This window comes from Anomaloglossus baeobatrachus, chromosome 8 (genome assembly GCF_048569485.1).
Source record: "Anomaloglossus baeobatrachus isolate aAnoBae1 chromosome 8, aAnoBae1.hap1, whole genome shotgun sequence".
NCBI classification, from domain to species: domain Eukaryota; kingdom Metazoa; phylum Chordata; class Amphibia; order Anura; family Aromobatidae; genus Anomaloglossus; species Anomaloglossus baeobatrachus.
In genome coordinates, this window is record NC_134360.1 from 262,052,522 (window position 1) to 262,124,610 (window position 72,089).

Below are 72,089 nucleotides of genomic sequence, written 5' to 3' on the forward strand. Positions count from 1 at the left end.
ACAGACAAAGAGACAGACAAAGAGACAGACAGACAAAGAGACAGACAGACAAAGAGACAGACAGACAAAGAGACAGACAGACAAAGAGACAGACAGACAAAGAGACAGACAGACAAAGAGACAGACAGACAAAGAGACAGACAGACAAAGAGACAGACAGACAAAGAGACAGACAGACAAAGAGACAGACAGACAAAGAGACAGACAAAGAGACAGACAAAGAGACAGACAAAGAGACAGACAAAGAGACAGACAAAGAGACAGACAAAGAGACAGACAAAGAGACAGACAAAGAGACAGAGAAAGAGACAGAGAAAGAGACAGAGAAAGAGACAGAGAAAGAGACAGAGAAAGAAAGAGACAGACACAGACACTAAGTTACTAGCTAGTTTAATATAAATATTTAAAAACATACTGTTTAACTGAAATAGACTATAATTCATTGCTAAATGAATATGCTGAGTTTGGGAATATTACAACTAATTGTTTCTAAAAGGGAGCAAAACACAAGAATGCCCAAAAAAATACTTGCGACTAAAAATAAATAAAATTATAAATATTTGAAAACCTACAGCCGAGAGAGAGCGCAAGTCGTGCAGAGGATGTACACCTGTGTTACGAAAATAGACTAATTTGTTAAATCAACATTGTCGAGTTAGGGAATATTAGAACTAATTGTTGCTAAAGGATCAAAAATAAGACAAGAAAAATTAAAAAAAAAAAAATTGAACTATTAAAAATAAATTATAAATATTTGAAAACATACAGCCAAGAGAGAAGTTATGCAGAGGATGGACATCTTTTGCTTTCGTTACAGCAGATATTCCAAAAGTATTAAAGAGAAGTGACTTTTCCCAAGGTTAAAAAAAAATAATAAAAAAAAATTCTGCAATGGAAAGAGGTCACGTTCATCTACTTCAAAGGCGGTGTTGATGGAGGCAGCCAGTCTCTCTGGAGGAGGCAGTCATCTCTTTACAAAGTCTGCAAACATGGAAAACTGAAGCCTAGGAGGGAGTAGGACCTTCCTTTGTAGGAGGTCATTGTTTGGGGATACTACTTTCTTTTCTTTTTTTCAGGACATTGCCTTCCCGTCTGTCCCCCCTTTCCACCCCCTTCGGTTGAGATTCATTCTGGAAAATTAAAAGACTTTCTGTGCAGGGCTGCCAAATCAATTACCTCAATTCTCAATCAGAATCAATCTGGGTAAGTGGAATGGTCATCGCGTTTATGAACTTTGTAAAGTGCCCAATACAAAGCACATAAAAAATATTCAAGATGGTGTATAAGAAGTTAACTAATTGGAAGAATAAAAAATGCACTTGTTGGGTACGTCCCGTGAAGATCAATTATGGATGTTACTGGAGAAGTTCAAAATTAAGTGATGCAGTTTTTAGGCAATTCATTCAACCCCTCCTTTAATTAGAAGTGAGCAATAAATGTTGTACCACCGCACTATAAGGATATGTGGACACAACGTATTTAAAGGCGGATAATGCCTGAAAAAAGCGCACCAAAAAAATGAACATAAACAGCAATGTAAAAACAACATTGTTGTGCACATGCTCGATCATGTCACTTATTTTAAAAGCTTCAAGGTTCAGAACCTTATACAAGACTTGAAAGATGATAGCAGTGGAGCCACCGTAAAAATGATGGAGAAGAGGCTTCAGGAAAATCATAATTACTTACGGGTAATGTTTTTTTCCAGAGACACGACAGCGCCACCAGAGAGATAGGTCCGCCCCTCAATTTGGACAGGTAACACACTGAAATATAAGGGCGGCACCTCTCTACCGCATCAGTTAGGTTAGGCTACTTTCACACATCCGGTTGTAGCAGTGTGGCACAATCCGGCGCTCTGCTAAATAAACGAAACCGTTTTTTTTTTGCCGCCGGTTTCGTTTTTTCCAGCATTGACTTGCATCGGCGCCGCATTGTGCCGCATGGGCTTGCGTTCCATCCGTTTTTTTCCGCATGCGGCAGATTTAGCCGATGCGGCGGCCGGATTGGGCATTCCCTGGCACGTTTTTTGCTGCGGTGCATTTTTCAATGCATGCCTATGGACGCCGGATGCGGCAAAAACCGCATCGGGCCGCCGCATGCGGTTTCTTCCATTGCGCATGCTCAGTAGCGTGCCGCAACCGGGAAAAAACGGACGGGCCGCATGTAAAAACTTGTGCAAAGGATGCGGTGTTTTCGCCGCATCCGTTGCATAGGTTTCACAGCCAGATTGAGCCGCAGTGCTCAAACCGGATGTGTGAAAGTAGCCTTACAGAGCACAGAGAGGAGTACCAAAAAATAAAAACAAGGTTAATCCAACACCAATGAACACACCCATACTAAGGACCAGGGGGCACGCACTGCGAGTGGAAGAAAAGCGATTCCGACAGCTAAATAGGAAAGGGTTCTTTACAGTTAGAGCAGTCAGACTGTGGAATGCCCTGCCACAAGAGGTAGTAATGGCAGATACTATAACAGCTTTTAAAAAAGGGCTGGATGATTTCCTCAGTACACAAAACATTGTTGGTTATAAATGACTTAGTGACCAAATGTAGAACTGGTGGAGGAAGGTTGAACTAGATGGACCTAGGTCTTTTTTCAACCTAAGTAACTATGTAACTATGTAACCCACTATTCTTGGAAGGCAAAAACATGAGTGAAAAAGAAAAAAGGAGGTGGGAAGCAGTGGCACTGTCATGTCTCTGGAAAAAAACATTACCGGTAAGTAATTATGATTTTTCCCATCGCCACGACAGCGCCACCAGAGAGATGTACAATATACACCATTTAGGGAGGCACCACAGCCTGTAGAACCCTACTACCGAAAGTCATCTTCGACGTGGCTGAAAGATCTAGCCTGTACTGCCTAAAAAAGGTGGTCGGAGTAGACAAGTTGGTTGCTCTGCAAATGTGATCTAGAGGCACATCTGAAAGTTCTGCCCAGGAGGTCAACACAGAACTTTTAGAGAGTTACAACTCCTTGAGGTACTGGACTACCCTAAGCAACATAGGCCTCCTTAAAAGCCTCCTTGACCCATCGGGCAATAGACCCCTTAGAGGCCGAACAGCCCTTCCTTGGCCCTTGAAAACAGACTGCCTGACTCAGTCTCCATGGAGCCATGACTTCCAGATAATGAAGAAGAGCCCTTCTAACATCTAACGAATTAAACTTCTCTTCCCCCGGGTTCTGAGGAAAGGGTATATAAAGGGCTAACCAAGAGGGCCTGAAGGTCACTAACCCTACGGACAGAGGTAAGCGCAATTTGAAGAGACACCTTGAGTGTGAGGGAACGAATAGAGGAGTTGGCAATGGGCTCAAAGGGTGTCCCATAAGAGTGTATAACACCAATTAAGAACCCACAGGGAAATTAAACAAGGAACAGGGGGATGCCTATAACAGGAAGAATGAACTTGCAACCCCTCTATCTTCTACCAAGTTGCAACAGGTCAGTGCCCCTAAGGCTGACACCTGCCCTATAAAAAGGTATTGGCTGAATCCCATTTCCATATTGCTCAGAAAAAACAAACACCAGAATCATCTGAACAGAGGCCTTACCCAGGGCCACTACCTGTAGAAGACAGAATCTTCAGCCCTCCCTGGTATAAAACCTGAAGGTAGAAGGTTCCCCTACTTAAAAGAGTGGAACAAGTTCAGGGAAAAACTCTGATCCTCTAACAATCACCTCTCAAAATCCAGGCTGTCTGATGGAGGCCTGAAACCTGAGGATGAAGACGAGGGACTGGGAGAGGAGATCTGGATTCTCCGGCAGGAACCAGGGGTCTGACACTGCCAGTCTCCTGAGCCAATAGAACCAAGGTCTCCTAGGACAGGAAAGGGCAATTAGGAAAAGACGAGCCCCATTCTCACTAACTTTCCTCAACACCGCCGAAACTCACAGTAAGGGAGGGAAGGTGTAGAGGAGATCCAAAGATCATGGAAAATGAAAGGCAACTCCCGCCCAAGGCCGGTTGTTGGGTATTGGGGAGTAAAACCTGGTCACTTCCTTACTGGCCCTGGTAGCAAACAAATCTAACACCGGGGCCTCCAATGTGTAGTATGCTCCCGAAAACCTCTTGGTGAGGATACCACTCCCCTGTAGAGCTGTAAGCGACAATAAGTGGACCGGAGCCAGGGAGAATATGTGGTGGGCTAGCCTCAATAGGGTGGTTGACCGTGTACCCTCCTGGTGAATGATGTAGGACACAGCTACCCTGGTGTTCGACAGAATTCGTACATGGCGACCTGCTATCAGAGGAGAAGCGTGAAGAGCTCCGTCAAAAGCGCATTGTTCCCTGAAAATGGAAGAAACCCCCCCGTGGTACCGGCGTATTCGATTGCCGGGATTCTCACCCCGGCAGGTCACAGACCCGATATGTGACCGGCGTATACTACTGCAGGGGTTCTCACCCCCGCATGACAGAGATCCGGAACGTAGTACCTGCGTATTCAACTGCCGGAATTCTCACCCAGCAAAACACAGACCCGGTATGTGGCCGGCGTATACCACTGCCGGGGTTCTCACCCCAGCAGGACACAGAACAGTTAGCCGGCGTGAACAATTGCCACCCTGAGGAGCAGCATTGGCTCCAAAGGAAAAAGAAAAAAAAGTTAAAAAGAAGCTGAGGCTACTGATCTTAAAAACCAAGGACCACAACTTTAAGCCATCCTTCACTGTGGCAGCGCCACAGCACTTCTGGGTCTCCCATCCTGGGACAGGAAACTGAACTGATGTGGTAGAGTGGTGCCGCCATTTTATTTTAGTGGGTTTCCTGTCCAAATTGAGGGACGGACCTATCTCTCTGGTGGCGGTGTCGTGGCGAAGGAAAAAATGACAGCCGCCTTTTTCCTGAAAAGGTTTTGTCTTGAATAACTCAGTGGTTCCGCCAGCATTTAAAGGGAACCTGTCCGGTCCAATATGCACCCAGATCCAGAAGCGGTTGTGGGTGCATATTTCTAATCCCTTTCTAACTGTCCCTGTATCTAGTGGCATAGATAAAAAGATCTTTATAAAAAGTATTTCTAAAGATTCTTTATGATATGCTAATGAGAGCATGGACTAGTCACAAGGGTGTTATTTCCCCCGACTAGTCTGTCCTTTTAGCATGTTAGCACACCCACAGGGACGTGCTAACATGCTATTTAAAGCCCATTGCTTAGTGCCATCAGCGGTGACGTGCATACCTGTGTCCGTTGTCACCGCCTCAGACTCCGGGTTTAGAGTCAGTGCGCATGATCAGAAGTCCCGGCACTTCCCGTCATGCGCTCTAGACCTCTGAAGCCGGGACGCGTACACTCTGCTTCATAACGCGCATGACCGGAACTACCGGGCATTGTGATCATACACACTGACCCTAAAGCGTCTGAGGCAGTGACAACGGACACAGGTACGCGCATCACCACTGATGATGCCGGGCAATGGGCATTGAATAACATGTCAGCACGTCCGTGTGGGTGTGCTAAGATGCTAAGAGGGCAGACTAGTCAGGGGGAAACAAAATGCCCTTGCGACTAGTCCCTGTGCTCATTAGCATATCATAAAGGATCTTTAGAAATCCTTTTTTTAAGGATTTCTTTATCTATGCTACTAGATACAGGGACAGTTAGACAGGGATTAGAAATATGCACCCAGAATCTCTTGTGGTTAGGGTTAGAGCTAAATTGACTATTTTCATTAGTGGTTTGAGAATTTTTTTTTCTTTTAAATTTTTTTTGCGGGGGAAAAATAAATAGTGCATATTACTTTCTTATATGTGGGAATCTGCTCCAATCTAGGCCAAGTGAAGTAAAAAAAGCTGCAAAGAATGTTCCGGTAAAAAATACCCCAAAAAAAACAAAAAAAACCCACCAAAACCGCATCAGGATACTACAGAAAAAAAGGGGGTCACTTTTGAACACCTCAAAATGTTTCCATGATCAGGTTTATTTTTTTTTAATCGATTTTTGCAATCAAAACCATAAGGTCAAATGGGCCACAATCAGAAGACAGCTGTAAAGACAAGACGGAGATTTTGCTTTCTATTGAATCCACTTCTGATTTCTTGATTAGAAAACCTGAACATTTGAGGATAACCTAGAAGGGGTTGTCCGGGCTAGAGTTAAAAGTCTGCAGTTACTCTATGTATATTATGATGAATCCTCCACGTATGCACACCACACGCTGTCAGGATGCTCCACTGTTTGTAGTCACACGACCGCCTGCTCTTGCCAGAGAATCCTGACAGCGTGTTGTGTGCGCACTGTGAGGATTCAGAAATTTTTAGTCAGTGACTGCAGGACTTTTATCCTGAACGTAGACAACACCTTCAAGGCCTCACTTGGACTGATAATTGTGCATTAAGCAAACATATCATGGCCACAAATCCTGGCCTGATGGGGAGTCTAACAATTCAGATGGTCTTGAATCATAGATTCCTGTAATATAACAAGTACTAAATTCAGCTTTGGGCTTGTGCTTTGTGGTCATGATGAGGACCATTACGGCAGCGTGGAAGAGTCCAAACTTGATAATTGTGCAATCTACAACTCCCACCGCAGTTCTGGGGGATCCCAGTTTTGCAGCTGCACAATTTGCATCCCAGATTCAGAGTTGTACTTCTTTGTGTAGAGCTCTATTAGGCTATGTTCGCACGTTGTGTATTTCCATGCGTTTACGCTGTGCTTTGCACTGCAGCGTAAATGCATAGGTTACTGCGTCCCCAGCAAAGTCTATGTAAATTGCGCAAATTCCAAGTGCACGTTGCATTTTAGAACGCGGTTTGCATGCTGAAATTTGCCGAATCGCTGCGTTCAAAAAAGCAACATGTCACTTATTTTGTGCGCTTTGGATGCTGCTCCAACTCTGTCTATGGGAGAAAAAGCATCCAGAGCACATGAATTCTGCATCAATTCGGCAGTTACATTACATCCATAATGCATCGTTTCGGCTGTGGTTTGAAACGCACATGCGCTGCCAAATCGCTGTAGAATTTTCAGCATGACAATTCGCCACGTGCGCACATAGCCTTAGACCAGGGGTGGGGAACCTACGGCCCGCCATGCCCTTTTATGCGGCCCCCGGGCAGAATCCCGGGGACGGCAGTGCTCGAGCCACCACCGCCATCTTGTGGGCCGCCAGCCCTTTAAATCCGCACATGTGCTGCTGTGCTGTGCTTACCAATGCGTTCTCCCGCTGGCCAGTGCCAGCGAGAGAGGACTTACTTTATGGGCGGGTTTAGTGCTGTGCGTTGCCTGCCCCCCGGCCCTCGGAGCTGCGTGCCCGCCCCCCGGCCCTTGGAGCTGCGTGCCCAGTGCCTGCTCTCCGGTGCTGTGTGTCCAGCGCCAGCCTTCTGCTGCTGTGTGCCCTGTCCAGTGCTTTGTGGCCCCCCTCCCCTCAGTGCTGTGTTCCTCCCAAAGCTGTGCATTACCTCAGGTTTGTGTGTCCCTCCTCCCCCCCACTGATGTCAGGGCTCCGCAAGTGATATCTGTGCCCCCCCCAGTGGTGCCTGCGCCCCAGCCCCTCGTGTGGTGCCTGCGCCCCAGCCCCTTTTGTGATGTGCATGTTCCCAGCCCCTCTTGTGATGTGCATGTCCTTAGCGTCTCCTGTGACTTATACATCACAGGAGGGACGGGGGGGGGGGGCATATACAGTGCCTACAAGTAGTATTCAACCCCCTGCAGATTTAGCAGGTTTGATAAGATGCAAATAAGTTAGAGCCTGCAAATTTCAAACAAGAGCAGGATTTATTAACAGATGCATAAATCTTACAAACCAACAAGTTATGTTGCTCAGTTAAATTTTAATAAATTTTCAACATAAAAGTGTGGGTCAATTATTATTCAACCCCTAGGTTTAATATTTTGTGGAATAACCCTTGTTTGCAATTACAGCTAATAATCGTCTTTTATAAGACCTGATCAGGCCGGCACAGGTCTCTGGAGTTATCTTGGCCCACTCCTCCATGCAGATCTTCTCCAAGTTATCTAGGTTCTTTGGGTGTCTCATGTGGACTTTAATCTTGAGCTTCTTCCACAAGTTTTCAATTGGGTTAAGGTCAGGAGACTGACTAGGCCACTGCAACACCTTGATTTTTTCCCTCTGGAACCAGGCCTTGGTTTTCTTGGCTGTGTGCTTTGGGTCGTTGTCTTGTTGGAAGATGAAATGACGACCCATCTTAAGATCCTTGATGGAGGAGCGGAGGTTCTTGGCCAAAATCTCCAGGTAGGCCGTGCTATCCATCTTCCCATGGATGCGGACCAGATGGCCAGGCCCCTTGGCTGAGAAACAGCCCCACAGCATGATGCTGCCACCACCATGCTTGACTGTAGGGATGGTATTCTTGGGGTCGTATGCAGTGCCATCCAGTCTCCAAACGTCACGTGTGTGGTTGGCACCAAAGATCTCGATCTTGGTCTCATCAGACCAGAGAACCTTGAACCAGTCTGTCTCAGAGTCCTCCAAGTGATCATGAGCAAACTGTAGACGAGCCTTGACATGACGCTTTGAAAGTAAAAGGTACCTTACAGGCTCGTCTGGAACGGAGACCATTGCGGTGGAGTACGTTACTTATGGTATTGACTGAAACCAATGTCCCCACTGCCATGAGATCTTCCCGGAGCTCCTTCCTTGTTGTCCTTGGGTTAGCCTTGACTCTTCGGACAAGCCTGGCCTCGGCACGGGTGGAAACTTTCAAAGGCTGTCCAGGCCGTGGAAGGCTAACAGTAGTTCCATAAGCCTTCCACTTCCGGATGATGCTCCCAACAGTGGAGACAGGTAGGCCCAACTCCTTGGAAAGGGTTTTGTACCCCTTGCCAGCCTTGTGACCCTCCACGATCTTGTCTCTGATGGCCTTGGAATGCTCCTTTGTCTTTCCCATGTTGACCAAGTATGAGTGCTGTTCACAAGTTTGGGGAGGGTCTTAATTAGTCAGAAAAGGCTGGAAAAAGAGATAATTAATCCAAACATGTGAAGCTCATTGTTCTTTGTGCCTGAAATACATCTTAATACTTTAGGGGAACCAAACAGAATTCTGAATAAACTTTTCACAATTTAAAAAAAAAATTAAAAAAAGAAAGAAATAACATTCTTTTTTGCTGCAGTGCATTTCACACTTCCAGGCTGATCTACAGTCCAAATGTCACAATGCCAAGTTAATTCCGAATGTGTAAACCTGCTAAATCTGCAGGGGGTTGAATACTACTTGTAGGCACTGTACATCACAGGAGGGGGCTGGGAGCATATACATCACAGGAGGGGCTGGGAGCATATACATCACAGGAGGGGATGGGGCACATACATCAAAAGAGGGGCTGGGGGCATATACATCAAAAGAGGGACTGGGAGCATATACATCACAGGAGGGACTGGAAGCATATACATCTCCCCAGCACCTTGTGTGATGTATATGCCCCCAGTGTCTTCTGTGATGTATATACAGCAGTCCCAGTGTCTCTTATGTGTTATATGTGCCTCCAATGTCTCCTGTGATGTATATACAGCGTCTGTTATGTGATGTATATGATTTACCAATCTTATCACAAAGTTGACTGCGCTCCAGACCCAGAAAAAAAATGAAAAAGCAGCTGTGAGAAGAAACATGATTAGTATCATCAGACATCACAGCTGCACCAAAAAGAAGCAGCTCCGGCCGCCACAGTAGGGGTAAGTTAATTAATTGTTTGACCAAATATAGCAGGGTCATTTTCACATTAATAATTTTGTGCGGCCCCCGAAGGTTGGTAGAAATTTTCAAATGGCCCCCGGCTGAAAAAAGGTTCCCCACCCCTGCCTTAGACGCACGACAGTAGACATGTGAGCTCAATATCTAGGCTTAAACATGCACCACTTTTAGATCCCACAAAGCATAACATAGGGTGTAAATACAAATGTGTGTTTACGTCCCCTGCAGGATAGCCCATCTGTTATAGGAAACACACAGGTTGAAATCGCAGCTGTTCCAGTCTGTTCCCATCACTTTTAGGATAGGATGGGTCAAGAGGACACATCTGACAAGCTGAACAGGGCCAGAGGAACGGAGATTCCTCAGAACAGCTGAGCATAAGGACTAATGAGAAGCAGAGCCATCATATCGGAGCCTATTCACACAGCGGAGCATAGTATCCAGGGCAGTACATCGTTGTAGGATGTGAGATGCGTGATCACTGACGGTCCCACCACTAGAACGCCCCCAATACACTTTCCATGTCAGAGCTCCTGGTTAAATGGGTCCCTTGGCTTTCTGACATCTTAACAAAACAACCTTATGGTTAGGGTTTGATCATAAGTAAGTTTTCAGCTTTGGATTTTCTTTACCGTGTGGATTTGTTGTGGAGAGAGTGACTTTTCATCCTCTTGTCCTATCAGGCCTCTGGCCTACTACCGTTACATTGATGATGTTTTAATCATCTGGACAGACAGAGTTTGAGGAACAGCTGAAGACCTTCCATGAACACTTTAATCAGTTTCATCCCACCATCAACCTAACACTCAACTACTCCTGCACTGAAATCAACTTTTCGGACACCATCATTAAACTACAGAACAAAGAAGTAGAGACATCCCTGTACAAGAAGCCAATTGACCGTCCAACATACCTGAAATGGGACAGTTTTCATCCAAAACACATAAAAACTCTATAGTGTACAGTCAGGCCATCAGGTACAATCGGATATGTTCCAACACTACAGATAGAGACAATCACCTTGAGGGCCTCAGAAAGACCTTTCTGAATCAAGGCTACCACCCAAGAACAATTGAAAACCAGATTACAAGAGCCACCAGAATATCAAGAAACCATCTCCTACATTATAAAACTAAAGAAGAAAACAACCGGGTACCTCTTGTAATCACCTACAATCCAAATCTGGAGGTGTTAAGAGCAGCTGCACGGAAACTACTACCATTACTACAAAAAGATGCCCGGTTAAAATCTATTTTTTCCAGACCCACCACTTCTGTGTTTTAGGCAGCCCCCGAATCTAAGAAGCATCCTTGTCAGAAGCTCCCTGTCCTCTCTAACAACAACAGGAACATTTCCCTGCAACCAGAAAAAATGTAAGACCTGTCCATTTATATTGACAACGGACAAGATAAAGATTCTCAGATCACATCAGGACTACAAGATCCCAGGTACCTTCATCTGCCCCACAACCAATGGGGTGTACTTAATTATATGTACCAAATGTCCAACTGGGGGTCTGTATGTGGGGGAGACAGGACAACAACTCAGGACAAGGATGAATTCTCACCACCACACAATTAGAGAAAAAAGGATGGCCTGTGGCCAAACATTTTTGTAACCCAGACCACAGCATCATGGACATGAAATTGCTGGTATTAAAAGGAAATTTCAAGTCCCAAAGAGACAGGAGAGTCTGGGTGTACTAACTTATGATGACCTTTGACACATTCAGAGCAGGAATGAATGAATGTGTCACATGGATTTATGTCTTTTTACATCAATTAAGAAATGTGTTCCTCAGATCATCTGGGGGCATCACAGCCCGGACCAGACACCCCAATCGGAGGACAATAAAACTTTCACATTGCTTATCTATGAACTACAACAATATTTATGGCCACAACAGCTTCCCCCTTGCCATAGTGATAGTTCTGCTTCACATAGCTTGTGTTTTTGTTTTTTTACTGCACTATTCTATGTCCTGTTGTGTATAAATATGTGACTCTTCAGATTTTGTGTTATACCATGCCTAATGAAGAGTCCTGAGTAGTCTGGAGCTGCTATTATCACCATCTTTTCAGATAGCCATTAAAAGGTATCAACTACTGAGGACTCTCAGTTCTTTTAAACAAACTTTTTTTATAGTACAAGTAAAATATATCTTTGTACCGTGTTAGCCAGTAGAGATAAAAAAATTGTTTAAAAGAACAGAGAGTCCTCAGTGGTTGATACCTTTTAATGGCTAACTGAAAAGATGGTAATAATTGCAAGCTTTCGAGACTACTCAGGTCTCTTCATCAGGCATGGTATAACACAAAATCTGAAGAGTCACGTATTTATACACAACAGGACTTAGAATAGTGCAGTAAAAAAAAAAAAAAAAAAAAAAAAAAAAAAAAAAAAAAAAAAAAAAAAAAAAAGAACAAGTTATATGAAACAGAACTATCTCTATGGCAGGGGGACAAGCTGTTCTAGCTTCAAGCTTGTCCCCCTGCCATAGAGATAGTTCTGTTTCATATAACTTGTTCTTTTTTTTTTTTTTTTTTTTTTTTTTTTTTTTTTTTTTTTTTACTGCACTATTCTAAGTCCTGTTGTGTATAAATACGTGACTCTTCAGATTTTGTGTTATACCATGCCTGATGAAGAGACCTGAGTAGTCTCGAAAGCTTGCAATTATTACCATCTTTTCAGTTAGCCATTAAAAGGTATCAACCACTGAGGACTCTCTGTTCTTTTAAACAATTTTTTTATAGTATAAATTATCATTGAATTACAAATCAGCACCAGATTTTTTTGGGCAGCACATGATGGTTGGTAAATTCTCAAGCACTTTGCTGCAAATGTTCTACACGGCATATTTTCCAACAACAAATCTGGAACAAAAATCTGCACTTTATCTGCCCCGTGTGAAGTTAATGTAAGAATTGGCTTAAGTAAGCATAGGCAGGGTCACCGAAAGACCTCGCATGTTTATAAAGACTCCAGCCGTTTATTAAAACACTTGTTACAAACGGCAAACATTAAACATAACAGGTCTCTCCTGGTTTAAGAGGAAAACAGGTACTGCCACCTACCGTGGGCTTATAGTCCATTAGCATCCATAGGGAGGTATTGCAGCCTACTCACACTGGCCCCTGCCAGTGTATTCTCCTCCAGGAGAGGTTCGGCCCAGTGGCCACCTCACTCACCATCCTGGCTGCAGTCTCCTAGACTGATTTCCACAGACCAGTTTTCAGCCTCCACACATGCAGACACATCCAGAGCTCCCTCCTCTACTGCTTGCAAACCAAACTCTCTCTCTCGCCAAACATCAGACTCCATTTTAGAAGTCAGTAGTGACCTCCAACACAGCCATGGGCAGGGTATGTGGATGGCCAGACCCACCCATCTCTCCGGGCATCCATGATCCTGGGCCCTATGAACACCATAATAAGAACCTGTGGCACTACAGGTACCAGCACGGAGTTCCAGAAGCATACCACTTCCGTGGTACATACCAACCATTCACAATCAGGCTGGTCTCCATCTTACATTACCCATAGGGTGCATTCATATGTGGCCCTGAGCCGCTGCGGACCCTGAATTCCTTGTGCCAGAAGCACTTAATTTTGCAAAGAAACAGCCACTGCACTGCTGCTACAATCACACACACAGTTTTCTTGTGCAACAGCTGTTTGCCTGTAAAGTTAAAGGGAAGCGGTCACTAGATTTGGCAACACCACCAGTGACCTCTTCTATACAGCATTCCAGAATACTGTATATAAGAGCCCAGGCCGCTGTGTAGAACGTAAAAATCACTTTATAATACTCACCTAGGGGGCGGTCCAATCCGATGGGTGTTGATGCTCTCAGGTCCGGGGCCATCTCTCTGCAGTAATCGCTGTCCTCCTCCTTCTGAGGCCCGTGTGCATGACACGTCCTAAGTCATCCACGCTGGCTGGCATTGAGGTCCTGCGCAGGCGCACTCTGTTCTGCCCTGATCAAAGTATTGTAGTGCGCATGTGTGGTCGGTCTTTAAGCTTTCCTCCCGCCTGCACATTACAGAACTTTGATCCGCCCTCAGCATGGGCATATCAAAGTGTGATTGTGCAGGACCGTAATGCCCACCTGAGTGGATGACGTGGGAAGAGTCACGCACATTGGACTGGGTAGAAGGAGGACTGCGATTGCAGGAGAGAGGAGGCGCTGGACCGGAGAGAGGAGGCGCTGGACCGGAAAGAGGAGGCGCCGGACCAGAGAGCAGCGACACTCATCAGTCCAGAAGGCTCCTTAGGTGAGTATTATAAACGTGATTTTTACGTTCTACAGAGCTGTCTGGGCTCTTATATACAGTATTCTGGAATGCTGTAAATAAGAGCTCACTGGTGGTGGCTGCAGCTCATAAAGGGAACCTGTCACCAGGTTTTTCCCTTAAGTGATCCTGCATCAAACAGTTCAGAGCTCCTGGGGTTTTCTGTGTGAGCACATTAGCCATGTGTGAATGCAACCTTTAAGTCTATGTAAACTTGAATGCAATTTTTTTTTATCATTCCTTTGGTTCCTAAATGCAAACTTAAGGAACAGCAGAGTGCACGTCTTTATATAGAGGCGTGATAAAAAGAAAAAAAGAAAAAAAATACAAATCCATCAGAGGTCCAGGTTCAGATGGCTCTTACTTCTCACCCCTCCAACCCCTTTATCGCCTACATAGCAGCAAGTAAAGAAAACTGCACCCTGGAAACACACCAACATCAAATCCAGCCCTCCTAGTAATATAGCATCTCAAACTTCGATCAGGCTGCATAATGCTTATCCGGGGATCTGAAAATGAATGAAAGAATAAAACATTACACATTGAAACTGTGCAACTAAAAAATAAATAAAATAAAATAGCGCTAGTCCTGTCAACAGGCTATGTTGGATATTGCAGCTGAACCCCACTGAGCTGCAAAAGCCAACACCAGCCATAGACGAGAGGAAAAATAAGCAAACCTTTTTCTAATTCTGTTCTTGCTTTACTGCATTACCATCAAGGCACATCGAAGAGTTAGTATTTCCATGTACATCAATATATGGAAATCCCATGTACAGAAGACCACTCTCTGAAACCCTGATATTTTAGGAAGCATTCCACACATCCTCCCTGTTTGCATACATTTCATAGAATAGGTCCTGGGCAGCTAATAAAGACTTCACGAGCCTTGGTGATGGCACATACAGGAAGATGGAGTGACTGATTGAGTCCTCCCAGAAACTTTCATGGTAGAATCGATTCTCTGTTCATTTTTAACAAATGACAGCGATGAGGAGCTACTGGTTTGGGAAAGGCAAAAGCTACCGACTCCCATTCAATCATGTCCCAGAGCTGCCACATCATCTTATTCTAAGCCAACAGAAATGTTTTCATGCTGATGTTCTTACAAGTGGAAATGCCTTATCTGCACCCAATTATTCCTGCACTGCACACAGCACATTATCTCCAGCGCTCGACTTTTCTTAGACGGATAGATGTTACGCGGATGAGATTTTCCACATGATCGGCAATTCTTTGCAAATTGCGGTCTGCAAATTGCTATAAAACATGTATGGATTAATGAAGATTACAAGGATGGTCAAACTGAAAAACGGCTACTGTTTTCAACCAGGCCTAATCCATTAATGTATAACTGGAAAATATATTTATTTTATTCCTACTGTGTTTACATAGTTTAATTGCGACAAATCTTGAATGTGATAAATTGCAAAATGCTTGTAAAAATCAAGCAACTTTGCAAGTTCTCAAAAATTGATAGATTTTCAATTCTACAGATAACTGCAAATTACCAATGTTAGGCCCATTTCACACATCTGGCATTTCGCCGGATCCGGCACGCATACAGTACTGTACATTCATTTACAGTGGGAGCGCGACACCATGCAGACAAATGCGGTTGTGCACGAAGCACACAACCGCATAGTGTCGCGCTTCCACTGTAAATAAATGTACTGTACTGCATGCGTGCCGGATCCGGCGAAATGCCAGATGTGTTAAACGGGCCTTAGTGGTCACCTCTGCAGAAGTGGTCGGTCTCCTAAGCAAGAAGCCTCCTGTAATGCTGGCTGGATTCCTGAATCGCCAGTGTCTTCTGCTTACAGCTGCGGAGATCAATCAGGAGTGCACCGGTACCGCAACAAGTAAAAAAGCCATTAGGCGGGGGTGGGGAGTAGGTTTGTTGTTGAAAATCAATTATGAGACAATCCCTTTAAGGTAGAGTTTAAAAGGGTGGTAAGAGATGTGAAAATGCATGATTTCTGGGTATCCCAACATAGAGCACCACTAGTCATGAGAGAGCAGGTCCTAGAGCTCAATGTGTGAATGAAGCATTACTGAGCATGTGTGATCAAAGCTCCATTAAAGGGAGCCAACCAGCAGGATTTTTATATATAAAGTAAAGCCAGGGCTATGCTGGCTATAGGATGCTGAATGTAACCATACTTTTGTTCAAAGATTGGAAATTTTATTTTAGAAATAAGTGCAACTAAAGTTCCAGCAATGCACTGCTATTTGACTAACAGGTGCAACAGGAAGGGAATATGTGAGTGGTGTCTTGCTGTCTATTCCCGCCCGTTTCCCTGCCTGGCTTTCCTCCCCTTGTTGCTGTTATAGACATTAATTCTGCCGCAGGCAGACAGACAGGGGTGGGAATAGATAGCAAGACCCAACCCCCATATTTCCTTCCTGTTGCTCCTGTCAATCATATAGCAGTGCATTGTTGGAACTCTACTTGCACATATTTCTAAATAAAACATCCAATCTCAGAACAAAAGCTCTGCTTACATTCAGCATCCTAGAGCCAGTATAGCACTGGCTTTACTTTATATATGAAAATCCTGTTGGTTGGTTCCCTTTAATGATCCAGAGGTTGCACATGCGCAGTAACGATCAATTCTACTGACTTATGGAGCAATCCCCCATTTTTAGGATCAATAAGGGTCTCAGCAGTTAGACCCTCATCTATTTTCTTCTGGATAGGCAATAAATGTTTATAGAGAAGCTGAGCACAGTGCTCAGTCAGTCACGTAGACATTAAAGGATAGGTGATAGCTTGCTGACCACTGGGAGTCCCCACCCCTGGATTAAAGAGACAGGATAATCTGAACAAGGTGGTAGTTGATTCATGCACATCACCTTTCCACTTATTGTTTAGTGGTAAGTTATCTTCAATGGATAGCTGTCTGGTCCATTTAATCTGTATTCTATACCTTTATTATCATAACCGCCCCCGATTTCAATGCTGGTTTAAGCTCCACTTTCTGGTTATTTCCAACACAGAGGGGGCTTTTTTCTCTTTTTTGCTGGCATATGACTAGTGATTAACTTGAAGGAGGCTGGCTTTGTGGCTCTGTAAGCCAAGCCAGCTCCCTTCTGGCCCTCTGCATAAACCGTCACCGGTAATACACAGGTTTATGATAAAAAACATGGAACAGATCCAATTGATATGTATATTGGCTATCACAGACATAGGATTGTGTAATGTTTATTTATGCTGTTTTTATTGCGTATATGCCCAGCCCCCATCCATAAAGATATTCGCCTCCACAGTGCATAGGTAAGTTACAGCTCTGGGGGTGAGGAGCTCATGACCTATGTGAACTGCAGATGTGTACATAGCTACAGCAAACAGAAGAACACTTATGGGAGTCAATGACGGGCTGTTAACCTCATAGAAAATAGAACAACCGGGACATCTACACATTATTCACCTTGTTTGAAAAGTTCACATAACGTAACTGCTAAATGATTGGAGAAGCTTGAGTGATGGAAACCATGAGCTCACATTAACGCCGAAACAATATAAATGACTACATGATGTCTGGACAAACAACATGCAAAAACATCACAAAAGGACCTGTGATCCACCAGCGGAGAATGGTTCTCCAAGAAATCAGAGAGTGTCCTGTGCAGAATCTGTCACCTGCTACCCAATGAATCACACATATAGAGGAGTGGTTCTGGTTTACGAGCAATTTCACACAATTTAAAATACTGAGCACTGTCAACTCCGGTCGTGTTAAGGTGAGAAAGGAAGTCAATGGGTTTGTTACCCCAATAATAGTGGGTCCCCAATGTTTTGGATGTCCTCCCTGAATACTAAGAGCCTGGAGCCTGATTTATTATTGTATTGATGCTTTTTTTATCTAGTTTTTGACTTTTTATAATTTGTAGCTTTTTTAAAATCTATTTTCTTTGTTCACCCGTTTGCTTTTTATTATTATTTTTATGTTCCCTATTTTGGGGTGCGACTTCAGCCGTCAATATTTTTGCGCAAATGTACTTCAGGCGCAGTCTAACAATTTTATGTATGCCTGAAATTCCCACCCTTCCCCCTACAGATGATGAATCGGGATTTTCATGAACACATTTTTACCTACTTGTTAGGAAACCTTCAATTTCTCACAGAATTTTATTTCTGGTTTCACTCCTTCGTTTTCAAAGGAGATAAGTTATGGCCAGAGCTGTCTGGCAGGGTCGTACTCCTCTATAACCATTAAAAGTCAGGTAAAGAGAAAACCGGTTTAAATGCCGCGCTAAAAACCACTGATGTTGTAGATGAAAAAGATTTCCTTTATTTCATAATTCTACGCGTTTCAGAGACATCTCCGTCTCCTTCCTCAGGAAAATAAATCATATTCCTGAGGAAACAGACGGAGATGTCTCTGAAACGCGTAGAATTATGAAATAACGGAAATCTTTTTCATCTACAACATCAGTGGTTTTTAGCGCGGCATTTAAACCGGTTTTCTCTTTACCTGACCTATATTTTATATACTGCATTCCGGGGCCGCTGCTAAACCACAAAAAGGCACTCACATGCGATCATAAGGAGTTGTGACTCTCACAACCCTACCAGGTGAGTGTACCTCTTTCTGTCTCTCTACCCTCATACCGGGTAAGACCCTATTGTGCTTTTTCCCCCTACAGCTCTACAAGATAACCATTAAAAAGCACATGCACGCTCATCTTAACCAAGTGTGCATGTATATATAACACCACAGGTAACCGATTTATAGCAGATTTAACCAATCTTAGCTGGACGTGTCAGTGGTCTGCAAATGAGTATGTCATGTCTACGGCCATCTCCAGATCGCATGACCATCTAACGTATTTGAGGGTGTCCTGACTAGAGATGAGCGAACCGGCCGTGGATTGGCTCGAGTTCAGTTCGTCGAACGGGGGTCCCGTTCGAGTTCGGTTCGCCGAACGTTCGGACGAACCGAACTCGAACCGCATAGGAAACAATGGCAGGCAATCACAAACACATAAAAACACCTAGAAAACACCCTCAAAAGGTGTCCAAAAGGTGACAAACAACTCACAACACAACACAAACACATGGGAAAGTGACAAGGACATATACTCATGCGAAAACAAAAAAGAGCTGGACAAGGAAAAAGAGGAGGAGACAGATATAGGCATGGCACGCCCTTCTAAAATCATGTAAAACACCACAAGGTGACTCCAAGCGGAGTTCTCCCTTTTTTCCAAAAATTGGGCCACACACACACCCACCCCTTCAGTGGCAGCACTTGTACACTTCACAGCTAGATTTGCATCAAGCACATTCAAAAATACGCCATCCTTTTCCGTCCTCAGGATTGCACCGGGGTAGGTAGCAAAGTCTTTGCTGAACCATGACTTGTTCATCTTAGCTCCTTTTAAAAAACACAGCAAGCAAGGGTTACTCCAAGCGGAGTCTCCCTTTTTTTCCAAAAATTGGGCCACACAGACACTCACCCCTTCAGTGGCAGCACTTGTGCCCTAGTTGCAAACAGGATGTTTTGATTTGCATCAAGCACATTCCAAATCCACAAGCATTTACTCTCCCCAGGATGACACAGGGGTAGTAAATACCTTGTGGATCCATGACTTGTTCATTTTGATGAACGTTAGTCTGTCCACATTGTCACTGGACAGACGCGTGCGCTTATCTGTCAGCACACACCCAGCAGCACTGAAGACACGTTCAGAGACAACGCTGGCAGCTGGACACGACAAAATCTCCAAGGCGTAAGTAGAGAGCTCTGGCCATTTTTCAAGATTTGAAGCCCAAAATGAGCAAGGCTCCATTTGCAAAGTCATGGCATCGATGTTCATTTGGAGATACTCCTGTATCATCCTCTCCAGCCGTTGACTGTGTCAGACTTGTTGTCTCTGGTGGCCTTGCAAAGGACGGTCTAAAAAAATTATGAAAAGATTCCATAAAATTGCTGTTACCAGCACCAGATACGGTCCTACTGGTACGGGTAGACTGTTGAAGATGACGAGACCATCCCATGTTTGTCAAGTTACAACTGGGAGATTCACTCCCTGCACCTGCACGGTTGTTTGGTGGAAAAGCCGAACTAAGATCGAGTAACAGTTTCTGCTGATACTCCTGCATACGTGCGTCCCTTTCTATGGCTGGAATTATGTCACAAAATTTGGACTTGTATCGGGGATCTAATAGTGTGGCAATCCAGTAGTCATCATCACTTCTAATTTTGACAATACGAGGGTCATGTTGGAGGTAGTGCAGCAAGAAGGCGCTCATGTGTCTTGCGCAGCCATGCGGACCAAGTCCACGCTGTGTTTGTGGCATAGAGGTGCTAACCGTTCTTTCTTCCTCTGACATCTCCCCCCAACCTCTTTCAACTGAAATTTGACCAAGGTCTCCCTCATCCGCTGAGTCTTCCATGTCCATGGACAGTTCGTCCTCCATTTCTTCATGTTCTCCTGCACCTTCCTCAACATTTCGCCTGCTACCATGTGCCCTTGTTGATCCCTGTCCCCCATGGTCCCATGCCTGCCGCGTTGGTGATGATGAACGTCTGGACCTTGGTGATGTTGTTGTGTCTTGTGCATATGAATCCTCCTGTAGTTCCTCCCCTTCCTGTTGTCCCACCCCCTGACTCCGAATAGTGTTTAGCGTGTGCTCCAGCATGTAAATGACTGGAATTGTCATGCTGATAATGGCATTGTCAGCGCTAAACATATTCGTCGCCATGTCGAAACTGTGCAGAAGGGTGCATAGGTCCTTGATCTGAGACCACTCCATCAGGGTGATCTGCCCCACCTCTGCATCTCGTTGGCCCAGGTTATACGTCATGACGTATTGCACCAAGGCTCGGCGGTGCTGCCACAGTCGCTGTAACATGTGGAGAGTTGAATTCCAGCGTGTCGCCACATCGCATTTCAGGCGATGAACCGGCAGGCCGAAAGACTTCTGGAGAGATGCAAGTCACTCAGCTGCGGCGGTTGAACGGCGGAAGTGAGCAGACAGTTTTCGTGCCCTGGTCAGAAGGCCATCTAGGCCGGGATAGTGTGTTAAAAATTGCTGGACAAAAAGGTTCAACACGTCATACAAGGCACGTGTGTCACCTTGCCCAGGCGAAGGGCCGCACCCAGGTTTGCAGCATTGTCGCACACGGCCTTACCAGGCTGCAGGTTGAGTGGAGACAACCATTTATTAAACTCAGTCTCCAGAGCTGCCCACAACTCAGCCGCTGTGTGACTCCTATTTCCAAGACATGTCAAGCTAAAGACCGCCTGATGCCGTTGCGCTCTGCTGCCAGCATAGTAATGAGGGGTGACTGATTCCTTCTGCGCAGTGAGAACGCTGGTGGCCTGACCAGGCAGGCTTGGGGCGGAGGTGGAGGACCCAGATGAGGTGGAGGAGGCTGAAGCAGTGGCGGAACTTGGACAGACAGAGGATTGACACACAAGTCGTGGGGACGGCAAGACTTGTGCAGCAGACCCTTCACTATCTATCACCATAGTTACGCAGTGCCCAGTCAGCGACATGTAACGTCCCTGTCCATGCTTACTGGTCCAAGTATCGGTGGTGAAATGCACCCGTTCACACACACAGAGGTTCTCAAGGAAGCGGTGATGTTGTGTGCGACATGCTGGTGTAGCGCAGGCACACCTTTCTTAGAGAAGTAGTGGCGACTGGGCATCTGGTACTGGGGCACAACGACAGACATAAGGTCTCTAAAATCCTGTGTGTCCACCAGGCGGAAAGGCAGCATTTCGGTAGCCAAGAGCTTACAGAGGGATAAAGTCAACCTCTTAGCTTTGTCATGGGTCACAAGAAATGGCCTTTTATTTATCCACATCTGAGGGACAGAGATCTGGCTGCTGTGTGTAGACGGTGTTGAGTAGGGTGTCCCTGGAAAAATGCAGGTTTGTGAGGAAAGTGCAGGCGTGTACATGATGTTGCCTTCATTCAACGTTGGTGCTATCGATGTCTGAGAGAGCTGTACACATGCACTTGTTTCCCCTTCCAAACCAACTGACGACCTACCAAGCAAACTACCTGTTGTGGTTACAGTGGTGGAAGTTGTGCGTGGAAAATCAGGTGTGACAGCTGTCCCCACAGTCCTAGAAGATGAAGAGCACGCGGATGCACTGGAAGGGGCAGGCGGTGGATGGTTCGCTCCGCTAGGCCGCATTGCAGCACGGTGAGCTTCCCACTGGGACATATGATATTTATTCATGTGACGATTCATGGAAGAAGTTGTCAAACTGCTGATGTTTTGCCCTCTACTAACAGAATCACGACAAATTTTACAGATCACATAATTTGGCCGATCTTTTGCTATGTCAAAAAAGGACCAGGCTAGGCAAGGCTTAGAGGGCCTGTAGTTTAGTTGGACATCTGCCTATGTGGCAGGGGATGAACGCCCACATAGGCAGATGTCCAACTAAACTACACAGTAACATCAACAATGACCAGGAACTCCACATTGGAGGAGCAATGATACTTAATAGTTGGATTTAATAAGTAGGCACTATCCTATCTTGGCCTTACAGGCAGATGCCTACCAGCTCCCACAAAGCCTCTTACACATAACAACTGAGGATTCCTCATTGAAGGATGTTTTAAGTCCCAGTTTTGTCTGGATATAATTCCACCATATATATGATTCCAAGTGCTTGGACAGCCCCTGAGGAACCTCCATCTGATTGAAAGTCCTGGAGGGGAAACGCGTCGGGCAGAGAACCGCCTAAGGCGGCAAAGGATGAGCAAAGGATGCTGGCATATTGATGAATTATTGATGAAATTGTGACATAGTAATATGACTGCACCCTAAAGAATTTGAGTAATTTTGTACCCTGGATGGAATACAATGGAATATTGGCTTTACTGATACCATCAATACTGTATGGTGAGAGGCATGAATGAGAACCACTGTAATTTTGGTAAGACCCCCCACTGAGAATAGCAGCACGTACTAGTGAAAAGTAAAGGGTCAATTAGGATCAGTCAACGTGGCGTGGGGGCACCAAAACGATACTTATTAGGGTGCCGACCCCCACTATTAGGAAGGGGGAGAATAGGGAAGGTGCCCAAGGACTCTCCTCTGACCATAAGCTATGTACCAACAGATTGGTTTTTAACCTTCACTTTGTTGATTTAGTCTGAATAAAATTTATACCTTTTTATAAAATAATGAAGGGGTTGTTTGTTGTGGTTTAAATTATAATGGCTTAGTAACAATGATTTTGAGTGTGCAATGCAGGCAGACGTGCTGCAAATATCTTTGCACTAGTGGGACAATAATGAACTCCTACAGCCACTTTTAGGATGCCACTAAGTTTCCTCAGTGTTTGCTAGTATAATGGCTTAGTAAGGCTATGTCCGCACGTTGCTTTTTACCTGCTTTTTTGCTGCTTTTTCAACTGCAGCGTTTAATGCCAAAATAGTTGTGTTCTGCTTTTCAAGCAAAGTCTATAGGAATTTGGGTTTCTTGTCCGCACTATGCAGTTCAAACTGCAGCCTTTTTGTTGCAGAACTTTGGTCAAAAACTCAGCTTTGCAGTGCAAAACCCAAATGGCAAAAACAATTGACATGTCAATTGTTTTTGCCATTTGGGTTTTGCACTGCAAAGCTGAGTTTTTGACCAAAGTTCTGCAACAAAAAGGCTGCAGTTTGAACTGCATAGTGCGGACAAGAAACCCAAATTCCCATAGACTTTGCTTGAAAAGCAGAACACAACCATTTTGGCATTAAACGCTGCAGTTGAAAAAGCAGCAAAAAAGCAGGTAAAAAGCAGGTAAAAAGCAACGTGCGGACATAGCCTAACAATGAGCTTAAGTGCAATGCAGGCAGAAGTTCTGCAAATAGATTTGCACTAGTGGGACACTAATGGAAGTCCAACAGCCACTTTTAGGATGCCACTAAGTTTCCTCAGTGTTTGCTAGTATAATGGCTTAGTAACAATGAGCTTAAGTGCAATGCAGGCAGACGTGCTGCAAATATCTTTGCACTAGTGGGACAATAATGAAGTCCAACAGCCACTTTCAGGATGCCACTAAGTTTCCTCAGTGTTTGCTAGTATAATGGCTTAGTAACAATGAGTTTGAGTGTGCAATGCAGAAGTTCTGCAAATATCTTTGCACTAGTGGGACAATAATGAAGTCCAACAGCCACTTTTAGGATGCCACTAAGTTTCCTCAGTGTTTGCTAGTATAATGGCTTAGTAACAATGAGTTTGAGTGTGCAATGCAGAAGTTCTGCAAATATCTTTGCACTAGTGGGACAATAATGAAGTCCAACAGCCACTTTTAGGATGCCACTAAGTTTACTCAGTATTTGCTAGTATAATGGCTTAGTAACAATGAGCTTGAGTGTGTAAAGGGCAGGTGGGTACAGTGGCAGGGTTGTGGGTCTGGGTAGAGGAAAGGAAGCCTGCCTTTCTATCCCTCCTAATGGGAAAATGCAGCAAGGAAATCCCTGACCTTAGCTACACAGACGCTGTCATCTTGTGTAGCTGTTAAAATCTGTTTTCACGGACCTGACTGTCACCTTTGGCTCTGACCCTGCCGGTATTAGCCCTTACAAGGGCTGAAAGAAACTTCTATCCCTATTCTGTATAGCGCTGTGTATAGAGCGTACACAGCAGTATCGGATACAGGAGCTACGCCAGTGGTGACTGACACCAAGACGCAGAAGGCAGATAATGGCGTGCTAGAGGAAAATGTCCATTTTTATAATGCAGGGACATGTGACATGGACATCCTATCACACATGCCGTTGCTTCTCTGGCTAAAAGTCCACTTAGCTGTGTGTGTGTCTGGGATTGGCTGACATGCTGGCCCGCCCCACTACACGCGCGCGCTTAGGGAAGGAAGACAAGGGAAAAAAAAAAATGGCGATCGCCATTATCCAAACAGCAGTGATCTGAATGCGCTGTTCCCGCACACTATACACTGAAATTTCATAATAGTGTGAGTTACAGAGTGACTTACACTATTACAGCGGAAAGCCAGCTAGTAATTAGCTTGTCTTTTTGCTGCTAGAACCGTTCTCGAACGTATCTAGAACTATCGAGCTTTAGCAAAAAGCTCGAGTTCTAGTTCGATCTAGAACAGCCCCCAAAATCACTCGAGCCGCGAACTGGAGAACCTCGAACCGCGAACCGTGCTCAACTCTAGTCCTGACCCTTCGCTTTAGGTCAGTGGCGTAGCTAGGGCTTCAGCTCGACATGATAATGCCACAACTGTGCCCCCACATAATGCCAACACTGCCTCGACATAATGCCACCACTGTGCCCCCCACATAATGCCACCACTGTGCCCCCCACATAGTAATGCCACAACTGTGCCCCCACTGTGTCCCCACATAATGCCACCACTTTGTCCCCACATGGTAATAATGCCACCACTGTGCCTCCCACATAATAATGCCACCACTGTGCCTCAACATAATAATGCCATCACTGTGCCCTCACATAGTAATGCCACCACTGTACCCCCACATAATAATGCCACCACTGTACCCCCACATAATAATGCCACCACTGTGCCTCGACATAATAATGCCACCACTGTGCCCCCACATAGTAATGCCACCACTGTGCCCCCACATAATGCCACCACTTTGTCCCCACATAATAATGCCCCCACTGTGTCCGCACATAATAATGCCCCCACTGTGTCCCCACATGGTAATAATGCCACCACTGTGCCTCCCACATAATAATGCCACCACTGTGCCTCCACATATTAATGCCACCACTGTGCCTTTTACATGGTAAAATGCCTCATTTGTGCCCTCTAAATTGTAACATTTCCCCCTAGAAAATATTAATGACCTGTGTAAGTGCCCTAGAAAAGTGCCCACATATTGTTCCTAGAAAGTAATAGAGCCCCCAGTGTGCCTTTGAAGGTCACAATACCCTGAGTGCCCCTATAACAATAATGGTTCCTAAGTGTCCACTTAACATTTAATAATGTCCCTCCCATGTACAGCCGTATACACATACACGCACCTGCGTATAGCCGTATACACATACACACACACCTGCGTACAGCCGTATACACATACATACACCTGCGTACAGCCGTATACACATGCACACACCTGCGTACAACCGTATACACATACACACACCTGCGTACAGCCGTATACATATACACACCTGCGTACAGCCGTATGCACACACATATATACAGACGCATATACAGATATAGTCACATAGAAGCGTATACATATTTGAAAACATTCACATACAAATAATCATACACATAGACAGACACAATCCTATATACACAGACACATACTGGGGGTGCTTTTTACTTTTGATGATTGGGGGACACTTCTCTCCCGTGCAGCCACAGACTTGTTTCATGGTAAATCCCTGTAGGCTAAAGGACCTGTGGTGACGTCACACCATGTGATCAGAAGGGGCGAAGCCTCAGCAACGCAGCTGAAAATAGAAAGAAACTCCAGGTGTCCTGGAGTTCTTTATAATAGAACCGGGGGTCTGAGGTAAGACCTCCAGATGGGGGGTGCAGGGGGAGAGGGAGGAAACATAGCCACGCCCACTAACACAGGCGGTCACGTCCACTACCCAGGCAGCTCCAAGCCACTGGGATGTAGACGCATCCCTTGTCTGATGCTCCTCGGCTGGATGGAGGCAGCACGCGCTGTATGACGTCATCATAACACACGTGGCCATGCACTGTGCACTGCAACCGGCCGGGTCTCCTGTACTATGCGGCCGGTCAGCACTGTCTGCGCCTGTCAGTGTACCCAGCCACATCACAGTACAAGAGACATGGCCGCGCGCAATTCACTGTGCGCGGCCATGTGTGTTATAATGACATTATGCAGCAGGTGGCCGGCCCTCTGCAATAGCTGGGAGAGCAGCCTAGGGGGCCCCCCCGCCCCTGCCTGACGCTGAGCAATGACCTCACCACGCTGTGACTCTGTGTCCTGCGTGTGAGCTGTCATCAGCAGCAGTGCAGGGAGATCGTGTCTCCTCCGCACTGCCGCAGAGGTTAACTATATCGGCGCGCTGTGCACGCTGATATAGGTAATGGTATCGCGGCTCCAGGTGGGCCCCCTCTGAGCACGGGGCCCGGGGCGGCAGCACCCTCTGCCCCCGCTAGCTATGCTAGTGCTTTACGTAGATTATGTGAGAAAAAGTAGTATCAAGCATGGTAGATTTCAATATGCCTGATCTTTTGTCATGGAAGATAAGCTGCCTCAAGATGTCTTCAGTAGCAGCTTATTCGCCTTACACCAGTGAACACATGCACTCTCGGCCAAGCAGAGGGAGCATACGTATGGTGTAGGTGTCAAGAGGAACAGCTGTAAGCTGGATGAGAGTTTGGTCAACAACTATAGCCACATTTAAAGAGGACCAACCACCAGGATTTTCATATTTAAACTAAAGCCATTGCTATACTGGTGCTATCATGCGGACTCTAAACATACCTTTAGTTGTGAGATCGGATGTATACTGTATTTTTCGGACCATAAGACGCACTTTTTTCAACCAAATGTTGGGGGAAAGTGGGGGGTGCGTCTTATGGTCTGAATATAGGGCTGCGGGGAATGAGGGTGCTGCGGTGGAGCGGGTCATCGGGGACACGAGCAGGCTGTAGCAGCCTGCCGTGAACACGTGGACCCGCTCATTTAATATGCACGCCCATACTCCCACCCATGATCTCTCAGTGCTGAAGCCGGCACTGACAGGTGGGCGGGGTGATGGGCGAGGGATAAACAGCCGGCCCGCATGATCACCCCTGGCAACTGCAGCCTGGAGTGATCATGTGCGGCTGTATTCACTGTCCCCCGAACATCATCATCAGTGCGGGGGGCAGTGAATCAGTACACATTACTCACCGTTCCCCTGCAGTATCACGATCTCCTCCTGTCTCCTCCGGTCAGCTGACTTGCGTGGAGACTAGCGGGGCGCACAGCGATGACCGCACGTGTCCACACGTAGCCGCCGGCACAGACAGGAGGAGATTGCTGCAGGGGAACGGGGACGGCTCAACTCGGCGGCACTGCCGCTGACATAGACGGTAAGAGGAGCGGTGCTGCAGGGAGTGAGGTGAGGTAAGGTGAGTATGAACGTTTATTTATTTTTTTATCTGCCACAGGATGCGGCCATACACCAGGATGATGGGGGTATATGAGCAGGATAGGGGTTTATTATGAGCAGCCTGGGGAGCATATGAGCAGCCTGGGGAGCATATGAGCAGCCTGGGGAGCATATGAGCAGCCTGGGGAGCATATGAGCAGCCTGGGGAGCATATGAGCAGCCTGGGGAGCATATGAGCAGCCTGGGGAGTATATGAGCAGCCTGGGGAGTATATGAGCAGGACGGGGAGTATATGAGCAGGACGGGGAGTATATTGAGCAGGACGGGGAGTATATTGAGCAGGACGGGGAGTATATTGAGCAGGAAGGGGAGTATATTGAGCAGGAAGGGGAGTATATGAGCAGGACGGGGAGTATATGAGCAGGACGGGGAGTATATGAGCAGGACGGGGAGTATATGAGCAGGACGGGGAGTATATGAGCAGGACGGGGAGTATATGAGCAGGACGGGGAGTATATGAGCAGGACGGGGAGTATATGAGCAGGACGGGGAGTATATGAGCAGGACGGGGAGTATATGAGCAGGACGGGGAGTATATGAGCAGGACGGGGAGTATATGAGCAGGACGGGGAGTGTATGAGCAGCACGGGGAGTATATGAGCAGCACGGGGAGTATATGAGCAGCACGGGGAGTATATGAGCAGGACGGGGAGTATATGAGCAGGACGGGGAGTATATGAGCAGGACGGGGAGTATATGAGCAGGACGGGGAGTGTATGAGCAGGACGGGGAGTATATGAGCAGGACGGGGAGTATATGAGCAGGACGGGGAGTATATGAGCAGGACGGGGAGTATATGAGCAGGACGGGGAGTATATGAGCAGGACGGGGAGTGTATGAGCAGCACGGGGAGTATATGAGCAGCACGGGGAGTATATGAGCAGCACGGGGAGTATATGAGCAGGACATTACTGCATAACAGTGTCCAGCAGCAGATCCTCGCCCCATAAGTGAAGTGTGTCATGACCACATTTTTTCTTCAACTTTTTATTTTGAGAAGATTTTTTAACATATTTTACAACCAAAAATTAAGACAAATACACAAGTATCAGAAATAATTCTCAGGCATGCAGTCAAATACAATGCAATAGGGGCATATCAGAAGAAAAGTGGAAAGTAAACAGTTTGTTATCCCATATAAGAGTAAGAGAAGATAGAGGTCAGAGCCCAACCTGGAGGTCTCGATAGCAAATTCTCAGATCCCGTTAATATATAGTGCAAAAACATCCAATACAATAGAGACCTTCACTACCCTATATCTGGTATGAATTCGCAAAAGTGTCCCACAAAGACCAAGTTGTTATAAACCCATCCATTGTGTTATGAAGCTGGGCCGTTAATCTCTCCATATTTCTGACATCTGTTATTCGAGCATACAGATCTGAGACAGACGGAGGCGCCACTCTTTTCCAGAACAATGACACCAAGCACTTGGCAGCTGTGAGGATATGAAGCAGCAATTTTATCTCTGGCTTACTTAGAAACGATGGGAGGGCATTCAACAGGTAGACCACCGGATCCCTGCTTATGTTTTTACCGACCAATCTGCCTATCAGGGTTTCCACCTCCCCCCAGAAACCTTCTATGGCTGGGCATGTCCAAAATATATGATATAAGGATGCCCCGCTGAGCCCACATCTCCAACAGACATCTGGGCAAGCACGGTTTAACTTATGCAGTAGCTCCGGGGTATGGTACCATGTCATAAGGACTTTAACTTGGTTTTCCTTATAGAGAGTACTAATTGAGGACCTGAATGTCCTCGCCCATATGACCGACCAGAGTGCCTCCGACAGCGGTCTCCCCACCCAGCCCTCCCATCTCCTCATATATGTGTGCTTCACTGTGTCCGAGGGATTCCCCGCCACCAGTATTGCATAAATGGCTGAGATTAGTCCCCTGGTCGAGGACCGGCCTGAGCAGAGAGTCTCAAATGCCGAGGGGCGGCCTACCTCCCTCTGTCCCATAACATCTGCATAGAAGTGTGATATCTGTTGATACGAGAAGTATAGATGGAAGGGTAGTTTATATTGGTGTCGCAAGTCCGAAAATGGCTTGAGTTTTAATGTGGTTGGATTAACTATATCCCGAAAGCAATGGAGACCTGCCTCTGCCCACCGCCCGACCACTTCTGGGTTCATACCTGAAGTTAGATGTGGGGTGAACAGGAAGGGGGTCAACAGGGAAGACTGTGATGCCAACTGGAACTTCATCCTACACTGTCGCCATAAGTCTCTTGTGAATGACATTGGGCCCAAGAAATCTCTAGAGGGGGTTTCGACAGGTCGGCCCCAGATTAGAGAGCTTGGATGAAAAGGAGCCATCCAAAGCTTCTCTATTTCTGTCCATTTATTGAAGGCTGGTAAAGTCGTCCAGGAGGCCAGGCAACGTAGGTGTGAAGCATAGTAATAGAGTGTAATATTCGGGCAGGACAAGCCTCCCTTAGTGCGTGGTGCACATAGGACCGAATCTGGGATTCGATGTCGTCCCGAGTGCCAAATAAAACGCAAGAGCGATGATTGAACCTTTTTTAGCACTCCTAGGGGTACTCGTACTGGGAGAGTTTCAAACAAGTACAGGAATTCAGGAATGATTGGCATTTTAATTGTGGCAATTTTACCTAGAAAAGAGATCTGCAAGGAAGACCATTTCTTTAGACTATTTTCAACTTCTCGTATCAAGGGTGGGAAATTTGCCTGATATATTGTCTTGTAATTAGAAGTTATCTTGACTCCGAGATATCGCAGAGAGTCTGTGCGCCAAGAGTACTTAAAATTTTGTTTAAGGGACTGTAATTTAGCCTCCGGAATGTTGAGAGGTAAGGCCTCAGTTTTGTCCAAATTAAGTTTATATCCCGAAAGCCTAGCGTATTGGGCTATTACCTTGTGGAGATTTGGTAGGGAGATCACAGGGTTGGTCAGAGACAGCAGAACATCATCCGCAAATAAGGCTATTTTGAAGGATTTCTCTCGCACTTTGATCCCCATAATATCTGGGTTATGTCTGATATGCGCCGCCAGTGGTTCAATGCTAAGAACGTAAAGCAGGGGGGACAATTGGGCATCCCTGCCTAGTTCCGTTTCTGATAGGGAGGGGCCCCGAATGTGCATTGGGGAGGCGGATTGTTGCCGCAGGAGAAGAATACAATCCCCTGAGCGCCGAAACAAATGGCCCCGACAGGCCGAAATGGTCCAAAACAGAGAACATGAAGGACCAGTCCAGCCTGTCGAAAGCCTTCTCCGCATCTAGCCCCACAAGCAGTGCTTCAATTCCCCCCTTATTCACCACGTCCACCAAATTCAAAATCCTTCGAGTGTTGTCTCCTGTCTGGCGATAACGGACAAAACCAACCTCATCCTTATGGATCAGATGTGGGAGCCAATTGTTTAGACGGTCAGCCAGTAGTTTAGTGAATATCTTAAGATCCGAGTTTAGAAGGCTAATAGGACGGTAACTCGCACACTCCAAAGAATCTTTTCCTGTTTTAGGAATAACAGTTATGTATGAGTGTAGGAATGTGTTTGGCATGGCGTCACCCTCCATGAAAAGGTTAAAAAGGTGTGTTAGATGGGTGGACAGCTCCCCCTCAAAGGTCTTATAATATAGATAGGTAAACCCGTCAGGACCCGGGGCTTTGTGGCCTGGTAAGTCCTTAATGATTTGATGAATTTCCTCTGGCTCCACCCTCCGATTAAGGTCCTCCAATGCCTCCTGAGACAGTTTTGGGAGGTGACATTCAGTCAAATAGTCATTTAATATTTTTGTTCTATTCGGGTGTGTTATTGGTAACCGCGGGGGGATAGAATACAGCGACGTATAGTATGTGTGGAAAAGTTGAGCTATTTTCGTGGGGTCATAGTGAGGGGTGCCTGCAGTATCTTTTATTGCGCATGGGGCACTAGTTATCGCTTGGTCTCTAAGCTTTCTAGCTAGCATCGTATGGGGCTTATTACCGTATTCATAGTATTTCTGGCGGGAGTAACGCAGGAGTCTTTCTATGTTTCCATGTGAGATCTCTTTTAGTTTAGTTCTCAAGTCTATCACTTTTTTCAGGCGAGTTTTAGTGGGGTGAGTTTGAAGCTGATTCTCTGCTGTGCGGAGGTCCCTTTCGCACTGACGGTACCGCTGTCGTGAATCTTTTTTGAGTTTAGAAGACAGGGCTATGCAATCCCCTCTAACTACTGCTTTGTGGGCCTCCCATATTAATGGGAAAGATGGGAGGGACTGAGAATTCTCTGAAAAGTAGTTCTGTATGGCTTTACGAAGAGATTCTCGAGATGTGATGTTAGTGAGTAAGGATTCGTTCAGTCTCCAATGGGTGCGTTTCAGGAGAGGGGTTGTCAGATTAAGAGATATCAACACAGGAGCGTGGTCCAACCAAGTGATACTGCCAATTTGTGCATGTTGGAGTGCTCTAAGTGTAAGGATATTGCCCAAAAAGTAATCTATTCGGCTATGCGATTTATGGGGATGTGAGAAGAAGGTATATGGTCTCGCCGTCGGGTTATCGATTCTCCAAAGATCAAATAATTGATGTTTGCGGATCAATTTGCGGAACCCAGTGGATAAATGTGGTGATCTATGTGAGCCTGCCGAATGTGAAGGTGCAAGCATTCTATCAGCCTTGTCTGAGAATACCATATTAAAGTCTCCTCCTATGATGTGGATGGTCCCACGGTCCCTCGGGAGGCGTGACAATGTTGAAGAAATAAATCTAAGCTGGTTAGAGTTTGGTGCATACAGGTTACACAAAATTAGTGGTATTCCATTTAGAGTACCTTGGACGATCAAAAAACGACCTGAGGGATCTGCTTCCCACTTACTCACTTGGAGTGGGCAGGTGCGAGAGATCAGTATTGCCACCCCTGCCTTCTTCTTTGTGGTTGTGGCTGAGAAAGATTGGGGAAACCAGTGGCGGGCAAAGTTAAAGGAGCTTTTCTCTGTGAAGTGCGTCTCCTGCAGAAACACCACCTCCGCCTTTGATTTTCGCATCTCTTGGAGGACCAGCCTCCTCTTTACATCAGAATTCAGCCCCTTAACATTAAGGCTCATTAACCTAGCCATCCCAAAATCTCAGGATACTCTAATGTAAAGGCTAGTGCCCGGTACCTCGACTTGGTGTGTGTAAGAACTGCACTCCATGAACCCCTCTGCATTTGGTGAGACGCATACCTGTAGGTAGAAGATAGACATAGAAAAACAGAAAAAAACATAACTATATTCGACAGAAAAAATAGAAACTTTTCAGTTATGAGATAGGTGTATGGCAAACGACACCACTCGTCCACTATCCCAGTATCAGAGCCGACTTGCATTCACTCTAAATAGAAACTGACACACTAAGTACAACCTGCACTGTAAACCAACGTGCGACTATACTAGTCAAACTCTGCTAGTGGGTGAGTGGTGAAACTCCACAGAACAGTCCCTCGGGTCCCCGCCCTCCCCCAGGATTCCGGAATGGGGAGACATTCCTCCCCCCAAAAGTAAGGCAAAAAATCACCGAAAAAACTATAAAAATGGAGCCCATCAACCCCAATTGAAGACTATAAGTAGCCATAAATGTGCAGGAGGGTACTGTCAAGTAGGGCCCTTTTCTCTTGAACTCCCAGGCCGCCGTTTGCGGGGTGAGGTCGTTGGTTGCCACGTCGGAGGAAGCAGCGGCATCTGTTGAGGCAGAGTCCAGTCTGGTAAGTCTGGGACAGGAAGATCAAAAACCCGACAAAAAGACTCCAGGTCTGCAGGAGCCCGAAGGGTGGCCGACGCTTCTCCACGCCGTGCAGTGAGGCTAAACGGGAACCCCCATCTATAAAGAACCTTATGAGCCTGCAAGGATGACAGTAGAGGGCGGAGAGCCCTCCGTTGTTGTAATGTTATCCACGATAGGTCTTGAAAAAGCTGGATCTTGGTGCCCTGATACATCACTTGTTTTGGCGGTCGGGCTTTGAGCATTATTTCTTCTTTAAGTTGAAAGTCAATGATGTGACATATAATGTCTCTTGGGTTCCCCTTTAGATTTTTGGGGCGGAGAGCTCTATGCGCTCTGTCCATGGGTATTGGGTTGTCTGGGGGCCGTTGGAGGAGCAAATTAAATATGGTTTGCAAGATTGTGGTGACGTCTTCCTTTGATTGGACCTCAGGCACGCCCCTGACCCGTATGTTATGTCGCCTGCCTCTGTTATCCAGATCTTCAACATGGCGCTGTAACTCTCTTATGACGTCAGCTTGAGAGAAGGCTTGGGATTGGAGGTGGCGGATGGTTGTTCTAGCTTCACCATGTTCATTCTCCAGTTGGTTTATTCGTTTGGAGATGGAAAGAACGTCTTTTCGGACTGCTGCTATTTCAGATTTGCAGGCGTCCTTGACTTCTGAGATGAGTGTTTGGAAATCTGTCTTGGTGGGAACTTGTTTGATAAATTCCCACCATTCTGGTGGGGGGCACCCCGGTTGTGTGGTCATTGATCTGGCCTTCATACTGTCTGGGGGCCTTTTTTTGTTGCTTTCCAGAGCAGGTGGGCCAGGGGGTGGCTCAGGGTCTCCCCTCCATCGAGCCGCGGGGCCCGGGTTCCGGAGCCCTATGTCCCTGGGTGGTTTATGGGCTCTTTGAGGTCTGGGTGTAAGGGCCTCACTTAGTAATGTTGGAGGTCCCGATGGGGAAAGCATGTCATTTGTTGTTGTATTTACTTTATCTCCTGGGAGCTGGGGGGGTTCCAGCAGGCTGCAGAGGTCTGACCTATCATGCTCCAAGTTTTCCCCCAGAGTCTCCCCGTCGCTCCTTTCCTCATCTCTTGTTTCCTCAGGGCCATCACTCCTCAGCTCCATGTCCTCATATGCCCATTCTGCCTGCTCCAACCCCCTTTGCACGCTATCTGTGTGGGCAGCCGGGCTCCAGCGACTGCCACGCTCCAACAGTTCTATGGGGGGGAGGGGCAGCATAATCACCTCCATCTCCTCTAAATCACCGGTGCTCGCGTCAGGGGGGAACACACACTTCTCACCTGGGCTGGCATTCCGGAGACACGCAGCGTCACTTGCCTGGCGATGCTCCGGCTCGTGCCTCTGTGCTGGCGAGTTGCTGCACGCCGCCTCCGCCACCTCCGCCGCCATCTTGCCCACGAGGGAAGGCCCGCTCCCGCCGGGATCCACCGGCTCCCGATCTCTTCCTCCTCCTCCGTCCGCGGCGCGGGTGAATAATCCCCGCTCCGTCCCTCCTGCACAATCCTCCATCGCGGCTGTCCCGGGGTAAGTGCTTTGTGGCGCTACTGCTGCCTGTGCCTTCTCTTGTTCCCGCTCCCCTGGCGTCTTCTTTGTAAGGTAGGAGTCCAGGGTGAGCAGTGCTGGAATCACCGGGTCCTTAGTAGTTTTTGGGGGTCTCTTCTTCCCCATTCTTGCTTATGCAAAGCTTATGTAAAGGGCTTTTTGATATCCCGGGCGGAGGAGCTCAGCCCTTACACGTCCTGCTCCATGGAGTCCCAGACACGCCCCCCCCCCGACCACATTTTTTGCTTAAAATTTTATTTTCCTATTTTCTCCTCTAAAACCAGGGTGCGTCTTTTGGTTGGGTGCGTCTTATAGTCCGAAAAATACGCTACTTTCTGAAATACAGGCAAGGAACATTTGTGACATGCACTGTTATTTGATCAGAGGTGCAACAGAATATCTAATAGGTGGGTCGGGCTTTGCTAGTTATTCCTGCCCCTGTCTGCCCACCTGTCCTTCCTCCTGTCTCTGTTATTACAGTAGAAGGCGTGAGGAAGGACAAAATGAAGGACAGGCAGGCAGGGATGGGAATAACTAGCAAAACCTGAGCCACCTATTAGATATTCCATTGCACCTCTCATCAAGTAACCGTGTATTTCACAAAATTTACTTGCCTATATTTCAGAAACTATACATCTGATCTCACAACTAAAAGGTATGTATAGAATCAGCATGATAATGTCAGTATAGCACTGGCTTTAGTTTATATATGAAAATCCTAGTGGTTGGTTCTCTTTAAGGGAAATAATAACAAATGGCCAGAAATTCTCACTTCCTTTCCTGTCATCTAAGGTCTATAGGCAGTGCCAATTTCAATCCAAATTACAGTAGATAGTGTGAAAATATCTGCTCTCATTATTCGGAAACTTTCCTGATCTATTAAAGTTAATAACTAGGAATAAATTTGTATAAGATTTCCAATTCCCATGTTATATATGGAAGTAGTGGTATAGCTGTATAGGTACTCGTGCCCCAGGAAAACGGATAAGTCTTTGCAGAGATCCGATGTGACTCATGAGAAACCTGCTGTAGAAGCCTTATGCAAATGAAAGTGGAAGTGCATGGGGGCGTGTCAGTGCAGTCACAATACATGGACACACCCCCAGTGCGCTTACAGTCTGATTTTCATATAACCTCTACAGGGGATTTCTCATGACTGGAATATCTGATCTCTACAAATAACACATTATATTTACTGGGGGGACAAGAACCTATCAAGCCATATGTAAAAATATTCTGAAGGGGTCCCTTTAAACTATTTCTGGCAACTGGCAACCTTCAGCTACTCCATGCCCTGCGACGTCAAGGCATTAGATGACGGCCATATCCTGTAAACAGGTTTCATACTACAAGCTTATTTTATGCAATACAGAACTGGCAGCCATGGATTCTTTTAGTAAAAGGCATTCCTAGACATCAAAGGGTATTGTAATAGCCAACAACTTCCTGCGTGGCCTGTATAAGAATTCCAAAAATGCCATTCATTTCCCAATACCAGCCTATCTACATATATGCAAACAAGCCCTAAACAATACGAAGCATTTATTTTCATAACAAATTGCAAAACGTAGTGTTCTTTTAAACAGGAGAACGCTCTGATCCACAGAATCTGCATTTCGAGATGTGCGGCGAGCCATCTCCTTGTGGGGTACATTTATGACATGTGGCGGCAATTAGTATAATTATTAAAGTGTGGGGATATGACAAGCGGAGAGGATATGGACTATCTTGGGAATACTCATGCAGCCACCTTCTAGACAGTACGTGGGGTCTGACGGATGAACGTTCTGCATCGTTAACCCCAAAGCTGCCTGCCAAGACCACAAAGAACTGAGCAGCAGTGCGCCAGGGCCGACTGTGCTGCTTAAAAGGGGTTATAGGACGCAGCCCACATCCCTAACGCTGGGAGCTATTGTCCATCTTTCCTTCCCCTCAAAAAGGTTGAGGCATTGCACAGATGTCTCTTCAATGAGAAAGCGTCCTCTCGTATACAATGGAGAAGAAAGCCCGAATAGGCACAGGGAAAAGAAGTGGCTTTGACATGCTAATCGTTTTTAGAAATCCTAACCTTTTCCCTGTGTTTTTTCGGAGGCCAGCATTCATGCCCGCTTTGGCTTGAGGATGGCTTCAAATCTGCTTCAAAGGCACTATTATCAAGGCTCTTTCTGTGGCCCTCTTAACAGGTTCCCACAAAAAAAAACAAAAAAAAAAAAAACACACACTAACAGCCATAAGCAAACGCTTTTATCCGACCGGAGGCGTGCAACCTTTGTTTTATGGAAATTATTCCTCTGCGTTATGTAGGTTTAGTGAAATAGATGCCGAATATTGCAGAAAAGAACATAATTGAGGCAAGTCAAATTGGGTGATGGACAAAGTCTAAAGTCGTCTATCCCCATTGATAAAGAACAAAAAAAATAAAAAATAAAAAAAAATGATAATTACTGTAAAAAAAAAAAATTTAGTCAGGGAGGTCTCCAGTCCCTGGGAACAAGCAAGTCTTCATTTTTCAGGCAAAAGGTCTTGAAATGCTGGTGGCAGAACCAATACTCTCCAACCTGTAACTCCTTTGTGACCAAGTCCAATTATTCACATCATTGTAATAATTCTGGAATGTTGAACTTGTAACTAGTGAGGAGTGAACACTACCATGCCCGGGTGCTCAGTACTGGTAACTACTGATGAGCGGGCACTACCATGCTCGGGTGCTCAGTAGTCATAATTAGTGATGGTATCTCCACTGACAAATCAGGGCAATGAGGGCATAGGAGAACGGGCTGAGCGGACCCGGACTATAAAAGTCCGGCTCCGCCCGATATTGTTGCATCCATTAGATGTGGCAATCCCGGTGCTTTACCGGCTCTTCCTGTTGCGGTGGCAATCAGGGTAATAGCAGGGGTTAATAGCAGCGCACAGCTGCTACTCAACCCCAAGTTAGTGATGGCACAGGCGTCTGAGATACTTGCATAACTAACCTGTAAATGAAAGTAAATAAGTGCAAACACAGAAAAAATCCTTTATTTGGAATAAAATACAAAAACCCCACCCTCTTTCACCATTTTATTAACCCCAAACACGCTGCAGGTCCGACATAATCCATACAAGATCCCACGCCACTTCCATCTCACAGCGAGCGGCCAAAGAATACGACCGCCGGCTGTGAGTGTAGACAATGACTGAGCCGCGAGCAATGACTGCAGGCAGACACTGTCACAGGCTGGGGGCGCGTCTGACTGCAACCAATCACAGAAGACAGGATGACCGGGGGCGTGGAAAGCACGGAAAGCTGTACTGCACAGTACATGAAGTGAATGCGCGACGCGGAAGCAGTTTGCCTCCATGACATCGAGTCTCCGTAAGTATGAAGTGCTCGCTTAATTCTTGTTTTGTTTATTTTCCCTTTACTTTTCCCAGTGCCGAATCCGGATTGTGCAGCTGGAAACCCGGGCCCGGGTCCGGCAACAGGGCAATGAGGTTTATGATCCTGCTAGCATGCAAGCTTGTTTGTTGTTATTACAAGTTATTGCCTCTTTTTGTCTCAAGTTAGCTGATTGATTAACGAGCTAAATTGGCCCACATCTAAGCACAAACCTTCCTATATAAGTACCTACTGTAGCTAAGGGGAAGCATTTGCGCAGATTTTATTAAGTGCACGGCAGTTATTCATGGCATTTATACAGGGCAGGAGATAGATAAGGCATGTAAGACTAAAACAAACTTGCTCCAAATTTTGTGTATTGCAAAATGTTTCCACCCTAGGTATTTGTACCATTTATATGCTAGCTGCTTCAATCCCTCATTTCTACCGCTCTTTCACACACCCAGTGCACTACATCTATATCAGTCCTTAGCTCCTCTCCTATGTACTGCTCTCAGGCTCTTTTCCAAATTATAAAACCATCCTGATCCATCCACTCCCACCTTGCAACGTAATAGACATTCTCATAAATCTCTTAACTACATGCTCACTCTCTCTCTTCTCCTTCTCCTTTTAGCAGGAGATATTGCACCTAATCCAGGACCTGCTTTTAAGTAAGCTCAATTCCTTCCCTGGCATACTCAGAAACCCCCTAAATCTCATTCATATTCCTTCTGTCTCTTAACTGTGCCCTTTGGAACTCACGCTCAGCATGTAACAAACTCTCCTTCATCCATGACTTCTTCCTTTCCAATTCCCTCAACCTCCTGGCCCTTACTGAGACCTGGATTCAGCAGTCAGACACCACCGCTGCTGCTGCTCTCTCATATGGTGGCCTACAATTTTTACACACCCCTAGACTTGACAACAGATCAGGTGGAGGTGTTGGTCTGCTGCTTTCCCCTAACTGCACTTTTCAGGTCATGCCTCCTTTTCTCTCACTTATCTTCCCTTCTTTTGAGGTTCACACTGTCAGGCTTTACAGACCCTTCTCCCTGCAAGTAGCAGTTGTGCATCGCCCTCCAGGCCCAACCAGTCAGTTCTTGGATCATTTTGCCACCTGGCTCCCACATTTCTTAGCTTGTAACCTCCCCACTCTTGCCATGAGGGACTTTAATATCCCTATTGATGATCCCCCCTCTCCAGCTGCCACTCATCTTTTATCTCTAACCTCCTCCCTTGGCCTTTCACAACTAACTCTCCTACAAATGAAGGTGGGAATACGCTGGACCTGGTCTTCTCCCGTCTCTGCTCAGTGCATGATTTCAATAACTCCCCCTCCCACTCGCTGACCACAACCTTGTTTCATTCTTGGTCAAGAGCAGTCAACCCACTCAGGACGCCCCCACTTACCTTCCATATAGGAATATACATGCCATCAACACTCAGAAATTTCTGAAGATGTTGCAGTCATCACTGGCCCCAATATCCTCCCTCTCATGTCCTGACTCTGCTGTAAAACATTACAATGAAACCCTACAGAGAGCCCTAGATGAAGTTGCACCTGCTACACGCAGAGCAACTCGGCGCAAATTGCAGCAGCCCTGGCACACGTTGCAAACATGCTTTCTCCAGCGGTGCTCCAGGTGTGCTGAACGTCTGTGGAGAAAATCCAATCTAGCCGAAGATTTCATCCACTATCAGTTTATGCTCAAAACATACAATGCTGCCCTTCACCTCTGCAAGCAAGCATATTTTAACACCCTCATCACCTCTCTAGCCAACAATCCTAAACGACTCTTTGATACTTTGCATTCCCTCCTCGTACCAAGAGTTTTGGCCCCAACCACCAACCTCAGCGCAGATGACCTGGCCAATTATTTTAAAGAAAAAATTGACCATATACGCCAGCAAATTTCCTCCCAAGCTCATAACACCACACATTGTCTGCCCTCCTACACTTCATCTAGCTCACTTTTACTCTTTGATCCAGAAGAAGAAGTCACCAGGCTCCTCGCATCTTCTCGCCCTACTACCAGCACCAGTGACCCTATTCCCTCACATGTCCTTAAATCTGTCACTCCGGCTGTCACCACTCACCTAACTACAATATTCACTCTCTCTCTCTCTCACCTCTGGTGTCTTTCCCTCCTCCTTCAAACACATCAGCATATACCCATTACTTAAAAAACCATCCCTGGACCAAAATTGTCCCGCTAACTACAGACCTGTCTCTAATCTCCCATTCATCTCAAAACTCCTGGAACACCTGGTTTACTCCCGTCTAATTCGCTACCTGTCAAATAACTCTCTCCTTGACCCTCTACAATCCGGTTTCCGCTGCTTACATTCTACTGAAACTGCTCTTACTAAAGTCTCTAATGATCTACTTACAGCTAAATCTAATGGTCACTACTCCCTGCTGATCCTCCTGGATCTCTCTGCTGCATTCGATACTGTGGATCACCAGCTCCTCCTCACTATTCTCCGCTCTATTGGGCTCAAGGACACCATTCTTTCTTGGTTCTCCTCTTACCTCTCTGACCGCTCATTCACTGTATCCTTTGCCGGATCCTCTTCCTCTCCTCTTCCCCACACGGTCGGGGTTCCTCAGGGTTCAGTCCTAGGCCCCCTCCTGTTCTCTCTATACACAGCCCCTATTGGACAAACGATCAGCAGATTTGGTTTCCAGTACCATCTCTATGCTGATGACACCCAATGTACACATCTTCTCCTGACATCACCCCTGCACTATTACAAAATACTACCGATTGTCTGTCCGCTGTCTCCAACATCATGTTCTGCCTCTATCTAAAACTGAACCTGTCACAAGATGACCTCCTCGTGTTTCCTCCCTCTCCTAATCTTCCCAAACCCCATATTACCATTCTGTGTGTGGCTCTACCATTACGCCCCAGCAGCACGCACGCTGTCTTGGGGTTATATTTGACTCCGATCTCTCCTTCACTCCCCACATTCGTTCACTTGCTCACTCTTGTCAATTCCACCTCAAAAACATTTCGAGAATTCGACCTTTTCTTACCATTGACTCTGCAAAAACTCTTACTGTCGCTCTCATTCATTCTCGCCTGGGTTATTGTAATTCTTTACTAATTGGTCTCCCTGTTACTAAACTCTCCCCTCTCCAATCCATTCTGAATGCCGCAGCCAGGATCATTTTCCTCTGCAACCGCTTCCCTGATGCTTCTGCTCTTTGCCAGTCATTGCACTGGTTGCCTATCTGCTACAGAATTTAACATAAACTTAACACTCTCACTCACAAAGCTCTCCACAGTTCCGCACCGCCCTACATACATCTCCTCCCTCATCTCATCTCATCATATCACCTCACCCGTGCCCTCCGCTCTGCTAATGACTTAAGACTGACATCCTCAACAATTCGAACCTCCCACTCCCGTCTTCAAGATTTCTCACGAGTTGCGACTATGCTCTGGAACACACTACCAAGAGCAATCTGTTTAATTCCCAACATCCACACCTTTAAGCGGGCCATAAAAACGCATTTCTTTAGACTAGCCTATCACCTCACTTCCCTGATCTAATCTAGACCATTTCTGCCCTCATAAAAAATGTACTTCCAATTCTTGTCCCCTGTACCGGTATAAATTCTGGACAATGATGGGTTCATGCAGCTGGTTTTGAATACCCTTTTAAATCAATGGCCGGACCATATATAAACAAGCTTTCCTCCCCCATTCACCTTTTGTGCCTCCCCTATTTCCTCATAGACTGTAAGCTTACGAGCAGGGCCCTCACTCCTCCTGGTATCTTAATTTTTTTTTTTTTTGTATTGTCTCAAATTGTCTGTACATGCCCCCTCTGAATTGTAAAGCGCTGCGGAATATGTTGGTGCTATAGAAATAAAAATTAATTATTATTATATTTGAAACCGCGCGGCTGCGCAGACTGAGAATAGCAGCCCCCAGCTGGCTTTATCTTGGCTGGGTATCAAAATGGGGGGGACCGCACGTCTTTTTTTTTTTTATTTAAATTATTTATTTCAATTAAAAAAAAAAAAAGCCGCATGCGGTTTCTCTTAGTCTGGAGTCACACTTGCAAAGGACTCGTGCGAATCTCGCATCACCCAGCACAGCCGCACACTCTTCTGATGGCGGGCCACATGTGTTTCTAGGTACATGCACCCTCATGTTCAGATTCATGCCAGATTCGCACAAGTCTGACATCGTATCACCCGGCACAGCCGCACACTCTTCTGACGCGAGCGGGTAGCACGTGTTTCTATGTACATGCACACTCACCATATTGACCTGTAGACACTTACACTGCTTCCCCCGCCCACCGGCCATCCTGGCGCCTGTGATTGGTTGCAGTCAGGTGACACTCAGGGAGGGGGCGCGTCTAACTGCAATCAATTACATGCGCCGGTGGGCGGGTAAAGCAGTGAATATTCGATTGTCGGCTCCAGAAGGGAAAGCGTGACCCGGAAGGAGTGTGCCACCATGAGACAGCCTGTGTGTTGTGGCAGTTGTGCCTGAATCCCAGTGGATTGAAGGACCTGTGACTGCTTGTTTGGTGATGTTTCCTCCTGTCTACCATACTGATGCAAGGGGAGCTTCGCCCACCCCTACACGCCTCACATCTGGGGAAGGGGGGGGGTGTCTGACCCCCAGATCCCCGCTTCTATTATAATCAACTCTGTCCACGTGGGTAGGACGTCAGCAGAAGTCCCTCTGGCCATTGGGATTTAGATATTACTGTGGGTACACCTCACGCTCCTACCCCCCTATCCCTTCCACCAACATTTTTAATCTCCGGATTTTGGTTCCCACAGACTTCTATGGCTATCGGATTCCGGAGCGGAATGGGTTTTTTTTGTTAATTGAGCAGGGCCCCGCTGGTCTCGTTGTTTTGCGAGTTCGACCAGCTTTATATAGGAGTAAACTGGATGAAACAGATAAACCAACTATACCACGATTGATTCACATGAATCCTAATGGTTCTATACGAGATTTTTATCTTAAATATGTTTCAATATCCCCCCAGATCCCCTGTAAAGTGGCTGATTAAATCTGCAAAGTTCTAATAAGCGGCAGACTTTCTTTTCCTATACACCCCATGACATCGCATAACGTGAGCGCTGTGTGATTCACATTCCACCAGGGACAAAAATAGGCTCCGATAGAAGACAGGATATGGCAGAAGGAAAGAAAAAAATGTATTTTCATTCTGGAGTCCTTCGAGCAGGCAGCGTTAATTCAGAGGATGCCAATTGCTGTTACATACAATGAAGTAAAAGGCAAAAGATCTGGAAATAAAAACTCAGCAAGGGTTGGCAAGGGGGCAAAGCGTGACCGCCCCGATTCAATGCAAACTGGCTCCCACTGCACAAAGAGATTTGGAAGCTGCCCACACTGCTGGCTGGAAACTATTACACTGCTACAATTGTGGGAACGTTCCTGCGCACGCTGAAGTAATAAGAACACCGCTGATCGCTGATACGTGGGGTCTGGTGCCAATCTAAACATTAAAGGGCATCACACCACGCAAAAAGACAACACGCCCTTGTATACTGCTCTCCTGATTAATACAATATGATGGACATTAGGAATATTTTTCTATCTAATAAAGGTTTAGAGGCTAATTAAACACTGCCAGTTGGCACAGGATCCAGGCAATAGGGCAGGCCAATGAACTCTCCCCCATGATCTGCCTACCTACGGGCACCTGCCCTTTAATTATTGGGTAACTTAAAGGGTTGGACATTCACTTATAGACCCGCTACCTTTAACAGGTGGCACTACGGAGACTGGTTTTATTTTTTTTTTCAAACGAAAACCAATTTACACACATACAATAGAGCAATAAATATACATACGATATCAGATGATGACATATATATATATAATGCTATCAATTGAGTCTTGTCTTCCTTTGGGTGAACCGAGCCCTAGAGGCCACATGCAGCGATCATACAGCAAGACATCAAGTGCCATAGACGTTACTTGGTACATGCAGATAGCAGTAAGCACAGCACAACTGCTGGATGGGTGCACAAGCAGAGATCCACCCCAAATTTTATATTATATATATTATATAAATATATATATACACATATACACACGCACACACACACACACACACACACACACACACACACACACACACACACACACACGGCACTGCTTGATACAAAACAGGGCAGAGAGATGCATAGTAAAAGGACATTTACATAAACAAACACTGAGCTTGGAAAGTGAATCCTTAATTAGCTTTGATTAGTGGTGTGAGTGTTATTGTCCCAATATCCATGTAGGATCAGAGGCCTGTGCCGTCAGTCTCTGGAGCTGACCTCTCAGATTTGAGAGACAGAGGTCAGCTCCAGAGACTACGAGGGCACCAGGCCTCTGATCCTACATGGATATTGGGACAATAACACTCACACCACTAATCAAAGCTAATTAAGGATTCACTTTCCAAGCTCAGTGTTTGTTTATGTAAATGTCCTTTTACTATGCATCTCTCTGCCCTGTTTTGTGCATATATTTGTGTTTCTTCAGATATTTTGTCATACCCTGCCTGAGGAAGAGACCTGAGATGTCTCGAAAGCTTTCTTTATAACATCATATATTATTTTTATTTTAGTTAGCCATTAAAAGGTATCACAACTATAAAATTTTAATTTTATTTCTCTCACTGAGAGAAATCAATTATTTTTCAACTGGCTAACACGGTATCAAAACCTTTTTCTTTTAGACCCTCATCAGAAATAGGTTGCAATGAAGGACAGAGGAAGAAGATAAAAAACAAGAAGCTAATGGGCTGTGCATAATGAGGTTGTCCTCTACTTGGGCAACCGTTCTTTTGCCCACAGCAAAATAAAAGTCCTGGTGATTGCACGGTTCCATAAGTGTCGGCACTCGCTCTACCAAGGCTCCTGTGACTTTTTTACATTACGCGAGGCCCTTGCCCAAGGGGCGCCAGCTTCACTATCCTCACCTTCAGACGAATAAGTGATCAAGGGGAAGTGATGGGCAGCCGCCCTGACTCCCTATTGATAACTTACTCCTCTGAAGGCGAGGATAGGGAAGACTGTGGTGATGGGCATGAGGCTTGCGTTACGTAAAAACATCACGCAAGCCCAGGGAGAGCGAGTGCTGCCACCAGTGGAACAACGCAGTCATCGGGGGGAGTATAAGGTTTTTTATTTCACCGTGGGCAAACACTCACAAAGAGAAGGAGCTGTCTGAGTAGTGGGAAACCCCTTTAAGAAGGCAAAGATTCGGTTTCTTGTCTTTTCTTCTTACTCGGTCTTTCATTTCAATCCATTTCTGATGAAGGTCTGATTATACTTGGTCCATGTAGTCCCTTACTTATTTATTCTGCTTTGCATAGCACCATCATATTCCGCAGCACCTTACAGACATTATCACTGTCCCCATTGGGGCTTACAATCTAAATCCCCTATCATTTGGCGTGTGGGAGGAAACTGGAGAACCTGGAGGAAACCCACGAAAAACATGGGGAGAACATACAAACTCCTTGCAGATGTCGTCCACAATGCAGTAAAGCAACAACAGTGCTAACCACTGAGCTGTCGTAGTTTTAAAGAGTCTTTTTCTGGCCTTTGTAATTGTTTAACTATTAAATAGTTACATAGGTTGAAAAAAGTCCTAGGTCCATCTAGTTCAACCTTCCTCCACCAATTCTACATTTGGTCCCCAAGTCACTTATAACCAACAATGTTTTGTGTACTGAGGAAATCATCCAGCCCTTTTTTAAAAGCTGTTCTAGTATCTGCCATTACTACCTCTTGTGGTAGGGCATTCCACAGTCTGACTGCTCTAACTGTAAAGAATCCTTTCCTAGTCAGCTGCTGGAATCGCTTTTCTTCCACTTGCAGTGAGTGCCCCCTTGTCCCTAGTATTGTCTTTGGAAGAAAAAAGTCATGTGCCAGTCCTTTATATTGACCACACATGTATTTATACATATAAATGAGATCTCCTCTGAGACGTATTTTTTCTAAGCTAAACAAATCTAAATTTTTCAACCTCTCATCATACGGGCGACCTCCATTCTTTGTAGTAGTCTAGTTGCCGCCTTTGAACGGACTTCTGAATGTCCTTTTTAAAATGTGGAGTCCAAAACTGGATCCCATATTCGAGATGTGGCCTTACAAGTGATTTATAGAAGGGCAACAATACGTTGGGATCACGGGATCTAATCTCTCTTTTTATACACCCTAAAATCTTGTTTGCTTTAGCAGCTGCTGCCTGACATTGAGTGCTACTGAGAATACCCTGGTCCTTCTCCTGTTCTGTAGTCCCGAGTTTACTTCCATTTAATGTATATGCAGCTATAGGATTACTCCGTCCTAGGTGCAATACTTTACATTTATCAACACTAAATCTCATTTGCCAAGTATCTGCCCATTCTGACATCTTATCCAGATCTTTTTGTAATATTGTACTATCAAGGTCAGTTTTTAATATCCTACATAGTTTGGTGTCATCAGCAAAGACTGAAGGCCGCTTTACACGCAACTACGTATCTAACGATATGTCATTGGGGTCACGGAGTTCGTGACGCACATCCGGCATCGTTAGTGACGTCGCTGCGTTTGACACCTACGAGCGACCGCTAACGATCAGAAATACTCACCAAATCATGGATCGTTGACATGTCGTTCATTTTCAAAATATCGTTGCTGGTGCTGGACGCAGGTTGTTCGTCGTTCCTGAGGCAGCACACATCGCCACGTGTGACACCCCGGGAACGACGAACAACAGTGTTCCTGCGTCCTCCGGCAACGAGGTGGGAGTGCTGTTAATGCGGCTGCTCCCCACCCCTCCACTTCTATTGGTGGTCCGCTGAGTGACGACGCTGTGACGCCGAACGAACCACCCCCTTAAAAAAGGGGTTGTTTGGCGGCCACAGCGATGTCACTAGGAAGGTAAGTATTTGTGACGCATACCGGCGATAGTTTGCCACGGGCAGCGATTTGCCAGTGACGCACAAATGACAGGGGCTGGTGCTTTCGCTAGCGACATCGCTAGCGATGTCGCTGCGGTGTAAAGCAGCCTTGACACTATACTATCAATCCCATCCACAAGGTCATTAATAAAGTGATTAATAAGAATCGGTCCTAGCACAGATCCCTGTGACCCCACTGCTCCCAGTACAGATCCCTGCGGTCCCCACTGCTGACTATAGCCCGTTTAGAGAATGTACCATTTATGATTACTCTTTGTTTCCAATCTTTTAGCCAATTCCCTTACCCAGTTGCATATAGTTTTCCCTGGTCCTTGCTTCTAGAGCTTTAGTATAAGGCTATTATGTGGTACAGCATCAAATGCCTTCGCAAAGTCCAAATAAATCACATCAGCTGCATTACCAATATCCAGATTTGTACTTATTTTCTCATAGAACCCCAACAGGTTAGACACGATTTATCTTTCGTGAATCCATGCTGTCTGTCCCCTCTTTAAAGGGGTTGTTCAGGTTTGAGAGGAAATTTGCAGACACTCAAAGGCCTCAAGCCTGGACAACCCCTTTAAAGGGAACATGTCACCAGATTTGGTGACTATAAGCTGTGGCCACCACCAGTAAGCTCTTATATACAGCATTCTAACATGCTGTATATAAGAGCCCAGACCACTGTGTAGAACGTCCTACGTCATCCACACTAGCCGGTATTGAGGTCCTGCGCAGGCGCACAACAATACTTTGATATGCCCTCCTCAGGTCAGATCAAAATGTGCCTGCACAGGACCTCAATACCGACTCTTGTGCATGACTTAGGACGCGCCATGCACCCCGCCTTAAGGAGGACAAAAATGGCTGAAAGAGGAGGCGCCGGCACCGGAGAACGGAGACACCCATCCGACCAGTCTGCACCGCCCCTTAGGTGAGTATTATAAAGTGATTTTTAAGTTCTACACAGCGGTCTGGGCTCTTATATACAACATGTTAGAATGTTGTATATAAGAGCTCACTGGTGGTGGCCGCAGCTTATAGTCACCAAATCTGGTGACCGGTTCCCTTTAAGATCATTGTGGGCACACTAGTGAAAAAACTGCCACACTCCGCCTCCAGAACAGCCCCATACAGTGGCCATCCAGGGTATTGCAGCTTTCAGCAGCGTACTCCCATCCAGGAATAATTGGGTACAACAGTTAGAAGAAAAATTAAAATATTTTTCTGACTTATTTAAAAATGTAACAGAAATTAACTGTTTCTTCTCTATTTAACCCTTCCAGGATAAGGCTGATAAGATAAAGGAAGACAATTTTGTTGCAAGTAATAAATTAAATTAAAAATATATAAATCATAATCTGCAGGAAAATTCGCACCGCTGCCGACTTTTATTCTTATCCACACACTGTCATTTACAGTTGCCATGGAAACCTTATTTTTCATGACTACTAATAGAAATGGCCATTTTAAAGTATAAATAATTATATATATATATATATATATATATCACATACATATATATATACATATATACATCCATACATATATACATACATATATACACACACACACACAAAGCTATGCTGTAGAAGGAGATGGAATAAAAGAAAATAGCATAGTAAAAAAAAACAGGAAAAGATGTGCGTCCCGAAACGACGAGAGGCAAGAACTAATTTTTTTTCATAATATGTAATATATATATATATATATGTAATATATATATGTAATATATATATATATATATATATATATATATATATATATTTTTTTTTTTTTAATAATAATAATAATAATAATAATAATTAATAATAGTAAAAAAAATAAAAAAAAAAACAATAGTTTTTTTCCCTTCAACTCTGGTTGGGAGATACCCCAAGTCATGGGAAGGACCTTGACTTATAGGATGACCCCCTCCAATGCATGGTAATGGACGAAGCTTTCTCCCTCCTGTGTGAGGTGGGTGGACAACCACTTTATATAATGAATCCTAGATGGCGAAGAGTTACCCCTGATGTTACAGGAGTTGACCTATGAATTCCTGATGGCAGGGCTAAGGCGCAGTTTTGAGGCATCGCTCAGGAGGTATATGCTGGATAGTTGCTGGTAGAGAGGCCGGGGACATATGCCCCTCTGTCCCCCAACCCAGCCCGACAGTGTGCACAGTCAATGCCGAAGCTTCCGGCCACGTGTATCGCCTGCTGCAGTGCCCCCTGTATATTTAAAGGGAATCTGACACCAGGTTTTGGATTCCCCATCTGAGAGCAGCATAATGTAGAGACAGAGACCCTGATTCCAGCAATGTGTCACTTACTGAGCCGTTTGCTGTCATTTTAATAAAATCGCTGTTTTCTCTGCTGCAGATCTACCAGTTATACAGAGATCATGAATATGCTGGACTACCTGGCAGCACACCAAGTAGTCCTGTAATGATAATCTACTGCTAATTAAACAGTGATTTTATCAAAATTACGCTAATCAGCTCCGTAAGGGAAACAGAGTAGATTATCATTACAGGACTACTTGGCGTGCTGCAGGTAGTCCAGCATATTCATGAGCTCTGTATAAACTGCTAGATCTGCAGCAGAGAAAACATTGATTTTATCAAAATGACAGCAAACAGCTCAGTAAGTGACACATCGCTGGAATCAGGATCTCTGTCTCTACATTATGCTGCTTTCAGATGGAGGGGAGCAAAAACCTGATGACAGATTACCTTTAACATTTTCTACATAAATCAATAGTACAACTCAAAATAAAAAATTTCGTAAGATATCTATTAGAGAAATCAGCTTCTTTCTCCTCCTGAACGGATCCAGTCAGTCTCAAAATTCTGAATTCACAGGTAAAATGTATCTTCAGTGAAGACAAACTTTACCATTACCGAGATAGGAGATGACAGTTGGTGCTCATAAAGTTCTATTGAGATTGTGTCATTTTAGGAGAACTTGCGGCAGAATGTCTGTCGGCCTCTAGCTCCTCCCTTCTCCACAGAATTTTACAAGCACCAACCGCGATCTTCTCTCTGAAAAATGGTAAAATCTGTCTTCATTGAATGCAGATTTTAGTCTGTGAATTAAGAGTGAAACGTCAGTCCAGGAGGAGAAAGAAGAAAATTTCCATGAGAAGATATATTACAAACTTTCTTATTTTCATGTGTACTATCAATTAATGAAATAAAAATAAAAAAGGATAGTAGTTGCCCTTTAAGAGGTTATTCCCAACTTGGCAAGTTATTGACTATCCACGGGATACCTGAAAAGTTGTCAAACGCTGGGAAGGAAGGGGGGGGTGGGGAAAGGACCAACCACCGATACCGAAAATGTGGTTCGGTAGTGTCCCATTAGAATGGGAGAACTCTGTTCATTGTCTATTGAACTGTCAGGGATGGCGGAATACAATCGTCGGCTTTGTCTGGCAGTCCAATATACAATGAATGGAGCGGTAAGGTGCACTGCAGAGACCTCGCACTAAGGATTGGTGGGGGTACCAGCGGTCAAGTCGTCAGCATGTTATCTCCTATTCAATGGATAGGTGATCACTTGTCAACCTGGTGTTAACCCTTTAACTCAAACAGAATACCCACTTAAATGAGAAAGGCCAATCAGCCTGGCTGCAGTCTTCTGCAGATCTTGTGTTTAGTATGTCCCCTGTGGGGATACTCGCACACCTCAGCCTTCTCCTCGCTCGCTTCCTCAGCCATCTCTTCAGGAATGCACACTGCAGAATCCGGCATCTACATAAAGAGCCCCAGTCATTCACGGGCAAGGGTAGTGACTTAAAATGACCCCACGGACGGCACATGGGTAACGGCATCACATGAAGGAATACACAAATATAACGGTTTCTCCAACCACACATGCAATCTGGTGCTGCGTTTCATGACTGTTTCTATAGTAACCATTGCTTCTTCTACGATGTCTAAGAAGAATTATGCCAAGGAGCCTTAGATCGTGTGTTCTTGTGAAAATGGAAAAATATGAAAAAAAATAAAAATTTACCAAATTTGTTCAAGACACTAAATGGACACATTAAACAAGAGAAGCTTGTTACCCATTGTGGAAAAGCAGATACTAGGATTCATTATCAGACTTCAATGAATGTCTCACTGAAATCCGCTGGTGGAAGGATGCCAGCTGGCCGAGATTGGGACAGTCAGACAGGGTTCAACTTTGGGTCCTCGATGGACAGAATGCGGGCACTGTTCATAAGTCATCACTTTATAGGGTTAATCTGCTACCCAAAAAAAACCAAGATATCCCCTATACAAAGCTTAGAACTTAACTTTATGATCAATGGGGACCCGACTGCTAGGACACCAAGATCACAGCTCTGCAGCACCTTCCCAAATGCAATGGAAGAGCATATGATCAATCCTCCACTCCATTCATTGTCTATGGGACTGCCGGAAAAGGCGCTGTACTCTGCAGTCCCACTGACCTTAAATGGAGCGGGGGGGACAGAGCATGTTGCATTCAGGACAGGGCTGCAGAACCGCTTTCTCGGGATTGCAGGGATCTCCTTAAGTTATCCTCCATCTTGAGGATAGGGGATAACTTATTTTTATTATTCTCCAACATCCCCTCCATCAGTATAGACAGATTTCTATGCATTCGGTGGCTAAAATAGTGCCCATCATACAGTTGTCACATATAGAGAGGCGCCCTTATGCACATTTTATCATGGTACAACACTTATTGAAGGGCAGTTACTAAGGCAGTATTTACACTTCGCATAAATGCTGTTTTTTTCCTACATGTGTTTACAACAAATTACACAATCTCTAAATATTATGGTTATATTTTCTCACTTATTTGATGTATTTTTTTGATGTGGAACTGAAGCAACTTTTTTCCTAAAGCTTAATATGGACAATACTGAATCTTTTCTCCTTCTCTAGCAACTGCTCCAAGAAGCTTATCCACTAAAGTTGCTCACTCTCCCAAAACTCGTCAGTTTGTTGCCTCAGAGTAACCCTCGACTCTGTTCTCACCTTCAAGCCCCACATCCAAGCCCTCTTCACTTCTTTCCGACTACAACTCAAAAAAATTTCCCAGATTCGTGCATTCCTTAACCAAGAATCAGCAAAAACACTAGTGCATGCCCTCATCATCTCCCACCTTGATTAGGGTACTTTCACACTTGCGTTGAACGGCAAGCGTTGTAAATAGTGTGATATAAAGGCAATGCATTCCTGTGAAATAACGCGTTGCGTTAAGCCGAGAGAGAGCCCATCATCACCGCGCACACCCCCATCATCACTGCACACACACCGGCACTACCGCCCCCATCATCACTGCATACACCCAGTCACTACCGTCCCAATCATCACCGCACACACCCCGGCACTACCGCCCCCATCATCACCGCACACACCCCGGCACTACCGCCCCCATCATCACCGCACACACCAGCACTACCGCCCCCATCATCACCGCACACACCAGCACTACCGCCCCCATCATCACCGCACACACCAGCACTACCGCCCCCATCATCACCACACACACCAGCACTACTGCCCCCATCATCACCGCACACACCCCGGCACTACCGCCCCCATCATCACCGCACACACCCTGGCACTACCGCCCCCATCATCACCGCACACACCCCGGCACTACCGCCCCCATCATCACCGCACACACCCCGGCACTACCGCCCCCATCATCACCGCACACACCCCGGCACTACCGCCCCCATCATCACCGCACACACCCCGGCACTACCGCCTCCATCATCACCGCACACACCCCGGCATTACCTCCCCCATCATCACCGCACACACCCCGGCATTACCTCCCCAATCATCACCGCACACACCCCGGCATTACCTCCCCAATCATCACCGCACACACCCCCATCATCACCGCACACACCCCGGCACTACCGCCCCCATCATCACCGCACACACCAGCACTACTTCCCCCATCATCACCGCACACACCCCGGCACTACTGCCCCCATCATCACCGCACACCCCGGCACTACTGCCCCCATCATCACCGCACACACCAGCACTACCACCCCCATCATGACCGCACACACCAGCACTACCACCCCCATCATCACCGCACACACCAGCACTACCGCCCCCATCATCACCGCACACACCCCGGCACTACCGCCCTCATCATCATCACCGCACACGCAGGCACTACTGCCCCCATCATCACCACCGCACACGCAGGCACTACCGCCCCCATCATCACCGCACACACCCCTGCACTACCGCCCCCATCATCACCGCACACACCCCGGCACTACCACCCCCATCATCACCGCACACACCCCGGCACTACCGCCCCCATCATCACCGCACACACCCCGGCACTACCGCCCCCATCATCACCGCACACACCCTGGCACTACCGCCCCCATCATCGCCGCACGCACCCCGGCACTACCGCCTCCATCATCACCGCACACACCCCGGCATTACCTCCCCAATCATCACCGCACACACCCCCATCATCACCGCACACACCCCGGCACTACCGCCCCCATCATCACCGCACACACCAGCACTACCGCCCCCATCATCACCGCACACACCCCGGCACTACCGCCCCCATCATCACCGCACACACCCCGGCACTACCGCCCCCATCATCACCGCGCACACCCCGGCACTACCGCCCCCATCATCAGCGCACACACCCCGGCACTACCGCCCCCATCATCGCCGCACGCACCCCGGCACTACCGCCTCCATCATCACCGCACACACCCCGGCATTACCTCCCCAATCATCACCCCACACACCCCCATCATCACCGCACACACCCCGGCACTACCGCCCCCATCATCACCGCACACACCAGCACTACCGCCCCCATCATCACCGCACACACCCCGGCACTACCGCCCCCATCATCACCGCGCACACCCCGGCACTACCGCCCCCATCATCAGCGCACACACCCCGGCACTACCGCCCCCATCATCACCGCACACACCCCGGCACTACCGCACCCATCATCATCATCATCATCATCACCGCACACACCCCGGCACTACCGCTCTGATGCAAGACCATCTGTTGCTATCAGAAGTCTATGAGGAATAAACGGTTTTCTGCAATGGTTACCGTAATTCCTCAAGGCGGCAGATAGCAATGGATGCCGTTCAACGCAAGTGTGAAAGCAGCCTTACTGCAACTTCCTGCAGTGTGGCCTCCCTTCCAACACTCTTCCACCCCTCCAATCTATCCTAAACTCTGCGGCCCAATTAATCCACCTGTCCCCCCGCTATTCCCCGGCCTCTCCGCTCTGCTAATCCCTTCACTGGCTTCCCATTGCCCAAAGACTTCAGTTCAAAACCCTAACCATGACATACAAAGTCATCCACAACCTGTCTCCTCCATACATCTGTGACCGAGTCTCCCGATACTTAACTGCACGCAACCTCAGATCCTCACAAGATCTCCTTCTCTACTCCCCTCTTATCTCCTCTTCCAACAATTACATACAAGATTTCTCCCGTGCCTCCCCCATACTCTGGAACACTCTACCCCAGCATATCAGACTCACCTACCGTGGAAAGCTTCAAAAGGAACCTGAATACCCACCTTTTCCAACAAGCCTACAACCTACAATAACCCTCAGGCCTAAGCCACACGGCATGGAAATCGGTGCGAGTGGAGTGCGTTTGGAAAAAAAAAATTGCATTCCACTCGGACCAATATTAGCCTATGTGTCAGCACGCATGAGCTATTATTTTCTCAGCCCTAATCGGACCGAGAGAACAAATCGCAGCATGCTGCGACTAATGCGATCCTGTTTTCTCTCACACCCATTCAAGTGTATGGGGCGAGAAAGGAAAAAAAATACAAAATAAAAAAAACGCACTGCACTCGCGGTACACCGGCATACAACAAGTGCAGGGCGAGAATCGCCATAGCCAGCTACGGAGGAGAGAGGGAGATAGATCCCTCCCTCCCCTCCTCAGAACCAGCCCGCCCCCTCCCCCCCCCCGCAGCTGAGGTCAGCTCGCACGATCGGATCTCAGTCGCAGGGACAATCGCATGACACTCGGCTCTGCTGTACTTCCAGCGTGAGCCGAGTGTCATGCGAGGGGATCGCAGTACTCCCAGTGTGGCCCAGGCCTCAAACCAGTACACCACTGCACAGCCAGCTCTGTCCTCACCTATTGTACCTTCACCCATCCCTTGTAGACTGAGCCCTCGCGGGCAGGGTCCATGCTCCTCCTGTACTAGTCTGTTTTTGTAATGTTCAGGATTGTTGAACTTGTCCATATTATGTATACCTTTTTCACTTGTAATGCGCCATGGATTAAATGCCGCTATAATAATAAATGCATTTAAAAAAAAAAAAAGTTATATATTTTCAGAAAATGAACTTCGATGACAAAGTGTTTTCAGACTCGCTCTGAATCACGGGTGATTTGAGCGCATTTGATTACGATTTACATAGTCTCCTCTCACCGCTGACTTCATTGTGCAAACAGGCTGCTGTCCCTGCCTGAGACGATACACCCCGGCTGGGCAGCGTTATTAACCAGCTGGGTGCCAGGGTCATCCATTACTCAGCCGACACTGCTGACCTGACAAGTCTTCCTCCGCTGCTGAAGTTGTCAGAGAGCGACACAATACACCATCAAACCACAGGAGATCTTTCTGTGCAGCTGAGTATGGTAGACGGTCTGTGATAGAAAGCGGAGGTTTATAGGGCAGGGTTCATCTAATTCAGGTGTAAGATATCAGGGAACCGTCAGGAATCGCTGTAGTTTCCAACATACCTATTTATTGCAAAGGTTATCCAAATCCTAAAGATTAATTGAATGGGGAAATGCCACACAGAACCTCGTAGAAAAGTAGGACTCTTCTTTTTTTTTCTGGGATGTGTATACATGGCTCAGATATGGATTTTCCATCCACATTTTCAGACAGAAAATCTATTGCCAGCATCACAGATACAATTTAATTCATTTGTTGCTGAGAAAATCTGATTGCCATAGTATGTTGATTTTTTTTTTTTTGCTGTGGATTTTCACCTTTTGAAATGTACAAGTAAAATGTTAGCAAATCTGGTGCATCGCTGCAACACACTACACAGCAAGCTTAGTTATAAAGCTGATGGGAATCTACCCCCTAATTGGTACTAGTAATGAGTGAGCACTACCATGCTTGGGTGCTCTGTACTGGTAACTAGTGATGAGCGGGCACTACCATGCTCGGGTGCTCAGTACTGGTAACTAGTGATGAGCGGGCACTACCATGCTTGGGTGCTCTGTACTGGTAACTAGTGATGAGCGGGCACTACCATGCTCGGGTGCTCAGTACTGGTAACTAGTGATAAGCGGGCACTACCATGCTCGGGTGCTCAGTACTAGTAACTAGTGATGAGCGAGCACTACCATGCTCGGGTGCTCTGTACTGGTAACTAGTGATGAGCGAGCACTACCATGCTCGGGTGCTCAGTACTGGTAACTAGGGATGAGCAGGCACTACCATGCTCGGGTGCACAGTACTAGTAACTAATAATGAGCGAGCACTACCATGTTCGGGTGCTCAGTACTGGTAACTAGTGATGAGCGAGCACTACCATGCTCGGGTGCTCAGTACTGGTAACTAGTGATGAGCGGGCACTACCATGCTCGGGTGCTCAGTACTGGTAGCTAGTGATGAGCGGGCACTACCATACTCGGGTGCTCAGTACTGGTAACTAGTGATGAGCGGGCACTACCATGCTCGGATGCTCAGTACTAGTAACTAGTGATGAGCGAGCACTACCATGCTCGGGTGCTCTGTACTGGTAACTAGTGATGAGCAGGCGCTACCATGCTCGGATGCTCAGTACTGGTAACTAGTGATGAACGGGCACTACCATGCTCGGGTGCTCAGTACTGGTAGCTAGTGATGAGCGGGCACTACCATACTCGGGTGCTCAGTACTGGTAACTAGTGATGAGCGGGCACTACCATGCTCGGATGCTCAGTACTAGTAACTAGTGATGAGCGAGCACTACCATGCTCGGGTGCTCTGTACTGGTAACTAGTGATGAGCAGGCGCTACCATGCTCGGATGCTCAGTACTGGTAACTAGTGATGAACGGGCACTACCATGCTCGGGTGCTCAGTACTGGTAGCTAGTGATGAGCGGGCACTACCATGCTCGGGTGCTCAGTACTGGTAACTAGTGATGAGCGGGCACTACCATGCTCGGATGCTCAGTACTAGTAACTAGTGATGAGCGAGCACTACCATGCTCGGGTGCTCTGTACTGGTAACTAGTGATGAGCAGGCGCTACCATGCTCGGATGCTCAGTACTGGTAACTAGTGATGAACGGGCACTACCATGCTCGGGTGCTCAGTACTGGTAGCTAGTGATGAGCGGGCACTACCATGCTCGGGTGCTCAGTACTGGTAACTAGTGATGAGCGGGCACTACCATGCTCGGATGCTCAGTACTAGTAACTAGTGATGAGCGAGCACTACCATGCTCGGGTGCTCTGTACTGGTAACTAGTGATGAGCAGGCGCTACCATGCTCGGATGCTCAGTACTGGTAACTAGTGATGAGCGGGCACTACCATGCTCGGGTGCTCACTACTGGTAACTAGTGATGAGCGGGCACTACCATGCACGGGTGATCAGTACTGGTAACTAGTGATGAGCAGGCGCTACCATGCTCGGATGCTCAGTACTGGTAACTAGTGATGAGCGGGTACTACCATGCTCGGATGCTCAGTACTGGTAACTAGTGATGAGCGGGCACTACCATGCTCAGGTGCTCAGTACTGGTAACTAGTGATGAGCGGACATTACTATGCTCGGATGTTCAGTGCTCAAAACTAGTGATGAGCGAGCACTACCATGCTCGGGGGCCCAGTACTGGTAACCAGTGATGAGTGGGCACTACTGTTACATCTCGTGGCTCTCCTGAGGCAAGGACTGAGGCAGTCTCCCATTCCTTGCCTGCCACGAGCACTCCTCCTCAGCAGCGCCGAAGGTCTGCCAGACTGCGCAGTGTGCAGGAGATACCTTCTCAGAGAGGCAGCAGAAGGGTGACACCTAGTGGTTCTCCTGTTACAAGGAGTGAAGCGGTCTCCCATTCCTGGCCTTCCGCAGACTCTCCTGCTCAGCGGCCCCGAAGGTCTGCGAGGCTGCGCAATGTGCAGAGGTTTACTGCTCAGGGAAGCAGTGAGATTCCCGTTATCTCTCCACATTGTGAGACCGAGGATCCCGCCTCTATTTCCCAGAGGCAGGAGGGTGAGCATGTGCAATGCATGGTGGGTCCTGATTCGCTCACTGACGTCACACGGCTTGATGACAAGGCTGGTGATGTGGTGAATCCTGACTGGCCAGGCTGGGACGTCGTGGACCCTGATTGGGTCAAGTCCGTCATCTCCGCCTCGCGCCCGCCCTCGGGTGGAGCTGCACCTCCTTAAAAGCTCCCCCTGCCATCATGGCGGCGCGCGACCGTCCTTCTATGTTTGGATGTCTGGCAGCGTGCTGCCACGCCACTGCTCAGGCATTACTGTCTCTTGTGGGCTTGGCCCTTGCTGCTCCGGCAGTACCTCGTTTGCAGGCCGTGTTCCTGCCTTGCTGCTCCGGCAGTACCCCCGTCAACAGGCCGTGTTCCTGTCCCAGGTGAGCTCCTCAAGTCTCCATTGGACTCACCTGGTTATTGAAAGCACACGTGCGTGGGCACCTCTGTGCTACCCTCGTGCCATATTCTCGTGACTTCCACTGGCACACGTGCGTGGGCACCTCTGTGCTTCCCCGTGCAACAGGTACACCGAGCCGTGAGATCTGTGCCATACAACCCTCACGGGTTAGGGCAGATCGGTGTACATAGATCGTCTGTGAAATTCCAGACGATCGCTAGCAGCAACCCGCTCACTCTTCACCCACCATAGCGGCGGTCCCTTACACCGCACAGTGGACCTTGACCGGCGGAAGCAGTCCATTTCCCATCTTGGCACGCTTCCCCGGGTCCCCCTCGTAACACACTACCATGCTCAAGTGCTCAGTACTGGTAACTAGTGATGAGCAGACACTATCATGCTCAGGTGCTCAGTACTGGTAACTAGTGATGAGCGGACATTACTATGCTCGGATGTTCAGTGCTCGAAACTAGTGATGAGCGAGCACTACCATGCTCGGGGGCCCAGTACTGGTAACCAGTGATGAGAGGGCACTACCATGCTCGGTATTCGTAACGAGATGTTGGTGTAACGGTGTGTCCCCCAAGCCTGCACCATAATATAATCAAGCCTCCAGCAGTATTGTAACAGCGTGTCCCTCCCTGGCTTAGGTGTCTGGACTTTAATGTAATCAGGCCTAGGTCAACATCTAGTGGGCAACTGTGTCTTTGCTCTTCTCCGCATGGGACTCATCCAATAGCAGCCTGTAGTTCCTGGAAACTTCTCCATATAAAGTCACATACTCAAAAGTGGGTGTGAACCCTTTGCCATGCAGGGGGTGGGTCTCAGGAGAGGTGGAAGAATCAGCTACATGTTTAGTTGATTGATGCTTTGCTGGCTGAAGGGTGAGGATCTGTGCTGAGGGCAGGCCCTGGTGCCTGTGTATGGACTATGGAACATTGAAGATCAGCTGCCACGTTGGATTGTGTGTCTCAGCCACGCTACCAAATTTAAGGAACTCATCTAAGGACTGTTGTTGCATTTTCCTTGGCGTCGGATTACTGGGTGGCACCCCGGATCTGTTTCTTTGTGTGGACTCTAAAGAACCATTTGGATATTGGATGTTTTATGCTTGCTGCCTCAATAAAACTTGCTGGACTGTTCATCGGCCTGGTGTCCCTGCCTGCTCTGTCACATACCCCATCACAGTTGGATGCTCAGATGGGCTCGCCTTGAGTACAGAGTATAATGGAAGTCAACAGGAAACTCTTCCGGAAAAATGCTCGAGTTCCCCATTGACTTCCATCACACTCAATACACGAGTCGTGCCCAATCCAAGCATCCAACAGCTAATCACGAGTACTGAGCACCTCAGCATGGTAGTGCGCTCTCATAACTAATCGGTACCACTTCAGATTCGTAGACGTCTGACTAGGCTTTGGCTGCTGCTTATTAACAATGGATATGACTCATGCGTGGACAAGTAACTTCCGCAGAAGAGGATGGGTTATTCATACAGACTCAATACTTTCCTTCCTTTTTTGTAATTAATGAATAACCAATTGTTTAATGAAGAATTAGGCAATTCTCCAATATACTTTGTGTTTCAAATCCCCGTGATTTTAAACAGTATCTATAATTTCACGTTATATTGTACAGACTAGAATGTGCTACCGATTTGTGGGGGTCCATGTCCCCAAGCCCCTGCTGCTTTGAAGTGTGCAGCACTTCCCTACGTAGGATGATACTTCAGATCACCTTTGGTATCTGACATTAAAGTAGCCCTTTATGATCTCAACCCCGGTATCTGAATTACAGTATTATTAATACCGTAAACCCACCAAGGGAAAGAGACAATAGATGAACATAAAATTTACCCAGAAGGATATATTTACAATAAGCACATGTAAGTAAAGAAACCAATCAGGATCAGAGTTCACCATCATGTAACATGTGATACTCTGCACAGAAGCCTTCCACATTTACTCAGAGAAATTAAACACGATATTGATAAAGCTGGGTCTGGAGACCGATAAGAACAGTGGACAAGGCAGGAGACAAACTGCTGTAGGAAGAACCGAGGAGGTGACGCCCCAAGCATCAGAACCTGCAACAGAACACTGGATTATTAAACAATCCGAAACATTGCAAAGAAAAGTAATTTGTAAATAATAACCCACCAGGACGACATTTATATATAGAAGCACGTTTGGAAATGTTTTTTTTTTCCTCTGTATATTTTAAAAATACAAAACTTTGATTGCAAAGTCTTGACTAAACTACTTGTTTTACTGGCAGAATTTATTTTAAAGCGCCATTACTTTCCACAGCACTGTCCCCATTCGGGCTTACAGTCTAAATTCCCTATCATTAGGTCTTTGGAGTGTGGGAGGAATCTGGAGAACCTGGAGGAAACTCACGCAAACACGGGAAGAACAAACTTTCTTGTAGATGTTGTCCTTGGTAGGAATTGAACCTAGGACCCTTGCGTGCAAAATAACAGTGCTAACCTCTGAGCCACCATGCTCATACTTTCCACAATGTGTATAAAGCTTCAATGCAGACCCTCTTGCCCAGGGGTGGAATTCAAATTTTTAACAACAGGTTCTCTGTAAAGCCCATTTGCAAACCACACCCATTTTGTTAGCCACACCCATTTTCACGCACTTTCCTCAACCAAAAAAAAAAAATCAAATTTAAAGTATAATCTCTTTCCCCTTCTTCCCGTCACTCTTGTCCAGCACCAGTTGTTCCAGTCACTGTCAGTCATATTGTATTAAACATTTTTTCTACAATTATTAAAAATTATTACTAAAGGAGCCCTGCTAAAATTGGAACGGATGACCTTCCCCATACAGATCTCATTCCATGTGGTCTCTCCCCCCCCCTGCAGATCCCATCCCATTATGGCCTCTTTCCCCCTGCAGATCCCATCCTATGTGGTCTCTCCTCCCTGCAGATCCCATCCCATTATGGCCTCTTTCCCCCTGCAGGTCCCATCCTATGTGGTCTCTCCCCCCTTGCAGATCCCATCCCATTATGGCCTGTTTCCCCTGCAGATCCCATCATATGTGCTCTCTCCCCCCCCCTGCAGATCCCATCCCATTATGGCCCCTTTACCCTGCAGATCCCATCCCATCATGGCCTCTTTACCCTGCAGATCCCATCCCATCATGGCCTCTTTCCCCTGCAGATCCCATCCCATTATGGCCTCTTTCCCCTGCAGATCCCATCCCATTATGGCCTCTTTCCCCTGCAGATCCCATCCCATTATGGCCTCTTTCCCCTGCAGATCCCATCCCATTATGGCCTCTTTCCCCTGCAGATCCCATCCCATTATGGCCTCTTTCCCCTGCAGATCCCATCCCATTATGGCCTCTTTCCCCTGCAGATCCCATCCCATTGTGGCCTCTTTCCCCTGCAGATCCCATCCCATTATGGCCTCTTTCCCCTGCAGATCCCATCCCATTATGGCCTCTTTCCCCTGCAGATCCCATCCCATTATGGCCTCTTACCCCTGCAGGTCCCATCCCATTATGGCCTCTTTCCCCTGCAGATCTCATCCCATTATGGCCTCTTTCCCCTGCAGATCTCATCCCATTATGGCCTCTTTCCCCTGCAGATCTCATCCCATGTGCTCCTTTTCCTCTGCAGATCCTGTCCCATATGGCCTCTTTTCCCTGCAGATCCCATCCCATTATGGCCTCTTTCCCCCTGCAGATCCATCCCATTATGGCCTCTTTCCCCTGCAGATTTCATCCCATTATGGCCTCTTTCCCCTGCAGATCTCATCCCATGTGCTCCTTTTCCTCTGCAGATCCTGTCCCATATGGCTCCTCTTCCCATATAGCTCCTATCTTATGCAGCCTCCTCTCCCTGTAAAGCTCCCATCTTATGCGGCCTCCTCTCCCCATATAGCTCCCATCTTATGTGGTCTCCTTTCCCCATATAGCTCCCATCTTATGCAGCCTCCTCTCCCCGTATAGCTCCCATCTTTGGCGGCCTCCTCTCCCCATATAGCTGCCATCTTAATGTGGCCCCTCTCCCTATATAGCTCCCATCTTAATGTGGCCCTTCTCCCCATATAGCTCCCATCTTATGTGGTCTCCTATCCCCATATAGCTCCCATCTTATGTGGTCTTCTCTCCCCATATAGCTGCCATCCTAATGTGGCCCCTCTCCCCATATAGCTCCCATCTTATGTGGCCTCTCTCCCTGCACCCTGCATCTTTGGCTCACTAAGCGCTTACCTGCTCCAAGCACAGGCGGCTGCTCCTCTGTCTTCCATCCTCCGCAGGCACGCTGACACTCACAGACGGCAGGAGGAGGATCTACCTCCTCACACTACCGTGACCTCTGCAGCAAATTGAACCTAGGACCCTTGCGTGCAAAATATCAGTGCTAACCTCTGAGCCACCATGCTCATACTTTCCACAATGTGTATAAAGCTTCAATGCAGACCCTCTTGCCCAGGGGTGGAATTCAAATTTTTAACAACAGGTTCTCTGTAAAGCCCATTTGCAAACCACACCCATTTTGTTAGCCACACCCATTTTCACGTACTTTCCTCAACCAAAAAAAAAAATCAAACTTAAAGTATAATCTCTTTCCCCTTCTTCCCGTCACTCTTGTCCAGCAACAATTGTTCCAATCACTGTCAGTCATATTGTATTAAACATTTTTTCTACAATTATTAAAAATTATTACTAAAGGAGCCCTGCTAAAATTGGAACGGATGACCTTCCCCATACAGATCTCATTCCATGTGGTCTCTCCCCCCCCTGCAGATCCCATCCCATTATGGCCTCTTTCCCCTGCAGATCCCATCCTATGTGGTCTCTCCCCCCTTGCAGATCCCATCCCATTATGGCCTCTTTCCCCCTGCAGATCCCATCCTATGTGGTCTCTCCTCCCTGCAGATCCCATCCCATTATGGCCTCTTTCCCCTGCAGATCCCATCCTATGTAGTCTCTCCCCCCTTGCAGATCCCATCCCATTATGGCCTGTTTCCCCTGCAGATCCCATCATATGTGGTCTCTCCCCCACCCCTGCAGATCCCATCCCATTATGGCCTGTTTCCCCTGCAGATCCCATCCCATTATGGCCTCTTTCCCCTGCAGATCCCATCCCATTATGGCCTCTTTCCCCTGCAGGTCCCATCCCATTATGGCCTCTTTCCCCTGCAGGTCCCATCCCATTATGGCCTCTTTCCCCTGCAGATCTCATCCCATTATGGCCTCTTTCCCCTGCAGCTCTCATCCCATTATGGCCTCTTTCCCCTGCAGATCTCATCCCATGTGCTCCTTTTCCTCTGCAGATCCTGACCCATATGGCCTCTTTCCCCTGCAGATCCCATCCCATTATGGCCTCTTTCCCCCTGCAGATCCATCCCATTATGGCCTCTTTCCCCCTGCAGATCCATCCCATTATGGCCTCTTTCCCCTGCAGATCTCATCCCATGTGCTCCTTTTCCTCTGCAGATCCTGTCCCATATGGCTCCTCTTCCCATATTGCTCCTATCTTATGCAGCCTCCTCTCCCCGTATAGCTCCCATCTTATGCGGCCTCCTCTCCCCATATAGCTCCCATCTTATGTGGTCTCCTTTCCCCATATAGCTCCCATCTTATGCAGCCTCCTCTCCCCGTATAGCTCCCATCTTTGGCAGCCTCCTCTCCCCATATAGCTCCCATCTTATGTGGTCTCCTCTCCCCATATAGCTGCCATCTTAATGTGGCCCCTCTCCCTATATAGCTCCCATCTTAATGTGGCCCTTCTCCCCATATAGCTCCCATCTTATGTGGTCTCCTATCCCCATATAGCTCCCATCTTATGTGGTCTTCTCTCCCCATATAGCTGCCATCCTAATGTGGGCCCCTCTCCCCATATAGCTCCCATCTTATGTGGCCTCTCTCCCTGCACCCTGCATCTTCGGCTCACTGAGCGCTTACCTGCTCCAAGCACAGGCGGCTGCTCCTCTGTCTTCCATCCTCCGCAGGCACGCTGACACTCACAGACGGCAGGAGGAGGAGCTACCTCCTCACACTGCCGTGACCTGTGCAGCGTAAGCGCGTCGCTGCATGCCGGGTCAGGGAGCAGACAGGCTCCACTGAACCCAGAAGTCCAGCGCGTACGGAGATACGGGGAATCATTTGTGTTAGAGTCTTAAAGACACTAACACAAATGAATACAGGGAACCGGATCGCCGGAGCTGTTTCTTGCCAGTTCGGGGAACCGGATGCGTTTTTAACAACTGGTTCTCCCGAACCGGACAGAACCGTCTGAATCCCACCCCTGCTCTTGCCATTCAGATAACGCGTTTTAAGAACGTGAGGCTGAGTCCTCGTTCACATGTTCAGTATTTGTAGCCAAATCCAGTAGTGGAATCAAAGGAAAATGTATAATAGAGAAACAGTCACCACTGGCTGTCATTTATCACCCCCAGGACCAGCCACTGCCTTTATTCACCATTTCACCACCTGGCTACTACATTTCCTTTCCATTGACATCCCCACCATCATCATGGGTGACTTTAACATCCCCATTGAAATTTCTCACTCATCTGTCTCTAAACTTCTAACACTCGCTTCCTCCTTCGGCCTCACCCAATGGTCCTCTGCAGCTACTCAAAGATGGCCACATGCTGGACCTCATCTTCACTCGCCTCTGTTCCCTATCGAACCTCTCTACCTCACCTCTCCCCCTGTCTGACCACAACCTACTCACATTCTCTTCCCTCTGTTCTCCAAGTACACAACCCCCCCCGCACAAACTTTCACACCCCCGCAGAAATCTCAATCACCATGACTTACACTCACTATCTCAGTCTCTTTTCCCTCTTGCAGACATTGCTTCTTCACATGATGCAGATGCTGCTGCCACTTTATACAATACCACCATCTCTGCAGCTCTTGAATCAGCTGCCCCTCTCACACACACCAAAACCCGCACAATCAACAGGCAACCCTGGGACATGAGCCAGACTAAAGAATTGAGTCAGGCTTACAGAATTGCTGAGCGCAGATGGAAGAAGTCTCATTCCACTGAGCACTTCGTCACATTCAAACAGCCCTCACCACTTTCAAGTCTGCACTCACTGCTGCAAAACAAACCTACTTCTCATCTCTATCTCACAACCTAAACAGCTATTCAACACTTTCAACTCTCTCCTCCGTCCCCCGACACCATCTCCCTTTCCTCTCATCTCAGCTGAAGACTTTGCCTCTTTCTTCAAGCAGAAGATTGACAACATCAGAGCAAGCTTTGGCCCATAATCACCACGGCCCCTCATTTTAGCTACTCAGCCCTCTTCCTCCAAATCCAGCTTCTCCACCATGACGGAAGATCATCTTTCCACTCTACTCTCAAAATCACTTCTCACAACCTGCTTGCTTGATCCACACTCATCCCCAATCTCCCCACAGTCTTCATCCTGACCCTAAAGCTAGTTTCACACATCCGGCTTTTCGCTGGTTTGCCAGATTCGGCGCAAGCCAGTACAATGTATACAGTACAATGGCAGCGCAACAAGTGCCGGTCACATCTCCTCAACCTATCACTAACAACTGGTGTATTCCCTTGACGCTTTAAACATTCCTCCATCACACCCTTATCTCCCTCCTGGATTATTGCAACCTCCTGCTCTGGGGCCTCCCTTCTAACAGTCTCGCACCCCTACAATCTATTCTAAACTATGCTGCCCGGCTAATCCACCTGTCTCCCCGCTACTCCCCGACCTCTCCTCTCTGCCAATCCCTTCACTGGCTTCCCCTTGCCCAACGACTCCAGTTCAAAACACTAACTATGACATACAAAGCCATCCACAACCTGTCTCCTCCATATATCTGTGACCTAGTCTCCCGGTACTTACCTGCAAGCAACCTCAGATCCTTACAAGATCTCCTTCTCCACTGCCCTCTCATCTCCTCTTCCCACCATCGCATCCAAGATTTCTCCCGTGTCTCCCCCATACTCTGGAATGCTCTACCACAACACATCAGACTCTCGCCTACCTTGACAAGCTTCAAAAGGAACCTGAAGACCCACCTCTTCCGACAAGCCTACAACTTGCAGTAACCCTCAGTCTGATACAGCGCCGCACAACCAGCTCTACCCAAACCTACTGTATCCTCACCTATCCCTTTTAGACTGTGAGCCCTCGCGGGCAGGGACCTCTCTCCTCCTGTAGACTGTGAGCCCTCGCGGGCAGGGACCTCTCTCCTCCTGTACCAGTCTGTGCCTTGTATTGTTTATGATTATTGTACTTGTCCCTATTTTGTATACCACTTTCACATGTAAAGCGCCATGGAATAGATGGCGCTATAATAATAAATAATAATAATTACCCACTGCTGGTTTTGGCTTGCAAATACTGAGTGTGTGAACAAGGCCTAAGTCCAAGCAATGTAAATATGCCCTTTAATGGATGTCCTAAAATGAGACTGGTAGCTATGGGGAATGTTTGTGCAAACAGAAGAACCCGACCACTATAATGTATCAGTACATGTAACATAACACACCCTGGACTACTGTAATACAAGTATTGACCCTCAGTCGCCCGATAAGCACTGTCTCGTAGCAAACCTCCAATGCAAGCAAGTGGCAAACTCCACCACCAAATCACATCTCTTATAGGGTGACTGAATCCAGCAAGATAGAGGATCAAATTTCAAAAAAAAAAAAAAAAAAATGTTACCACTTTTCACCAATAAGCAACTGAAGATTTATTTGACCTTGTCAAGGTCTCTGCACCATTCCCCGAATCTTCAGCCCTTGCAGCTAAAGTTAGTGACACTTTGATGGTTTTGGATTAAATACAAGCGGTCGACATCACAAAAACCTCAAATGTGTTGCTATTTTGAGAAAATAATTCTGACAATTGATAGAGTCTAGAATGCCAACACATATGCACTTAATAACAAAATGCATCTATTGCGGCCAAAAGGATATAAAAGGGTGTTTTCAGCTAACACTGGGTTCAGGGACTGGGCTTAATTAGGTGTTTAACCCCCCCCCCCCCCCCAAAAAAAAATCTTTGAAAGCAAGTGAGGATGGAAATGGAGAGGAGTCTGCAGAACATTCAATCAGAAGATCAATGTGCAGAATTAAATCATCATATGAGAACGGGTGATCGCATGGCCGAGGGCTGGGAGGATTCACAGGAGGTGGCAGAAAGGACAGGTCAAGGACTAGGAAGGGTTGATTATTCAAAATAGAAGCATAAACGTATAATATATATGTGTATATAACAGAACAATGGAGACGAATACATTTTGTTTTGTTCTTGGGGACTAGAAAAGCCTTGACCAAGTAACTGCTTTCTAATGTCACTGGATGGGATCTGATCCAATTCCTGGCACTACATTCTGCACGAAGTGGTTCGATGCCCGTGTACCAGTACAGTCACCAGAACAAGGAGCAAAGATAGGAGGCAAACTATTCAAGATGAAAGAATTAGGATGGTTCTCCCTCCTAGGACCCATATATACCAACCACCATGCCTGGTTACATGGCACGGCCCCACAGGCGCCCAGCACGCAGCCCTACAAGCATCGGCCCCATAGGCGCCCAGCTCGCAGCCCTACAAGCGTTGGCCCCACAAGCACCCGGCCCGCGGCCCCATAAGCGTCGGCCCCACAAGCACCCGGCACGCGGCCCCACAAGCACCCGGCACACAATCCCACAAGCGCCTGCCCCACAAGCACCCGGCACGCGGCCCCACAGGCGTCCGGCACACAACCCCACAAGCGCCCGGCACACAACCCCACAAGCGCCCGGCACACAACCCCACAAGCGCCCGGCACACAACCCCACAAGCGCCCGGCACACAACCCCACAAGCGCCCGGCACACAACCCCACAAGCGCCCGGCACACAACCCCACAAGCGCCCGGCACACAACCCCACAAGCGCCCGGCACACAACCCCACAAGCGCCCGGCACACAACCCCACAAGCGCCCGCCCCACAAGTGTTGGCTCCACAAGAGACCAGCATGCGGCACAAGTGTCGGCAGACTGCTTCATCCTCTATTTCAATGCAAATTTTCCGCAACTAATCAAGTAATATATTAAGACGACTTGAACTGCACCCCAGGTGACATGCCACCTAAAATCATAGCACAAACCCTCTGCAAAATGTGGGCCTTCACCCGACACAACTGTCTACAGACCCCAGAAGGACACGATAATAGCCCCCAATACCCACCACAAACTTCTTCTTGGTCTTAATCCTACAAACACCAATGTTAAAAAGGTGTTCACCCAGAATCGTATGCTTTTTATCGTTTCCTTAAATGTGTGTCTTTGGGGCTAAAAATAATTACTGCAATTAGGTTTACAGAATCATATGGCACGCTCATTTTTTCCCCACTGAACTTTGAGGTGATCTGTGGCCAGAAATCCGCTGAGAAGAGTTCAGGAAATGTTAGATATAAAAAAATAAATAAATAAAAAATGATAAGCTCACTGTCAGAAGGAGCTCACAATGGAGTCTCGTGAACTCATTCCAGAGCCACCAATAGACAGTACATAGAGGGCAAATGGTGCAAAATTATTGATGGATCCAATATGCCAAACTGCTTTTTTTTTTGCAACAAATACAAAAAATTTAATAAAATAAACAAATAAAATTATCCAAAAAGATGGAGACCGATTTCGGTAACAAGTGTCCGGCATCACAGGCGCAGCCAGCTCTATGGATGCCACCATATAGGATATGGCAACAAGTGAAGAACATGTCTATGAAGTTTTAATAGGACAGAGTAAATTGTATGACGATCTACGTGCGGTATTAGCACAATGTGTGGCGGACTATAGGTGCCAGCAGCCCCGAGCGTGGCTCTTACCGTAGACCCGCATCCAGCCCTGCTGCTGACACACCGACTCCATCAGGATCCGCTCTAGCACTCCGCCGGCCCCAGCCACCGTGCACGGGGAGTCCAGCTCCTCCGAGTCCTGGAAGCTGTGGAACAAGTCATGTCCGCTGGATAACGAGTCCCCTCCCGGAGATAGATCCATCCTGAGCCCGGCCCGAGCACAACACCTTCCTCCTTCCCCGGGTGCCGCCCGCTAAGCCGCCGGGGCAGTGTGCAGTGCAGCTGGCGCCTCTTTATCTGGCCCGGTGACCGTGTGGCCCGGAGCTCTGCGCTGCCAGCTGCTGCCCGACCGACGGCGGAGGCTCCACTCACTGTGCCAGCCCCGAGCGGCATCAGCGGCATCCCTGGGAGATAGACAGGAGCAGCTGCCCGCCTATCCTCAGCGGGGGGCGGGGCCAGGGCTGGGAGCGCCTGCAGGAAGCTGGGATACTCTGGAGTACCGAGCTCATCGATAAAGCAGACTCCATCTAGTGGCGGATGTGGGGTATGACTGAGACGGGGTCTGAGGAGTCACGTGAGGATGATGGAACAGGAGAAGGGTTTGTTCCCACAAAGTTCATTTTAATCAACAGATCTTGGAATAATAATAATTTCCGCAATTGAATGTGTTTAGCAAAAATATTCCTGTGCTGAGATCAGGGCCGGCTCCAGGTTTTTGTGGGTTCTGGGTGAAAGAGTCTCAGTGGGCCCCATTCACACATAGACATATAGCCGGCTTTATCTATGTGCGAGTGGTGCGGTCACACAGGGCGCCGGCCGCGAGGCTCTAGAGGGGGGCGCTGCAGTGAGACAGCCGTCATGGTCAGTTGTAAAACTAGAGTTTGTTGGGCTCTGGTGCAAAATTTGGACCGGAGCCCCCCCTCCACATACACCGACACTTAGGGTATGGGATAATGACACTGACACTCGGGGTATGATGATGAGGATAATGATGTGACACTTGGCTCTTACGCTCAGCACCCAGGTTTCCCATGATCTGAAATCCCTCTATCAGCAACCAGCTTTCCTATGTTCTGATATCCATCTTGTCCTCGGCACCCAGCTCCCCATGCTCTGCTATACATCATTCTCTCAGCACCCAGCTTTTCCATATCAGAGCATGGGAAAGCTGGGTGCTGAGAGATGTACAGCAGAGCATGGGAAAGCTGGGTGCTGAGGGAAAGAGCCTTATTCCCTCAGCACAAAACATTCCCATCCCATGCTTGTATCTTTGTCCCCCCTTGTATATAGTTCTCCAAATACTATAATGGCCTCCACATAGCCTTCCATATAGTATAAAGGGTCCCACATAACTGTTCATATATTAGAATGCACCTCCATAGTCCTCCATGTATTATAATGCATTTCCCATAGTCCTCCATGTATTATAATTCACCCGATAGTTCTCCATATATTATACTGCACCACAGTCCTCCATATTTTATAACGCACCCCCATAGTCCATGTATAAGGTAGCCGCCATAGTCCTCCATATATTATAATGTGCCCCCCATAGTCCTATATGTATTACAATCCAGCCCCATAAACCTACATATTGTATTATGCAGCCCCATACTCCTCCATGTATAATGCACCCATATAGTCCATGTATAAGGTGTCCTTCATGTTTATTATGCAGCCCCATAGACCTCTATGTATAATGCATCCCCATAGACCTCAATATATAATGCAGCCCCATAGTAGATATACTAGAATGCAGTTATAGTAGAATAACGCACCCCTTCCCCTGGCGTAGAAAATATTACAGGCTACATTAGGGATACTAAAAGCCTACTGCAGAACTTAGTAAAAATGACCTGGACCAAACAATCCTTCTGGGTGACAAGCAACGTTGTGTCGCTATATCCCAGTATTCCACATGACGGTGCACTACAAGCCCTTTACTTCCACTTAGAGAAATATAGTTCTCTTGACAATACCTTTAAGGAATTTACCCTTATGATCACAGGTTTCCTGTTAAGACACAATTATTTCCAGTTCAACGGG